The sequence below is a fragment of the Dermochelys coriacea genome, chromosome 5, assembly GCF_009764565.3.
Source record: "Dermochelys coriacea isolate rDerCor1 chromosome 5, rDerCor1.pri.v4, whole genome shotgun sequence".
NCBI lineage: Eukaryota > Metazoa > Chordata > Testudines > Dermochelyidae > Dermochelys > Dermochelys coriacea.
The window spans coordinates 40,826,557-40,898,645 of record NC_050072.1 but is presented as its reverse complement, the minus strand read 5'-3'; positions in this window follow the sequence as shown (position 1 = coordinate 40,898,645).

Here is a 72,089-nt window from a genome sequence, read left to right as displayed (position 1 = left end):
AAGCACCATAAAAATAAAATGTATTATTATTGTGTTAGAAGATGACTGCATTATATAATGAAAATGCAAAAACTGCCATGTCATCATTATAAGTGCCTTTGCCAGAAGCCTGTGGTTACTCCCATTTTAAAGTTCTTATTCATTATTCTAATGAAACTATAAGGCAATAGGATTTAAGTCATAGTAATGTGATGTTGATGTTAATACACAGGCACTTTTAGATACACTATACTATTGTAACACACAAATAATCCACAAGTTTAAACACTAATATTTATTTAACACATGTAAGTTACCCTGATTTATTTTCTAAATTGAATTTAAAACTATTTAATAGCCATACAATTACTCTTTCTGAGACACAACTGATAAAGATAATAATAAGGGGAAAGTCACACACAGCTCTGGTAAAACTCACTCTATGGGGTGCTTATCAGGCTGCTGTGTTTGGGTCCCAATACGCTAGGTTTGTGTGCTGTTAAGCTTCCCACGGCCTGTTCTTGAAAGGTGCTGAATACCCTTAGCTCCCATCAGCCACATTAGAAGTTGAGCACCTTGCAGCAATGGGTCCTTATTTGTTTCTCCTTAAAAATATAAGTATAGACTTTTGAGAAAGTCATAAGACTTTACTGTTTTACAGTCAATGATATATTCAGTGACAGTGTAAGTCCCAACAGAAGCACAGCATCTTGGGGACATGACAGTGCTATACAAACTTTATTTAATATTCCAACTTCACTGGCAAACTAGGACTTAAAATGAAGATTACTTATCTTCTAGTAACTGGAGTTCTTTGAGATTTGGATCTCTATGAGTATTCACTGTGGGTGCCCATGCACTCTGTGCCCCCAGGACCAGAAATGGTTCAATAGCAACGTCCATTAGTCTATGCCTGCACCCTTTGGCTGCATCCAAGGGCATAAGGGGTGATACAGACTGGCTGCCTCTTCAGGGACGAACATGAGATGGAACCTCAAAGATTCTTTATCTCTGTGAAGGACTTTGTATGGAGGATCTGCCATAAGGGCCCTAAGTTCTCCTACTCTGCTAGCAGAGGTAATCACCATCAGGAAAGCAACCTTCATAGATAGGTATAAAAGGGAACAAGAGTCTAAGGGCTCAAATGGTGGGCTCATAAGTGTGGAAAGGACAAGGTTCAGCTCCCAGGGAGGAGCAGATTTAGAAGTCAGAAAGAATGTCCTTAAAATACTCTTTAGGGACTTCACAGTAGGGGGATGGGCAAACAATGAGCAGTTGTCCACCAGAGGATGGAAGGCATTAATAGTTGTCCTTAGGCGACTGATAGACAGGCCAGCCATATTCTCTGAGAGAAGACATTCTGGTATGGGAGGAATTCCTGACACCACTGGGAAAATCACCTCCATTTGGTGGCATAGCACTTCCTTGTAGAGGGTCTCCTGATATTGTTAAGGAGGGACTGGACATCCTATGAATAGGCTCTCTCTATGCTCATTGTCCATCCAAAAGCCATGCGACCAAATGAAGGAAAGCTGGGTTGGAATGGTCCATCCTGTTCTCATTCTGAGATAGTAGGTCTGGGAATGGTTGTAGGTGAATGCAAGGTCAGGAGGCACAATTGTCCTGGACACCGGGGAGCTAACAGGATCACTATGGTGCTGTCCAATTTGATTTTCCCAGGGTAGAAGGAGGATAGGAAAGAAGAGTACATCAGTGGGTCTGACCAGTATACCAGGAAGGTGACCTTTTGGAGTTGAGGCTTTGTGTGGCTCTGGAGCAATATGTCAGGCAATTCTTGTTCCCCTGTGTTGTGAAAAGTCCCAGAATGGGACAGCCCATTAATGAAAGAGGCTCTGCACTAGCAATGGGTGGAGCTCCCACTCAAGATCCCTGTGAAAATGCCTGCTTAGGCTCTTCCACTAAGGAGTTCATTAGATCCAAAATATGTACTGTGAAAGGGTAATCTGGTGCCAGATGCACCAGTTCCAGAGCTGGACTGCCTGTCTTCAGAGTGGGGCAGATCTTGCTCCTCCCTGTTTGCTTATCTAATAGACAGTGATCATATTGTCTGTTTGGACCTGCATGGATTGAACAAGTCTTGCATGCCTTGTGGACTGCCTGAAGCACAAGAAGATTCATATGTAGCCTGGACTTCTGTGGGGAAAACTCTGTGTCTGCTTATCTAGGTGCACTCCCATCACAATAGGGAGACATCCATGATGAGTGTTTTTGTATCTGATGTTGGAATAAAGGGGATCCCAAAACATACTTTGCCCCAGGCCTCCCAGCTGAGTAACATCAGCATGTTCTGGGGGAGTGAGAACTTCTTGTCCAAGGACCCCTGCTTGGAACGTAGACTATCCTCAGCTAGACCTGGAAGCACCATAGATGCAGCCTTGTGAAAGGGGTGACATAGGTGCATGAAGCCATGTGGTCTAGCAGGACCAGGCCATCATCTGAGGGCTGAAGGTGATGTGGTCACTCGTTGTGAGAAATTGATCTTGAGGTAAGTAGGTCCTTGCCATGATCAAGGTCAGATTCACTCCAATAAATTCTATAACTTGTGTGGAGTTTGAAGTGGACTTTTCTGAATTTATCTGAAGTCCCAAAGCATGAAATAGTATGAGCACAGAGGTGATCGCTGCCTGTACTTGCCCATACAAATGACCCGTTAGCAGTCAAACATCTAGGTAGGGAAATACTGGGCTGCCTTGTCTTCAGGGGTGCACAGTCAACACTAAGAGGACCATTGTAAAAACCCTCAGGGCTGTCGAGAAACTAAAGGGCAACACACTGTATTGAAATTGTTCTAGACCACAGCAAAGCGGAATAATCTCCTGTGAGCAGGGTGAATGTCCTAATGTCCTTCAGATTGAGTTCCACAAACCTGTCACCTTCATTTAGGGATTATCAAGGCCAGGGTGGTCATCCTGAATGATCTTAGATAGATAGATATTATATAAGGTCCAAGATGAGTCTCCAGCCCCCTCTTCTTTTGCGGTATGAGGAAGAATATTGTATAAAACTCCTTCCATTTGTCAGGAGGGGGCACGGGCTCTACTGCCCCCAGTTGGAGTAGGGAGTTTGCCTCGAGTTTGAGAATCTTCTTGTGACAGGGGTCCCTGAAAAGGGACAGGGAGGGGAGTTTTGATAGGGAGGGCAGGCAGGAACGTGAGCATGTAGCTGATTGAGATGATATGCAAGACTCATTTGTCTGACAATAAGGTGCCACACTGGGAGGAAATAGGCCATGGTGCCCCCAAAGGAATTCGGGGTAACAGGTGGTATGGAGACAGGCTGACAAGCATCCAAGCAAAATGCCTTCTTGGTAGGTGACTGAAGTGGGGGCAGTGGTGCAGTGTGCTTGCCATACTGGACCCTCTGTCATTTTCTAGGGGGCTCATAAGTCTTTTGGTGGAAAAAAGACTGAGATGGTGGGTGGTATCTAAGAGTAGGTGACCTGGAATATTTCCTATGGGGTGCCAGGGTATATATCCCCAAAGAGCAGAGGGTAGCACAAGAGTCCTTGAGAGTGTGCAATGACTCATTTGTCCTCTCCCTAAAAATATTTTTACTCTTAAAGGGGAAATCCTCTTCTGTCCCCTGGACTTCCTTGGGGAACCCCAAGCCCTGCAGCCCTAAAACCTGTCTCACAATCACTGAGGTGGCCATGGAGCATGACATCATGCATCAAGAGATGCTTGGAGGGATGATTTTTTGACTAGTTTTCCGTCATCCAAGATGACCTGGAATTGGGGCGTACATTCCTGAGGTAGCTTATTAGCAAATTCCAACAGCTTGTTGTAATTCATGAAGTCGTACTTGGACCTCAGTGACTGGTAATTCACCATGTGGATGGGTAGGGTAGCTGAGGAAAAGTTCTTTCTGTTGAAGAGATCTAGTCTCTTGGTGTCTTTGTCTGAAAAGGTAGACTAGGGCTAGGGCAGTCTGCTTCACTCCATGACCACTTGTACCAGTTGGAATTAGGGTCGTAAAACAAATATTCCACTCCCTTGTGGGAAACAAAGTATTTCTTCTGGCTCCACTTCAGGGTCCAGGGACAACATAAGAATGGCCATAATGGGTCAGACCAAAGGTACATCAAGCCCAGTATCCTGTCCTCTGACAGTGGCCAATTGCAGGTGCCCAAAGGGAATGAACAGACAGATTATCATCAAATGATCCATGCCCCACAAATGCCATGTGTGTGCCAAATTGCTTTAGTGGGCAGTATGGCCTAATTGATGTGGAGTTTGTGACTAGGATCCTGAACCTACTCTAGTGGGATCTGAAGAGATTCAGTGATCCTTCCCAGGAGGTCCTGGTACTGCCTGTAATTATCTAGTGACAAGGAAGAGGCTGGTGTCACTGCATCATCTGGGGAGGATGATGAAAGCATTGCCAGTGGAACTGATGGTACCAGCTGTACCTCCTCAACCAAGTGCTCCTGTGAGGACTCTGGTTCCTCTCTGGGAAGGGACCATTGTTGAGAATGATGTCCAGGGTCTTTGTATTCTGGTGCCTGAAAGTACAGTTCCACAGGCTCCAAAAAGATTGTTGGACAGGAGGTGGGCCTCATGGGTCTCTTGGCCAATAGTGCACATTGTGAGGGCTGACACTCCTAGCCTGGCTGTCAGGAGGGGCTGTCAGTACGAGGTCGGTTTTGTCAGATGAGTAGGAGTTATCAGGCTCTAGTGGTGGAGCCAACGCATCCTGCCCTGAACAGGTGCTGGAGCCTCTACCTCACAGCTGGAGCTCAGAACCAGCAATGCCATGTTGATTGTGTCTGGACATCTCTCAGTAGAATTGGGTTAGAGATGATCAGAGAGTTCTGATCCATGACAATTGCCAGATATTCGAGGAGAGCATATAGAGGTCTCAGCAGAGCGCAACCGCAGTGCCACCTTGGAAGTGGTGGATTTCTGCTGGATTGGTGTTGCTGTTGCAGAGGCAGAACATTCCTTCTGTCTCTGGGGCAGTGTTGGGGTTGGTCCCACCCATTCAGTGCACCGTTTTGGAATGGTAGCTGTTTCAGTACCGTTGATACCGACCTCTGCTCCATGAGCTCTGGATGCATGCATTCCAGGCCACAGAGTCTCAGGCAATGCCAGAGGAACCCTCTTTTGGAGGATCTGTGGGATGATATATTCCTTTTCTTGTAAGTGTGTTTACCCCGGACATCTTCATGCCTCCATTTAGTAGACTCCTTGTGCCTGCTGGAGGATTCCAAGCTGGAGTGCTCATATGATGGAGGGGTGCTGCATGGAAACTAAGATAGCATAGATAGGGAGCTGGAGGGTCTTGGGTCTAAATGGGGCCTCATGGAGAGCTCCATAAAGTGTCTACAGATTCTGAATTCCTGGTACAAGGGGGAAAAGGAGCAGCAGCAGCCGCCACACCTTGAGGGGATGTGTGCCTCCCAGAGGCAGTATAGGCAGCTGTCATGTGGGTCGCTCACTGGGGAGACCCGGGGACAGGATAGGCAGGGTGCGAAAACTAGAACTGTGGGCATAATAGATGTCCCAAGTGGTGGGGGAACTAAGGGTAGAGGAACCCCCGAACCCTAATCTAGCTAATTAGTTCTATGGCTATCTAAATATCTAACAAGCTATTTATAGTTTATCTACCTAACTGAAAATCAAGGCTATGGATACCACAGAAGGGATCCATCCTGGTCCATGAGTAGAGAAACTGAGAGATGGTCAGTCTGTGTTGCCCCTTATGCCCTTGGTTGGGAGTACAGGGAAGCAAAGGATGCAGGTCTGGACCAATGGACACTGCAGTTGATGAATTTCTGATACCGGTGCACGCAGACCCACAGTGAATATCCATAGGGACCAGTACTCAAAAAAGAACTGCCTAATAGCTGATGCAAAAGAAACTGGTTTAGAACTGTGTATTTCTCGGCCATATATTATGAGTTTCTTGCTTATCACTGTTATCTCAAATTAAGGTTTCTTATGTTAGTTACGTAATTTTAAAGAGTCAGTTGGGTTACACTGCTTGTAATTCCTATAAGACTTGCGATATCAAGGTACTGATATCTATTACTTCTTAAGTCTTATAGCTGATGTAAGAATGAATAGATTAACAATTTTATATAGCTAGAGAGTGGGGGAGGGGATGAATAACTAGATCAAACGGTTAATTAAAACTGGTTTTGGACAAATGAAACCTTTCATAGAAAAAGTTTTAATTTTAAGTAATTTAATATACTATTGGGATCATAACTCCATTCTTCACAGGCTCAGAAAAAGCAGATAATTTTCAAATAAAAAATCACTACTAAAACATCACAGCTTTCAAGATTTGAAATATAATTTATTTTATATAAGATAAATGAAATATTTGATCTTGTTGGCCTAAATATAATTAAATCTCTCAGTTAAAAGGTATCATCTTTTCATACTAGATGTACCCTCCACAAGATAAGTAGGATTACAAAGAAATGTTGTGGCAAAAATCAGGTGGTTTTTTTCCTGTTTTCTTCTTTTTTAAATTTGCAAATCAATGTTGTAAAATGCACTGGAAGAAGCGGACATACCCACATGCTGAAAGACATGCTAGGCTCTGATCTCCAGAGTCTGAGTTATGCTGTCATTCCGAGATATTTCGTTGTAGTATTGACCACTTCCTTTTTATACTTACATCAATTTTGTTAAAAATTTGAACTGGACTCACTAAATGGTATGCGAGATATTGCCCCACTCACAGGAAAAAAATTTTCTCCCAATTCTAAGTCACAAATGCTAACTGAATACATGAAAGTCTTTTATGCTCAGGCAATTGTTCTACTGCCCCAGACGGCATAGTGCACCTCAGTGCATTCTAGTGAAGAGGTCCTCTAGTGTATGGTCCTAACCAGGAAGGTGGGCATGTCCAAGAAAGCCTGGGGATGTGTTAATCCAGCAAGACTCACAGGCAGCTGGCAGTGCAAATGTAAGCCTCTTTCATGATGATCTCTTAGGGGGCTTACACAAATATCAGCTGTCCTCTGCCTAAGGGTGAATCTTCCTAGGGATAGTAGTTCCCACTGGCATAGGCATATGCAATTTGCACACACACACACCTTGGGCCAACAGGGGTGACTAACACTCCTTATGCTGGCCAACTATTCACTGACATATGTGAGTTATCTGTTTAAGCCATTTAAAGACCTAGGATTTTGCAAGGGAGAAGAAGAATGCTTGGTATACAAATTATCATGCAAATTTCATTAGTATGGAATATGAATAGTAATGGAGAAACCATGCTGGTTTGAACTAAATAAGTCTTATAAATAAATATTTGAAAAAAAAAATATTTTTGTCAGGAAAAGATTGGAAAACCGCCAACTTTTTTTTTCAACTTATTTACTTAAGAAAAATGAATTTTTCTAAACTTAATCTCCTGTCATATATTTCTAGAAATACGCTTCTCTTTTTGTTTATATCTACAAGCTCCTCTCTGCACCCTGGGTGGCTTAGATCAAAGTACTCTGAGGTCTCTGCTGGTGGTATCTCCAGAACTCCTGACACCCTGCTGAGTTTAGAAGAATTTAAAGAAATAGTGGCAACCTGGGAAAAAAATCACTGTTCTGTCTGATAATTTGTACCTATTCTTTTTATTTGTGCCACATTAACTTTGTGCTTTTGACAACACTTTAAATATAGTCAGTTTCACCGTTTCTCTGTATTGTCAATTAGCAAGGGAGAAACAGATTATATGAAAAGACCCTAATAAATACCAACAGCTGGAGAGAAAACCTGTTACAAAAATAAAGGAATTAAAAATCAGAACAGGACACAGTGATATTTACAGCATCCTCTTAAATGACCAACACCCTATTGGAGGGGCACTAAAACAGCAAATCCAATGCTACTCTATATCCTGTATGCTCAGATGCCACTAGGATTCACAAGAGAGACAAACTAGCTCTCCCATCACCAGGGGAGTCCAAGGAATAATCCCTCCACCATCATTGCCAGTATTTCAACATTTTTTTCAGTACACATCTCCAGAAGTGTTGGCTATGTGATTATTTATGGATTTAAGGGTTTTTTGGTTTAAAAAAAAAAGATCGAATACATACACAAAACAAGTTTCCTCCAAGATAGTTCCAGGGAAAAAAAAGTTTGCTTCTCAGGTTCTAGTCACAACAAAGGTGTGGATTCTGATAAATAGTATGGAGGAAAGGGTAGAAAGAAGAAAATGCACTCATTGGGTAATAGAAGAAAGAAAACTTTTATAATGACATGAGGGCATCCACAGTAATAAACATAGAATAACAAAGTAAACATTAGTCTCATACTGTGAGTTCAGTCTCACCTCCACTGAAGTCCAGGAGAGCCAAGATTTTCAAAAGTGATGAGTGATTTCGGGTGCCTCCATTTTTGGAGGTGCCTCAAGGATATCTGATTTTTCAGAAAGTGCTGAGCACTCACCCTGTGAAAATCAAGCCTGTCAAGACATCTCAAATTGGGTACTTTAAAATGTAGTGATTTGGTGTGCCTCAATTTAAAGACGCCCAGCTTGAGAAGTCTCAAAGGGACTTCATTTTCACAGGGTGGGCGCTCAGCACTTTCTGAAAAATCTGACCTCCTGAAGGTATCTCATGTTGGATAGCCAAAAATGGAGGCACTCAAAATCACTAGTTACATTTGAAAATTCTGGCCAAGAGTTTCTACTTTTGATTCCAGTGGGAGCAAGAACTGATGCTGTCTATACAGCGTTTGCAGTATTTATAGATTTTAGGGCTTGTCTACATGGAGAAGACGATGGTGAGAATTTAAAGCTCAGTAGTTACTTTGTACTAACTCTCCACATGGACACTCTCACTTTACTTTAAAAGTCCCTTTGTGTGCTTTAGTTTAATACATAATCTGAGCAGCACAAAGGCACTCTTAGTGAGGAGTCAGAATGTTGACTTGTGGAGTTAATGCAGAGTAGCTAGTGGGCAGTAGCTACTTTGGGGGTTTTCTCCATGTAGACGTGCCCTAAGATACATCAAAATAATCAAATAAGAATGCAGCTTATGGTATGTAACTGTGATGGATCTCCAAAACCCCCTCTGCACTGAACATCCCCTTCCCCCAGCTAAACAGAGACTACATCTCCGATCAGCCCTCTCCCCATTGCACTTCTTCTTCCCCAGCCAGGTAAGGGGGAAGCTCCTACTGAAACAGAAAGGGCCGGGCTCTGTTTGGGAGTGGGAGCAGCATGGTAGGAGGGTCCAGGAGCTACAGGGAAACTCCAGGAACTGTGGAAAGAGCAGAATGTGAAACAGGCTGTGAGTGCTAGACATCGCAGCTGGGTCCAGGGTTGTGTGGGATTTATGTGGGAGAGCAGTAGCTGAGCAGGGAACCAGTACAAAGGGACCAAAAGGGAGGCATCAGCTGAGCCTGGCTTGGAAACCCACAAATGCTTATTTGTTTGAATAGAGACTGGACTGGAGAGAGCACTCCAGGCAGTAGGACTGAAGAGCCCGACTCTCAACCAGACTATCCCAGAGACCCAAACAGGAACTGCTCTTGCTCACTGTAACTATTTAGACCTCTGTACCTATGGCATTTACAGTCTTTCCTCTTTGCTACCAGCACTAGTGAAAACCCTTCCCTTAGCCATGTGTGAGTGCTTATTGGAACATACCACGGCTAGTGCCTACAAGACATAGCTACTGAAGCACCTACAGTGCTTGTCTCTAAGACATGGTACACCTGGTATACTAATGGCTCCACAGGAGTTTGGGGTGCAGAGTAACTCCAATAATTACAGAATTTTAAGCAGAGACACAACATGGGTGAGATAACATGCTTCACTGGACCAACTTCACCACCGCAAACAACAATGGAAGATACTGAATTTTGCCACCTCAACAACATAGCAAATAAACTTTATGCAGACTAACATACCAATCTGAAGCCTTAAAAACCACCTATCCTTCAACAAGGGAGCATCTTTTGTCAGAAAAACTCCATTTTATTCAATGGATTTCATGCTGTAGAGCAGAAAGTCTCCCACCACACAGAAGAAACAACATAAGGTTCCAGGACCATGAAAGATTAACTTTTGTGCCTCAATTGAGATTAGTTTCACATCCCTCCATTATCCCCAGTCTTCCTATGGTGTAACCGCTAGGCCACACATCCTTCCCAGAAACATTCTTACTTCAGTTTGGGGCTGATGAGCATGTGTGGGGTGCATTGTGAGAGAAAGGAAAGGACAAAGTCTGAGCGTATAAATTTGTGTATATGCAGCAGCTGTAGAGCATTCTGATACTATGGGAAAAATCCTTCAGAGGGAATGGCATAGTCTAGCATTTTGGGTGAGTTTTTAATTTCTGGAGTTTACAGAGGCAACTGTTTCTTGCTGTGCTTGATATATGACCTTTCATAACCAATGAAACAAGTTTCCTGTAGGATTGATTGTTGCATCCTTCTCTATTCTTGATGCCAAATGTGATGCGTATTCAAGTGTTACACAATACCTTTCCCTTAACATTAACATACCTATATAAAAGGACATTCCTCACAGCTCTCTGAAGCTAAGGGAAAAAAAGGAAAGAAGAACAGCCTAATCCTGCAATACTTCATTTACATGACTAGTTCTTACTTATGTGAATAGTCCATTTGAAGTCTGGACCACTTGCATGAGTAAGGGATTTGTAGGATTGGGCCCTGACAGAGGAAAAGGATGGGAAGGGCTGAACCAGAAGTGGAGATGGAAGAGGCAGAGGGTGGGGTATGGGGGGCAGAATTGGAAAAGAATTGTGTGTGGCAATTAGCTGGGGCAAAGGAACAGAGATGGTGAAGGAGGGAAAAGAGACACTGTACCTGTTCTTGTTTTACATTGCTCCTGCCACTTCTGCCTTGCACCCAGTCTTGCCTCTGTCCTGCTCCTACCTTGAACTCTTCGTTGCCTGCTAACCTGCTTGCTTCAATTCCTTCCTTCCTTGGCTCCAGCTTCTGACAAAAGCCTCCGGCTCTGACCCTAGTCCTTGGTTCCTGATGCCTGCTCTGACCACGAGGCTAGACCACCCTTATCCCAGTCAGCTGACACACACCTGCTTGATGATGGTTCCCTGTTTACAGTTATATTTTGAGATCTATCATTTAACCAGCTTTAATCCATTTATCATGTGCCAGGTTAATTTTATATCATTCTTGCTTTCAGTCAAAATGGCGTGTGGTATCAAGTTAAATGGCTTACAGTAGTCAAAGTACATTACATCAACACCATTACCTTAACAACCAAACATGTAATCTCATCAAGAAAAGATATCAAGTTAGTTTGACAGAATCTATTTTCCATAAACCCATGTTGTTTTCCATTAATTACATCACCCTCATTTAATTTTTGATCAATCAAGTCCCGTATCAGCTGTTACAATATCTTGCCCAGGATTGTGTCAGATTGACAGGCCTATAATTACCCAGATCATCTCATATATCCTTTTTATATATTGGCACAATGTAAGTTTTCTTCCAGTCTTCTGGAACTTCCCAGTGTTCTAAGACTTTACATAAGGGATATGCAAAGATCCATACCTCTCTAAAAATTCCTTTTGTCTCATGTCTAAAACCTTACATGGGAGCTGGAAAATAGACTCTTACATCTAAATGCCCATTTTTGCTTAGACACAGGATGTGCATACAGTGATGTGACTGTCAGGTTCATTAGGCTAATATATTTTTGTCAACAATATGAATAATAACTGGTCTATGTGTTCTAAATAAGACAAAGAGCCATGTCCTGTCCTTGGCAGACATTTTCAGAGCTGAACTTTTCACTCAGGAAATTGAACTTCCTTTCAATGTTTTTGCTCTTCTGAACTTTTGCCTTCAGCAGCACATTTATGCTGTAGATAAGAGAAAGATGCTGGAAGTTTATTTTAGCCATTTTAGATACATGCAGCTCAGAAACAAGAAATTCCCCAGTGAAGAGATTTGTTTCTGGGTTGTTTTTAGTGCAATGCATATTAGTTGGAAGGCCACTTTAACTCTAATGTGGTCTTTCACTGGAACATGTGCTCCAGTGAACAAACTGCTTAGAACTTTGTGAATTAATCGTGAAAAGCCAGGCCAAACCTTAATTAGCTGGAGGCAGGAGGAATCCAGTTACACTTGAAACGAGTATAATAGGCTTCTTATGCAGCCGTACTGGCTTTCAGTCAGGGCTGTAACTAGGGAGGGGAAAGCAGGGCGGCCACCCAGGGCACAGAGCATGGGGGAGAGAGGTGCAAAAATGGGGTGGTGGCAGGTTTGGATCCAGCAGCGTTCGGCCAGAGCATAGGGTGCTCCGTCCTCCCCTCCCCGCTCCCCTGGATTGCGGGCCCAGTGACCTTGGGCAGAGCAGGCTCTCCCAAGCACTAGAATTGCACTCACAGGTAGAGTTGCCAATTTTCTAATGGCACAAAACCAAATACCCCTGGCCCACCCTCTACCCTGCCCCTTCTCTGAGGCCGCACCCCCACTCCATCCCCCTTCCCTCCATCGCTTGCTCTCCCCCACCCTCACTCACTTTCACCAGACTGGGGCAGGGGGTTGGGGTGCAGGAGGGGGTAAGGGCTCCAGCTGGGGGTGCGAGCTCTGGGGTGGGGCTGGGCGGTTTGGGGTGCAGGAGGTGGTTCTCAGCCAATGGGAGCTGCAGAGCCAGCCATCAGGGTGGGGGCAGCACATGGAGCCTCCCTGTCCACCTATGCGCCATGGGGCCACAAGGACCTGGCGGCCGCTTCTGGGAGCCACGTGGAGCTAGGGCAGGCAGGTAGCCTGCCTTAGCCCCAGGCCCCTGCTGCATCACCAACCATACTTTTAACGGCCTGGCGGGCAGTACCGACCAGAGCCACCACGGTTCCTTTTTGACTGGGCGTACAGGTCAAAAACTGGACACCTGGCAAACCTATTTGCAGGGCTCCAAGTGCCCTGGCTGAAGGAGGGAGGGCTGTACTCTATGAGGTCGGCTGCACCAAATGACTGCAGGAGGTGGGGGGCACAGTGTGGGTAGTGGGTGCAGAGGACTAGGGCCACAAGGGAGTGCAGGGGTTGGGGAGGGGGGGGCACAGGTAGGGCATGCAGGTGTTGGGGGAGAAGGGGGGCACAGGCAGGGAGTGGACTGATACCCGCATGGTCCTCAAGCGAGGTTAAACACCACAAGGATTTATGGCTTGGTTGTGAAAGCACCAGAGTCTGCGGATTTTTATGTAAAATTTTGATCAGCGTAGGACTGTTTCCCTTATGTCTGAGACAAAGTGCTGCCTTGGGACACCACAGTTCAAAGCTCTTTCTTTGGTCAGGTGCAGGGCTGCTGTGACTTAACAGGTTAAACACACCCAGGCTAACAGAAATCTAGTGCAACAGATGTAATAAGCAAGCCAAAAGTGAAAAGGGCATGGTTTGTTCTCTGTGTCAGTCTCTTCCTCTCCTTCTTCTCCTCCTCCCTATGCCAACCCCCATTGGCATCTTTATTGTGCTTCTGATTTAGACTGATTTTGTAAGCTCCTCAGGGCAGTGGTCCTGTCTTTTTATCTACCTATAAATGCTCAGCACTTATATCACATCTTTCACTGAAAGACCTCAAAGCACTTTACAAACATGCATAAGCATAATTACAAATCAGGAAACTGAGGCACAAAGATTTTAAGAGATTTGCCCAAGATTACATGGTGAGTCAGTGGCAGAGCCAGGAACAGAGCTTATCACTCCTGACTCCCAGGCCAAGGTCCAATCTATTCAGCCACACTGCCTAGCCTTGCAGCACCCATCCATCTTAATAAACAAGTCTGCACTAGGATGATGTCCCTCAAATCCCAATCCCCTCTCCACTCACATCGGACAAGTGTGGATTCATTGGTCAATGTTTGTAAATCACAGACTCTGGAGATTAAAAAGACTAGTTAGACCATCCAGTCCTTCTCCCTGCCAACACAGGATTGTGCCCACTTATGCATTTATGAGTATTTGGTCCAGGCGAGTTTTAAATGTGCCATGCAATTGGGCTTCCACTGCTTCCCTAGGGAGATCTCGCTGAGGCCATAAAGAGCTATGTTACGCTCTTCTGCAGCATCGATCCAAAGCATTACAGCCTATGATAACACTTAGCTGTTAGATTGCATTTTCTAGCTCTCAAAGGGTAGGATCCACAAAGTAGGGGCCTAAGCTGTTTGATTCCATGTGGTGAGTTCCTGTTTGGGGATCGCTAAATTGACATAGGTGCCTCAATGCAGCTTGGATGTAGGTCCTATTTCTGAGAAACAGGCAGGGCTTAGCACATCTGTTGTCAGCCTCTACCATTGCCTAGCTTAGGCAGGGAGCAGTAGTGTTGGCTTTTGCGGATGGCATTCTTAAGCACTTATCTCTCCCCATGCATTGCAGAGGGAGCCTAGGTGCCTAACTCTGTTTTGTGGATCACAGTGTGTTCCTGTGATATCCTAGGTGCTGTGACACTCAGCACTGCAACACCTAAGTCCCTTCATGGCTCTTACCAAAGTACTTTACAAAAAGGGACTAGTAGCATCCTTATCTCCATTTTATAGATGGAGAAACTGACCAGGCAGATTTCAGAGTAGCAGCCATGTTAGTCTGTATTGGCAAAAAGAAAAGGAGTACCTGTGGCACCTTAGAGACTAACAAATTTATAGCTGTAGCTCACGAAAGCTTATGCTCAAATAAATTTGTTAGTCTCTAAGGTGCCACAAGTCCTCCTTTTCTTTTGATCAGGCAGAGTGACTTGCCACAGTGATTAGGGCTGGGAGGCCGATCTAATTCCCAGACTTGTGCCCAGCCCAGTAGACCCTAGTTATCGGTGCTCTTGCTGTGCTTTGAACCATTACTACTGAATTCCGTCAAGGGAAATGCCAGGTATTCATTATTACTATTATTTGGGTGTCGCTGTTTCCACTCGCACTTCCTATCACACAGCCCTGCACCTTTGCTGAGAATCACGTCTTGCTCTTTTGGCACTTAGGGCAGGTCTACACTAGAAGCTCTACATCGGTGCAGCTTCACTGATGCACCTGCGCCGCTGTAGAATGATTGGTGAAGATGCACTATGCCGATGGGAGAGCGCTCTATGCTGTTGGCATAATTACTGCACCTCTGCACCCGGTGGAAGCTATGCTTAGGTTGCTGTAACTTGCATCACTTACAGGGGTGTCTTTTTCACATCTCTGAGGGACGTAAGTTAGATCAACTTAAGCAGTGGTGTAGATCTTCATTTAGATATTGTTCATTTGCTTTGGGATATGGCTTTAATTGGAAAAACAAAACAGCTCAAAGCTATTTCTTTTTGTTTTCCTTTCCCCCCAGATCTTGTCCTCCTGTTGATTTGCAGGTAAAATACAGGTGGCTTAGATATGTGGGGATGAGGGTTAAAATATGTACTTCAGACAATACAATAAGGGAAATAACAGAGCCTGTGAATAAATACCTACTTTATCTGAGACATGTTTTAAAAGGACAGTGTGTGTGGTGGGAGTTGGACTAGCAATAGCCTGCCATAGAGAATCACATTTCATTTCAATTCCCCAGGATGAAAAGGTGATGCTGGTTAATTTGAACCTAGTCATTAAGACCTCATTTCAAAACTCAAGAGTCAATTAAACTCTGTTCTCCTCCCCAGCCTGTGGACCTTGGTTTTCATCAGGAGACAGAGAAATTGCAAGTTTTATGTGAAAGCACTGTCTTTGCTGGAAGCAAAACACTGATCTGATTTTGCCTGATGGAAGAGGTTTTTATGCCTGCTTCCCAGAAGAGAGCAATTTAGCAAAGCTCCTACAGGCTAGGGTAGGACAAGCAGATTCCTGACAGAGTAGGAAGGGCTCATCTGGAGTCCAGCTACAGTGGTGGATCCCATTTACTGGGACCTGTTAGCAGGCATGATTCTCTCTCTGGGAGCCACATGTGGGCATGGATTTTAGTGGTGAGGAGGATTAAGATCCAGAGAGGCATATTTGAAATCTTTATAAAATAGATACTACAGCACTGGTCCCAAATGTGTAGTGACTCCATTGTAAACTCTAGTCTTAGATTTCATGATTGCAGAGCACTTCAATTTTACTTTCTGTTGAGGGCTCCTAACTCATGATCTCTGGTTTACAGGGGAAGCATCCTTTTATTTTCTATGTACACATTCTGGAGAGAGGAACTACTCTAGTTTGAACTCTGTATAATGCCTTTCACCTCAACAGTGAATTATACCCCTCACCATCCTTCTGTAAGTATCATTATCCCTCTTTTGTATAAGGGGAAACTGAGGCACAAAAACATATAATCTGCCCAAGATCACAAAGGAGACAAGTGCAGAGTTAAAGGGCCATAACCAGGGTGGGCAAGCAGGGCAGCCACCCAGGGTGCAAAGCTGTGGGGTGGAAAAATGACAAAAAAAACAGTAGGGGGCAAAATATGCTTGCTCGACCTGAGCGCTAAAATCCGTAATTACAGCTCTGTCTGAAGTAATACAGTTGACTAGCTTGCATATAATTTAGAAGCCTAAGGTTTATCCTTCATTGCATTTGCATGTACACACAGCAGGAAAAATTGGAAGGTCTGCTCCCAGATCTGTTACATCATTTTGCCTATAACACTTGCTGTCCTATTATTAAGCTCTGAACATCCAGAACCTTTAATTGTCTCTTTCAGTACTTTGTTACCTTACATGACTTACTGAAAATTCACCTGACATATTATTACACACTAAATAGTCTAAATCTAATAATCCCTAAAACTGCAGTAGGATTAACTACATGTAAAACTGGAGTCAAGTATCAATATACTAAATAAAGTGAAGGGAATATCAATCTATATTTTTAAGAGTCCACTGGGGCAGTTCTCATCTCAGTATGTGCATGTCAGAGATGGGCCCAAACCAAAACCTGGATCAAAACATCATGAACTTTGAGAAAGTTCAGGTCCTTATTCAGATCCACACTTGTGGTTTGGGCTCATCCCAAGCATGCCTAGTAACACTTTGCAGTTATGCAGTGCCTCCTGTTCTGTGGTGTGGTGATCACTCACTGCTTAATGTGCTTGTAAGAGCTCTGCTTTATCCTGTGTACAGTTACAACTGGCTACGCATAACAACAAAAAAGAGCTTCACAACACCCCCTGTGCAAAGCTCAGCCTTTAAAGACACAGTCCCCAATACCACATCTTCCCTTAAAAGCCAAAACTTTAATAGCACTTAACACTAACAAACCACAGTTACAAGTATTTATAATAAGCCTAATAACTAAATTTACTGACAATGTTCAAAGAACCTTTCAAGTGCCCTGCACTGTTGCTTGGAGTTGCAATGCTTTCCTGGACCTACTGCTGTCAAGAGGTGGCAAGTCTACTTGTTCCATGCCCTAGGTCTCTATTGTCTTAATAGGCTGTTGCCTGTGATTCTCTGAACAAAACAGAAAACTCAGTGCCCCTTATCTCCTTCCATTCCGGTCTTTGGAGAAGGTGTCACCTATTACTCTATAACAGTGGTTCTCAACTCTGGTCCACTGCTTGTTCAGGGAAAGCCCCTGGCGGGCTGGGCCGGTTTGTTTACCTGCCGCATCCACAGGTTCGGCCGATTGCAGCTCCCACTGGCTGTGGTTTGCCACTCTAGGCCAATGGGGGCTGCGGGAATGGCGGCCAGCACATCCCTTGGCCCGTGCTACTTTCTGCAGCCCCCATTGGCCTGGAGCAGCAAACCGTGGCCAGTGGGAGCCACAATCGGCCAAACCTGCGGACGCTGCAGGTAAATAAACCAGCCCGGCCCGCCAGGGGCTTTCCCTGAACAAGCAGTGGACCAGAGTTGAGAACCACTTCTCTATAGTATGTGTGCATTGTAGTGAACCCAGGACAAACAGCTACGGGGGGGGAGGGGTAGTAATCAGTCCCAGAAGGTTAAAAGGTCCCTTCTTATCCACTGAGGAGAGGTAACCACAGGTTAATAAGGTTCAGCTGGAAAGGGGTTGCTAGAGAACCAGTTAGGTTCAACTGACTCCAACTGCTTGAGATCTTTTTAAACTCTCCCCTTTTAGGAAGTGGGGGGAGGGGAGTGAGAGAAGCAGGGAAGCTGCTAGTAGGCTGGATGCAACAAGACACTGAATCTTTCCAGGAAGGGAGGCTGCAATCCTTCCCCAGAAGGGAAAGGAAAACAGGCACAAGGGACTGACTGAGGAAAGGTATAGCCTGACCTTGTGCCACCTAGAAGGTCTGCCTTGCCCAAACCAGTGTCTCCAAGGCTAAAAAAAAATGGAGCCTGCGGAGGCAAACAAGATATTTTGCCACAGCATCTGGGATGACAACTTCACATGGTCATGGGGCAATTCTTGTGGCACTACTGCTATTTGCAATCATTGCTTCCCATCACAGAGATGTAGAGCACCATTTTCATGAAGTGGTAGTAGCTCCTGGGACCCCAAGTCAATTTTTTTCCCCTTCTTTGTCCTTTTTTTTACTCCTGGTACTATGCAGTGTTCAGTGCTCACTTAGTGTTTATGGTGCTTGCAAGAGATCTGCTTTATCCTGCATTTGGTTCCAGCTGGCTGAGCTTCAAAACATTCCACTAGCCTCTCTGTCCATGAAGCACAGCCTTTAAAGGCACCCTTCCCCCAAAAAAACACCGCACAACAGGAGTACTTGTGGCACCTTAGAGACTAACACATTTATTAGTGCATAAGCTTTCATGGGCTACAGCCCAATTCATCGGATGCATAGAATGTAACATATAGTAAGTGTGTGTGTGTGCGTGCGTGCGCACGCATGTGCATGTGTATATATATATATATATATATATATATATATATATATATATTCCACAGAGAAGTGGAATTTACCATATAAATTGTAAGAGGCTAATTAATTAAGATGAGCTATTATCAGCAGGAGGAAAAAAAACTTTTGTAGTGATAATCAAGATGGCCCATTTAGACAGTTGACAAGAAGGTGTGAGGATACTTAACTTACGGAAATAGATTCAATATGTGTAATGACCCAGCCACTCCCAGTCTCTATTCAAACCCAAGTTAATGGTATCTAGTTTGCATATTAATTCAAGCTCAGCAGTTTCTCCTTGGAGTCTGTTTTTGAAGCTTTTCTGTTGCAAAATTGCCACCCTTAAATCTTTTACTGGGTGGCCAGAGAGGTTGAAGTGTTCTCCTACAGGTTTTTGGATGTTACAATTCCTGATGTCAGATTTGTGTCCATTTATTCTTTTGTGTAGAGACTGTCCGGTTTGGCCAATGTACATTGCAGAAGGGCATTGCTGGCACATGATGGCATATATCACATTGGTAGATGTGCAGGTGAACGAGCCCCTGATGGTATGGTTAATGTGATTAGGTCCCGTGATGGTGTCTCTACGGTGGCCTTTTTAGAAATGCTGCTTTTAAAAATTGTGACCCAAACTTCTGATCGGTGCAGTTTTTGGACTAAAAAGAAAACAAAGTAAGACATTTTAGAAAACATTTTATTCTTCAAATTTGTGAATAAAGGTATTGTTCATGAAACTGAGAAACTAAACACTAACTTGAGCTACAAAAAGTGGGGGGCCAGGGATATACAGCTCTGCACAGACACGTGGTACTCTGTGCTTTTACTTTACAGGGGATTCGGCAAATGTTCTGTGTTTTGGTTTCAGTCACTTTGGTCTTGTGTTCCTTGAATTTTGGGATCCCAATTACATTGAAAAATTTCCCAGCAAAAATCCAAAGTGGCATCCTCCCAAACCCAGACGTGAAGACTTCCTCGCCCTTCCTCCAATTACCAATAAGCAACAACAGACTCAGGCTCCTGATCCATATCTTCTAGAAACTAAAAGGGGACAGATACCAAGAGGTCCAGGGAAGAAGCATCAGTAAAATGAAATCAAGCAATGAGTAGCTATTGTTTATAGGATCCCTGGGTTGGAAGCCAGAGTAGTGGGTGGGCCCAGGGTCCCCTACCAGCCACAATAGCATAAACTCAAAGAAGAGGATAGGGCTTATTTGAGAGCCTGAACAAAGGGCTTAATTTAAAGGGCCTGAGCTGGGGCTGAAGACCCTAGTGAAGGCAATGGGGTGTTCATTTATTGGACTCTTTACTACCTGGAAGGGATTCATTTGGATTTTGTGACTTGGCAGGAGGGTCAAGCCACATAAGACCCACCCAGGCTAGCCAGCAGCCTTTAGGAGGTGCCAGGGGTGAGAACAGAATTGCAGTACGACACCCAGCTGCTAGAAGGTTCTCAAAGGGAGAGTGCCCCCATTGCAGTCAGCCAACTGGTCTTCTCTTCACCTACAAATCTTAATGAAGGCAGCCTCTTGGCCCCTTCCTCCACCTTCCATTTATGTAGAGGGCTTATCTCATTGACCCTCTTCTCCTTCCCTAAACAATTCCCTGTCTATCAACAAACAGCCTCAAAAATATCTGCTGAATCCCGCACCCACAACAGTCTTTTCTCTCATTTTGGGACCCTAAGCACCCAGAATTCACCATGCTATTAGCCAATCCTGTTACCAATTTATAATGTAATATTTTTGAAACAGAACAGATTGCACCATGCATTAATCTCGAGTATGTTCTACTTTCTGTACTGTTAAAACATATTTTGAAAAATAATGATCAATCTTGAGTCATGCCCCCAAAAGTCTCTATGACCTTCCTAATTCTGTTCAGCTCACTTTAGTATCATTGATATCAAAACAGGATGGCATTTTTGTGCTCCGATGCCATCATGAGAAGTATTAAACTCAGAAGTTCTGCTTTGTGACTTTAGTAGATACAATAATAAAACCAATGCTGAAATTGTCATAATAAATAATCCTCAGCAACAGATGTTAATTTTAATTTTTCAGAAAACAGGAAAATATCCTTTTTCATATGTCATCAACTTCAATCAAAAAACACTTTTGGCTAAATAGATCATAATATAAATGATAGCAAATATTAACTCAGGAAAAGGCAACTTTGGGATATTAAACGTGTACTATACAGGACTCAGAAATTGTAAAGACTGAGAAACTCAAAGAATCAATGTCATCAAAATAAAAAAGTATGTGTTCCTATTTGATATTGGGATGGGACACCACAGTACAATAAAATGTAATAGATTCAGCAGTACAATGCAACGTATCAGCCTCCCGTATTTTCATAAATTCTTCTTGCATCAGAAAAAACTGGCAAAATTTATTCCAGATGTAAACCCACAGAAGGCAACAGAGTTACAAAAAGGATGAATCTTGCACAGTATCATTAAGATAATTTAGGAACAACATTTTATGAGACAGAATTCCACTTGCAAATCCAAGTGAACCACATTTGCCTGCCACATTTAGCACAATAGCACATGCAAATATCACACTTTTTGCATGCGAACAGCTAGGAGAGTGTACAGTGCGTGTGTGCATGTTTATGCATTCTCTTCTTTAAAAATATGACCGTTGGGCTTTAAAATTGTCTCCCTCTTCCCCCCAGTCCTGATATTGTTTCTTCATGACCCAAGCCAAATGTATTAGCATAAGTGTGAAAGATGTGTCCATTTGCTTTCAATGTGACCATTTTCTTATTAATGGGTTTTGGATTGCCTGAAATTGACTACTGAGCACTCCTTGTACAAATACATTTAAACCAAAATGTCACAACTCTCATGTATCAAGTGATGGAGAGTGCACAGAAATATAAAGGGCATGTTCTAGCCTCAGCATTTGTTTAGAACACTGTCAGAAATCATTTACAAGTGAGCCATGAACCACTAAAAAGAACAGGAGTACTTGTGGCATCTTAAAGACTAACAAATTTATTGAGCATAAGTTTTCGTGAGTTACAGCTCACTTCATCGGATGCATAGAATGGAACATATAGTAAGATTATATATATACACAGATAAGTTGAAAGTTACCACACAAACTGTGAGAGGCTAATCAGTTAAGATGAGCTATTATCAGCAGGAGGAAAAAAAACTTTTGTAGTGATAATCAAGATGGCTCATTTAGACAGCTGACAAGAAGGTGTGAGGATACTTAGCTTAAAGAAATAGATTCAATGTATACCACTGTCATCATTATGCTATGAGTATTTCATTTATAATTAAACTAGCATCAAAAAAGCAAAACACCATTTAAAGAATAATTTCCAAACCATTTCAAGTCTCCCATTAAACATCATTACCTCTCCTTTTTGGTTATTCACCTGATGCTCAATTACTCCAATCCCATTTTAATGAAAATAGACTGAATTACATGTTCTAATTCTTTTGGTATCCAGTTTCAATGAATTCCATCTCTTTACATCTTTGTTTCACTTGAACTGTTCTTTATTATTGAACTTTGCAGCTTATCCTGAATTCCAGTGTTTAAATTCCCTTGCCATTTCTTGGTGTTACATGTGATATTTTTAACTGCTATATACAATATTGTTTACAGAAATATAATGAAGACACTGCTTCCTTTACCAGCTTTTATATATGGTAGTATATATAGGTATATATATAATAGGTAAGGACTGCATGGATGCATCTTTATTACTTATTCCATCTAGATCACTTACATTACCTCACTATAGGTATGATCCAAAAAACCCACTGAAATCAATGAGAATCTTTCCATTGACTTCTGTGGCTTTGGCTCAGGCCTCAAAGACAGTTCAGTGTGCAATGTCTCAGTTAAATGCACATGTACAAATATGTTTATAATAATGGAATGACATTTATAGCTGTGCAGGTGTCCCACAGAATTAAATGGAACAGAAGTGGCTAGATATTATTACAAAAACATGTTATTTTATAAAGTATTAACAAACCACTTCAAAAAGTGCAGTAATGCTAGATTCCCAATGTCCCCTGTATCACATGCATTGTCAAGAGCTTTCAAAAACAAATGCTCTCTACAATTAGATCAGCATAGAATAAAATAGTTTATATATGTAAATTTAATAGAAGACCAGTGACCTGTCACAGGTAAAATACAGTGAATGAACTGCAGAACTATTGTGATACAAATTCATTATAAGGTTAGGGGTGGGAGCTGAACCAGTTTATTCCATAACTGAATTTGACCCATGGTGTGTGTATCTATCTATCTATAGATGAGTTATTTCAGTTTATTTCAAGGCTGAATTTGGACCTGTACGTGTATGCCCCGTGATTACCCTTCATACATATATCTAAACTGATAGATCTAGATCGATAGATGTATGAGGGGTAATCATTGGGTATGCACAGGTCCAAGTCCAAATTCAGCCATGAAATAAACTGGTACAACTCCCAGCTCTCACTCCAGGGATGAATTTGGAGCATTATATTACAGCCTCACAGCCCCTGATGATTTCAAGTACCCAAGTGGACACACTCTGTACTTATCTTCTACATCTCATATACACATTCTCCTTTGAGGAACCCAGTCTGTATCAAACCAACTGTCTGCAATCATATTCTAGCCCCTCTATCACCACACCATCTCCTGGCAGCAACTTCCCTGCTCACTGCCAGCTCCCTGTGGCAAATCTCTCCTACCCCCACTACTCCACGCTGAAACCAAACCCCAGATGCTTTGCAGTTCTGTCCCTTTGTTCCTTCCTTTAGAGAGTTGTTCCTCTTTCCTGCCCAGCTAGACCACTGGCATCCTGAATTTCTGGTTCTGCTGTGAGGAGTAGGACCTGGGTCAGTTTCAGGGACCGAACTTCCCTTCCGCTCCCTGCACAGCCAGGAAATGAGGAAAAGAGGCATGACAACTACACCAACACAATGCCACCTGATGGCTGGGTGAAGCATTGCACGTAGCATTTTCAGCTCAGCAATGAAGAATGAATTTTTGTTCCTCTTTCTCTAGCAGCAGTGGCAGCAATTCCTGCAGGCCACAAACATAGAGTCTTGGATCCCCCTGCACTGACAGGGAGGGGGCAGCAGTAACTTTCCTAGATAAGGATCAATACTACTGGCGAAATCTGACTTTTCTTTCCCCTGCACAATTCTTAATGGCTCAAAGCGAGAACTACAGCAGACCCATTGAAGAGCTGAAGCTGAGCACATCTTATCTGTTCAGCCATTTATTGGTTGTGTTGACAAACATCCAGGTGGTAGAAAATTCTATTGAACCTTTATTGTCCTCTTTGCCTTAGAGACATAGCATCTTAAAGGAGCACAGCTGCAGAACACCACAGCCATCTTCACAAGGCCATGGGTACAAAAACATGAAAAAAACTCTCAATTACACTGTGTTTGAGCATTAAACCAATGCTCATCTAAGGCTTAAGAAACTTTGAGGTGACAGGCACACTCCACTTGGTATATACAATAAACTTGTCAAATATGTTTTTCCCCTGGTCTTAGGCATTTCAAACAACAAAACATGCACAAAGTTCTGTTGCGTTCTTTGTACTTTTAGATGTCAGTCAAGCACACAAATATCAAAGCAATTCTCCTAGGGTCCCACATTACCTCTTATCCTCCCACTAAATTCAAAGAACAGCTCCTTTCTGACATTCTGGCTATGCCCAGATCTAAGGCTTGGTTATCAGAGTTCCATGTCTAGTCTGATGAAAGGTCCTGGTTTTCTTCTCATCTTTTCTGAACACAAATCTGATGGTTTAATATAGCATGATGTTTCAAAGTAAACTGCTATATATTTTGCACCTACATGTTTCTACCAGGTTTTTAATTTGTTTGTTGGCAGGTATGTAAAAGCACTTGAAGATTTTTCTACCTTCTGATTCATCTTTGCTCTGAATTGAATGTTTATAGAATTATTTATATGGAATGAAGCTCTCATGAAATCAGTTGTGAGAGTGGATTCCCAGGCAGCTTATCACACTCTCATAATAGATATGTTCCGGTAATCTATCATTTGACTTAGCATCACTTTTTGTGTTTGGCAAGTGGTTTAACATACAATAAAATGTAACTGCAAAGATAGACTATTACCTAGTGCATCCATGTCAGCAAGAGCAATAGAAAGACCCTAAGACTGGCCTTTATTCATATTTATTTTATAGCTGGATGGAGTTAGGATGGTTCAGTAGTTAAGACACTAACTGTAGCTCACGAAAGCTTATATTCAGATAAATTTGTTAGTCTCTAAGGTGCCACAAATACTCCTTATATTTTTGCTGATACAGACTAACATGGCTGCTACTCTGAAACCTATCTTAGGCTAGTGTGAGATGTGGGTTCAAGCTCCTGCTCTTTCACAGATTTTCTTTGTGACCTTAGGAAATCACTTAGCCTCTTTGTGCCTCAGTTTCCCATATGTTATGTGGGGAGAACAACATTTCCCTATCTTACAGAGATGGTGTGAGAATAATAAACACATTAAAGATTGTGAGGCACTTAGATACTACAATTATGGGGGCCACATAAGTACCTAAAATAATTATTTATTTCTAACAGACCCAAAAACTGTGCAACATTCCTCTCCAAACAAACAGATGTGATCTCTGTCCCAGAAAGCTTACAACTCAATTTTAAGTAGTGACATACTGAAGGTGTAACAATACAGTATGGGAATGGCTTGGAGAGGGAGGACCGGGAGATCAACAAGATTACATGATTAGTTGGCAAGGTTAATGCAGAACATGATAGAAAAAAGAAGGGGTTTGGTTTGGATTTGAAGTTTATTTACTTTTGTGTGTATTGTCTTATCTTGATAAACTCTTTTAGACTTTGCAGTAGTCATGGTCTCAAGGTGGGACTTGAACAAGGAAAAAGAGAGTGGCCTTGAACATCAGCTTGGGAAGAGCTATGGCACAGAAGGAAGTGCCAAGAGAGTTCTGTGAGAAGCAGATGTACAGAGCATCCAGGCTGGTGTAATTAACAGAGGAGAAGAGGTGAGGACAATGCAATAAGAGATAAAGTGGGTTAAAGAGGACAGAATTATGCAGTTATGTGTTGAATATGAGACTTTGGTGTTTGACCTCAGTGTGGTTGGTGGTGAAGGGGAGCCAGTAGAAAGATTTGGGGGTGGAGGGGGATTATATAATCAGATCAACAGGCAAAGAATATGATGTTGGAAGCAATTATGGATGGCAAGCAGGTCAGAGAGGAAGTTATACTAATCAAAATAACAAATAAGGTCATGGACAAAAGTTTTAGCTGTCTGAGCAGACATAAAAATTCTCAGCTTAGAGATTCTGTAGAGGGGGTGTCATCAGGGTTTTCATACAGGCTGGATGTGGGGAGAGAGAGAAGTTGAAAAATGAGCCCCTCCTTCTTCCATCCAAGTTATAAGCCTGTGAGATAGGGTATAGTAGTGTTATCAGTGACTGAACAGGGGGTCCAAGGAATGTAGAAGAGGGAAGATCAGGAGTTCACTATTAAACTGATCTGAAAATATCCAGAGGAAGGAGTCAGAGAGAGGCTGAAATACAGAACTGGATGGAAGGAGACAGATCAGGTGTGGAGAGGTAGTTTTATGAGGAATCAGCATGAAGATGGTAGTTGAAGCCACGTGAGTGAACTAAAATCACCCAGAGAGAATTGGAGAGGTCCAAAAACAGAGCCCAGAGGGGCCTCCATGGAGAGGGAGGGAAGGAAGAGGAATTTCCAAAAATTTATAAACCACTAGAGTATTTCACTGCGGTATTTTACTGCAGCCACTTTTGCAGCATAATTAAACATCTTAAGGCTGATTCTCCTCCCACTTATATCAGTGTAAACCAGGAGTGATTCCATTGAGTGTAATGGAATTGGGGACTCCCCCAAAGTTCAATGAAGTCAATGGAGTCATCCCATTTTTGGATCTGGTCTATAGACAGGTGTAAAGTCACTGTAAGATGACAATCAAGCTCATCGTTACCAAAGATCAGATTGAGCTGGTACTATCAGAAGTTCATGACCAATACTTTTTCTGGCAGTTCTTTCTGCTGCTGTAGAATTTAATCACATTAACAAAAAACACAAGCAAACAAAAAAACTGAATATTTTCCAGACCAATTGGTTGCAAAGAAAACTTGCAGAATGGGAACTTATCTTTTGCTTATAGAGACAAACCAGGGGTCAAATCCTTCCCAGTTGTAATGACTTCATTGACTTCATTACAGCAACACACAAAAATATAAAATTGAAAGTACCCGGCAAATATACAATGGAGATTTACATCTTTATATTTTTATTTTAAAACAGCAAAATGTGTATTGTATAAAAAATACACTGAGGGATGGCCCTTGAGCCTTGTTGTACCTAGTAATAGCTCTTCTCCTGTGCGGTTAGATGTACCATGTGAGTTGGTGCATCAGTGCAATGGTTCCCCCTCCTGGCCAAGCAGGGTGTGGCCCTGGCTCACTCTGCTCAGTGGGGCTATCAGTCTTTTGTGGTACCCAGGAATATGAAATCCTTTCTGTTCTCTAGTCCATCAGGGGGTTGGGTAAGGGAGCCCAGGCCCACTGCACTGGGTTCCAGCTCAGGGCCCTCAAGCAAGACAAGTAGGCCCAGGTTTTGCTGAGTCTGACAGTGCCCTGAGCTCCTTCCTACCTTCCCACAGGCCTCTGCAGGCTCTTCAGTCTGTGGTCTGTTCATCCCTTCCTGGGGCATTGTCCCTGGGCAACTCTTCAGCAGTTTGCTGACAAGAGTTCCTTTCTCCAGCCTGCTCACTCACTCCTCTGGTAGCCACCCCACCTGTCTGCTTCCCAGCCCTTTTATTCTTCTAGCTGCTGTGAGACTGCCAGTCAGCAGTGGCTGACAGTGCCTGTATTAACCCTTTAGTTGCTGGGCCAGCATGGGGTGCATGTACCCCATGACACACCAACACTTTCATTCAAACGGATATTCTGTCCACACTGTCATCAAGGCACAAACACAGTGCCCCATAGCCATATTTGACACACATTCTCCTTCAAAGAGTTTGCTCATCAAAATTAAAAGATAGAGCCCGGCTAAGCTTTGATATTGTTACCTTATATTTAAACTGAATAAGTGCTCTCAAATCCTATGGTATGAAAAGTATATTGCCTCCAGTACAACACTAGGTATTACTCAATTTAAAATAGCCCAATTGATATGAAAAGGGCATTTCAAATCCATACTTTATCTGGAATCTATGCATGTTAATAGGCAAGCAATGGGCAGTGCATTGGCTGTAGTTATTCCGCCTTATGGGCAGAAACAAATATGTCCAAACAGTTTGCTAGTATGAATCTGGCCAAGTTCAATAGCAGGTGAATATCCTAAATATATCAGAGGGATAAATACCAGAGAGGGAGAGGAATTATTTAAGCTCAGTACCAGTGTGGACACAAGAACAAATGGATATAAACTGGCCACCAGGAAGTTTAAACTTGAAATTAGACGAAGGTTTCTAACCATCAGAGGAATGAAGTTTTGGAATAGCCTTCCAAGGGAAGCAGTGGGGGCAAAAGATCTATCTGGCTTTAAGATTAAACTCAATAAGTTTATGGAGGAGATGGTATGATGGGATAACGTGATTTTGGTAATTAATTGATCTTTAAATATTCATGGTAAATAGGCCTAATGGCCTGTGATGGGATATTAGATGGGTGGGATCTGAGTTACCCTGGAAAGAATTTTCTGTAGTATCTGGCTGGTGAATCTTGCCCATATGCTCAGGGTTTAGCTGATCACCATATTTGGGGTCGGGAAGGAATTTTCCTCCAGGGCAGATTGGAAGAGGCCCTGGAGGTTTTTCACCTTCCTCTGTAGCATGGGGCACGGGTCACTTGCTGGAGGATTCTCTGCTCCTTGAAGTCTTTAAACCACGATTTGAGGACTTCAATAGCTCAAACATAGGTGAGGTTTTTAGCAGGAGTGGGTGGGTGAGATTCTGTGGCCTGCATTGTGCAGGAGGTCAGACTAGATGATCAGAATGGTCCCTTCTGACCTTAGTATCTATGAATCCTTATTAGAGCTGAGCAAATATCACAATACATTTCCCATGAATTTGTGTTTGCATGTTTAAAAGGACTTGTTTTGGCCAACTGGCAACCCTCTTGTATTCATTTTCTATGAACATTTGTGTGAGTTAGTTTCACTAGCATTAAAGTTCCCAGAAAATGAATTTTAAGATCACTGAAATTATGTAATCAAAAATTAACTTACTTTTTTTCGTGCTGCACAGCAACTTGAATGATAGGTATTGAACAGATGTCCAATATATTCAAAGGCAAAAACAAAAGATCGCCAAATATAAAATGTAGTCTTAGTTTTATCTGTCTTGACAGACAATAAGTGCTAAATTATCAGCTTTGAAACACAATGATGGGTCTGGAATCTAATGCAACTGAAAGTACCAGTCAGCCTTAACACTCATATGACGCTCAAAACAAAAGGATTTCCTAAAAAGTTTCCTAAATATATACTGTATTTTCAAAGATTAACATATGTTTGGAATGATTTTTATTAGCAAAAAGTAATGAAGAATATTAGGTTTTAGTATTATTTTCACAATCTGATTTCTCCATGAACTCAGGGTCCATATAGCCCCAAAGTTTGGAAAAGTGAAAAATTATAATAAAAATTAAAATAATTATTAAATAAAAATTATAAACTTCAAGATAAAAAATAATATGCAAAATTATTCAAAATACAGTTGTTATGGAATTAGAGGTTTGCAAATCCCTATGAATTAATAGATATTTCCATAATTCATGGATATGCCTAAAGAAACACCCAAAAAACATACTGTGCTCTGATTGTACAGAGACTCAATAGAGCCTATAAAAGTACCCTTTCTAGAATAACACTGATCAAATGAACAATGTCAGGGAGACTGGATTGGCCAGACCTGATTTAACAGAGACAGTAGGTGAAATGAACATTTAACAGCCCTTAACACAAAACAGAAACAAAATCACAACTAAAAGCAGCTGTCAGATAACTTTAGTGTGTATTTATATATCCTGTCTCTGTTTCAGAGAGGGAGAAAATTGACATTTTACAAATTGACCTATGTAAACCAAAATGTCAGAGAGATGTGAAGCAATTGCCTCATGAAATTTGAGGCAGAGAGAAGAAGACATAAAGGCAGAACAATTAAGTTTGAGGAAGAAAAGGAAAAATGCAGTCTTAGTTTTTAAGAACACAGTTCAGATAACACATGGGCCCAAGCTACAAATACTGATTCAAACCTGGATCCGAATTTTCTGAGTTGTTTGGATCCAAGGTTTTGATTAACTCTATTACAGAGTCAGGGACTAGCTGCAACATTCTGGATATGGATTAACCTCTCAGTTAAATCAGCTTCTGTACCAGATGACTGGAGGATAGCTAATGTGATGCCAATTTTTAAAAAAGCTCCAGAGGCAATCCTGGCAATTATAGCTCAGTAAGCCTACCTTCAGTGACAAGCAAAGTGGTCAAAATGATAGTAAGGAACAGAATACCAGACACATAGATGAACGCAGTATTTTGGGGAAGAGTCAACCCATCTTTTGTAAAGGGAAATCATACTCACCAATCCATTAGAATTCTTTGGGAGGGGCAAACAAACATGTGGACAAGGGTGATCTGGCTTAGTGCACTTGGACTTTCAGAAAGCCTTTGACAAAGTCCCTCACCAAAGGCTCTTGAGTGAAATAAGCAGTCATGAGATAAGAGGAAAGGTCATCTCATGGATCAGGAACTGTTTAAAAGATAGGAAACAAAGGCCAGGAATAAATGGTCAGTTTTCAGAATGGAGAGAGTTAAATAGCAGTGTCACCCAGGGGTCTGTACTGGGACCAGTGCTGTTCAACATATTCATAACTGATCTGGAAAAGGGGGTGAACAGTGAGGTGGCAAAATTTGCAGACAATAATAAATTACTCAAGATAGTTAAGTCCAAAGGAGACTGTAACGAGTTACAAACAGATCTCACAAAACTGGGTGATGAGGCAACAAAATGACAGATGAAATTCAATATTGATAAACGCAACATAATGCACACTGGAAAACATAATTCCAATTATACATACAATATGTTGAGGTCTAAATTAGCTATTACCACTCAAGAAAGAGATCTTGGAGTCTTTGTGGATAGTTCTCTGAAAATGGCCGCTCAATATGCATTGGTAGTTTAAAAAAAGCTAAACAGAATATTTGGAACCATTGGGAAAGGGTTAGATAATAAGACAGAATATATCACAATGCCACTATATAAATCCATGGTACCACACCTCGAATATTATGTGCCATTCTGGTCTACCCATCTCAAAAAAGATACATTAGAATTGGAAAAGGTGCAGAGAAGGGCAAAAAAAATGATTAGCAGTATGGAATAGCTTCCATATGAGGAGAGATTAAAAAGACTAGGCCTTTGCAGCTTGGAAGAGAGACAACTAAGCAGAGATCTGATAGAGGTCTATAAAATCATGAATAGTGTGGAGAAAGTGAAAAAGGAAATGTTATTTACCCCTTCACATAACACAACCAGGGGACACCCAATGAAATGAATAGGCAGCAGGTTTAAAAGGAAGTAGTACTTCACACTACACACAGTCAACCTGTGGAACTCATTGCCAGGGGATGTTGTGAAGACGAAAACTATAACTGGGTTCAAAAAGAATTAGATAAATTCATGGAGGATAGGTCCATCAATGGCTATTAGCCAAGATGGTCAAGGATGCAACTCCATGCTCTGGGTGTCCTTAGCCTCTGACTGACAGAAGCTGGGAATGGATGACAGGGGAATGATCAATTAATAATTACCCTGTTCTGTTCATTCCCTCTAAAACATCTGGTATTGGCCACTGTTGGAAGACAGGATACTGGGCTAGATGGACCATTTGTCTGATTCACTATGGCCATTCTTACATTCTTAGAGAGATAAATATTCCCAACATTTGTGTTCTTTGATTGGTTTTGATGTGGGCCTGTCTCAAGTTCCGGTTTCACCAATATTCCAGCTCTTTTCTGTCTTCAGTAAATTTTCTTTCATTTTTTAAATTCCTATTACTAATTACTAAAGTGATTTACATCCCCTGCCACTTCTGTTTCCTTCATATATTCCTGCTGAATATACTTGTGATCTGGAAATGTGCATGGAAGTCAAAAGAGCAAACAAAACGTTAGGCTATGTATAAATAATTGGATAAAGAATAATGGTGGTAATATTACATAAATCAATGGTAACACCCCACTAGAATACTGTGCTCAGATCTGGTCAACCAATCTCATGAAAGATATAGCAGAAATAGAAGGAATCCAGAGATATCTGACAGGTAAGATTTTCAAAAGGGATTAAGTTACTTGGGAGCCTAAATTCTAATTACAATTAGGCACTTGGGAATCTTAAATGCCTAAATCCCTTTTGAAATATGACTTAGGCTTCTAAATCACACTTGTGCTTTTAAAAAGGTTACCAGACGAAAATAGTTACAGGCATGGAGAGACTTTTGCATGATAAGAAATTAGGACTAGGTATTTGTTATCTAAAATAATGAATGGTAGGGAGAAGGGAAGATGGGAATTCCTATTTACCATCTTTTCACAAGGCAAGAACCATTGGAAATTCAATACATTTAATAACTATAAGTGGGAATTAAGCCATTGACTTCTGTGGGGCCAGTATTTCAACCATGAATCTATGTGGCATAAACCAAGCGTATAAATATTTACTTTACTGTCTTTGTAAAAGTCAGTGAAAATTTCATGCCCACGTAACTGAAAAGCTTGGTTTCCTAAAAGTAGCAGTGAATTGCAGGCATATTGTCTGAAAGGCTGCAGAATTTATGGTATTTTTACTACTGATTTTTCTTACCCTTATCAGAAAAATTAGATGTGAAAAGACACAAATTTCCAAAGACAACAGCAATTATATGTGTTTAAAAAAAAACACTAAAAAGCCTCTGGAAGATTGAAGTCTGGCTGTTGAAACCTATTTCTCATAAAAGTTATTAGAAAAGGCTTAAATCAAGTATAGTAATCTTTAGTGAGCATTAACATTCAAGCATCAGTTTCTCAACGCATTGTTCTAATGATAGGTCATAAATTCCATAAGAATCAATAAAGTGGTAGTGTCAATGTGACAGTTATTGGCATCAAAAAGTAAAAAAGTCTTGCAAGTCAATAGTAGATTGAAGGATAAGCTTCTGGGATCCTGCACTTGTGTGTGTGTGTGTGTGTGTGTGTGTGTGTGTGTGTGTGTGTGTGTGTGTAAAACAAACTTGAAGTAACATATCATATATCTGAGTCTGATTTATTCCAAGGCTGATTTTTTGTTGACAACTTTATTGGCAACTAACCCCTAATCATTAATTCAGTCATTATTCCAGTGAAGGAGACTATCAGCAGTATGTGTAATTTAGCAGAAGCCCATTATATATTATCACTTCACAGCTTTATGAATGAGTGTGATGAAATCATATCAAGGCTCATGATGATGGATAGAAATCAAGGTGATGTACCCATTTCAATATAAGAGGGATTTTATCCTCTCAAATTGTGAGTTGATAAAGAGTAATAAGAATGTTCATTCTTTTGTCAGTGAAACTGAAGATTTATATTGCTACTCCTAAAAAAGCGCAAACACCAGAATATGAATTGGCCACAGATACTTATTAGCTTACATTTATTGTATAGCCTGAGCTTGAATGTTATGAAGATTTCTTTGTTTTGCTAGGGGGGAGATTATTAACATTCATTAACAAGAGGTTAGTAATGAAATTCCTTAGCAAGAGAAGCTGAAAAACTGGAGTTTACACAAGAGGGTAAATAGTCCGTAAATAATAGTACTAGAAATAGTTGATAACTGCCAAACAGTTTTGCAGTTTTCACCTCTTACTTTACTACAACAAATCCCTACAAATTTTGACAAGATTTTCCATTGTCTTCCATTGGTTAAGGTTAACAGGAAAGCAGTGTTTTTCCCTCAAACAGTGTAATATATATTAAAATTAATATACAATTTTATACAACAATAGTGGGGTATGTGTACACATCTATCTATGTATATTATATGTGAATTTATAAGTGCATTTCACAGTGAAATCACATTTTACAAAGTCTGCATTTTGCAATGTTAAAGCAGAATATCTCTGAAAGTTAATTCAGTCTCAGTTACTTGACTATTTAACTTATGAGAGGCACTATGATTTTTCATGGGCACTGCTCTAGTGAAAAGTCACATCTGTTCTCTGTTCATTGAGTTGTCATTGTATGAATAAATCATACAACCATAGAAGAATCATAGAAGATTAGGGTTGGAAGTGACCTCAGGAGGCCATCTAGTTCAAACCCCTGGTCAAAGCAGGACCAACCCCAACTAAATCATCTCAGCCAGGGCTTTGTCAAACTGGGCCTTAAAAACCTTTAAGGATGGAGATTCCACCACCTATCTGGGTAACCCATTCCAGTGCTTCACCACCCTTCTCATGAAATAGTTTTTCTAATATCCAACATAGACCTCCCCCAATGCAACTTAAAACCATTGCTCCTTGTTCTGTCATCTGCCACCACTGAGAACAGCCTAGCTCCATCCTCTTTGGACCCTCCTTCAGGTAGTTGAAGGCTGCTATTAAATCCCCCCTCATTCTTTTCTTCTGCAGACTAAATAACCCCAGTTCCCTCAGCCTCTCCTCACAAGTCATGTGCCCCAGCCCCCTGATCATTTTCATTGCCCTCTGCTGGACTCTCTCCAATTTGTCCACATCCTTTCTGTAGTGGGTGGCCGTGTCCCAAAACTGGACACAATACTCCAGATATGTCCTCGCCAATGCCAAATAGAGGGGAATAGTCACTTCCCTTGATCTGCTGGCAATGCTCCTACTAATGCAGCCCAATATACCGTTAGCCTTCTTGGCAACAAGGGCACATTGTTGACTCATATCCAGCTTCTTGTCCATTGTAAGCCCCAGGTCCTTTTCTGCAGAACTGCCACTTTGCCAGTCAGTCCGCAGCCTGTAGCACTGCACGGGATTCTTCCCTCCTAAGTGCAGTAGTCTGGACTTGTCCTTGTTGAACCTCATCAGATTTCTTTTGGCCCAATCCTCCAATTTGTCTAGGGTCACCTTGGATCCTATCCCTACCTTCCAGCATATCTATCTCTCCCCACAGCTTAGTGTCATCCACGAACTTGCTGAGAGTGCAAGCCATCCCATCATCCAGATCATTAATGAAGATGTTGAACAAAACCGGCCCCAGGATCGACCCCTGGGACACTCTGCTTGATACTGGCTGTCAGCTAGACATTAAGCCATTGATCACTACCAGTTGAGCCCAATGATCTAGCCAGCTTTCTATATACCTTATAGTCCTTTTATCCAGTCGATACCTCTTTAACTTGCTGGCAAGAATATTGTGGGAGACCATATCAAAAGATTTGCTAAAGTAAAGGTATATCACTTCCACCACTTTCCCCATATCCACAGAGCCAGTTATCTCATCATAGAAAGCAATGAGGTTGGTCAGGCATGACTCCCCCTTGGTGAATCCATGTTGACTGTTTCTGATCACCTTCCTCTCCTCCAAGTGCTTCAAAATGGATTCCTTGAGGACCAGGTACATGATTTTTCTGGGGACTAAGGTGAGGCTGATCGGTCTGTAGTTCCTGGATTCTCCTTCTTCCGTTTTTTAAAGATGGGCACTATATTTGCCTTTTTCCAATTGTTTGGGACCTCCCCGATCACCACAAGTTTTCAAAGATATTGGCCAATGGCTCTGCAATCACATCAGCCAACTCCCTTAGCACCCTTGGATGAATCCGGCCACATGGACTTGTGCATGTCCAGCTTTTCTAAATAGCCCTTAACCTGCTCTTTCACCACTTAGGGCCGCTCACCTCCTCCCCATGCTGTGCTGCCCAGTGCAGCATTCTGGGGGCTGACCTTGTCTGTGAAGACCGAGGCAAAAAAAGCATTGAATACTTCAGTTTTGTCCACATAATCTGTCACTAAGTTGCCTCCTCCGTTCAGTAAGGATCCCACAGTTTCCCTGATCATCTTCTTGTTGCTAACATACCTGTAGAAACCCTTCTTGTTACCCTTCACATCCCTTGCTAGTTGCAACTCCAATTGTGCTTTGGCCTTCCTGATTATACCCCTGCATGCTCGAGCAATATTTTTATACTACTCCCTAGTCATCTGTCCAAGTTTCCACTTCTTCTAAACTTCCTTTTTGTATTTAAATTCACCAAAGATTTCTCTGTTAAGCCAACCTGGTCGCCTGCCATTTTTGCTATTCTTTCAGCACATCGGGATGGTTTGCTCCTGTGCCCTCAATAAGACTCCTCTAAAATACAGCCAGCTCTCCGGGATTCCTCTCCCCCTCATGTTAGCCTCCCAGGGGATCCTGCCAATCAGCTCTCTGTGGGAGTCACAGTCTGCTTTTCTGAAGTCCAATACACATGACCCAATATACATGCTGAATCATACCTTGTTGCCAGAGCAGCCCGAATGAAACTAATTGGATTTCTCATAAAATAAAATGTGGCTCAGTCAGGGGATCAGAATCTGTTCTTGTGCCTTTGACATAAGTTTTTAGTCTTCATTCCAATGATTTTCTTAAAATTATGGCTTTCCAAAAGATCATGAGAGAATTAGGTGCCCAAATCCCTTTGAATTTCAATGGTACCTCACTCACTTTGGCTCTCTTGAAAATCTCATCCTAAAAAAAAAGCTATATACCTATCCGCTTGGATATACATTTTACCTAATAAAATGTACATGTAATTATCCAGTCATACATAGAACTACACAAAAATCTTATTCATTTAATCTAAATTAATACTTCTGTGGATTTTTTTCCTGATATTATAATATGTACATATTAATTAACATTTTAACAAGGCAGAAAGAATTAAGTATTATTAATATAATAATAACATCCTAAAATATTAATATTTCTGTGAGTCATACTAAGGAATCTGCTTTAAGAAATATTAACAGAAATATAACAACAACAAACAAACACCACAGGCCTGATTTCCCAAGTTAATGATCACCTGCAACTTCCAATGAGTTGAGTTGAAACTTCCAATCTCTTTATGGCTACTCAGCATTTCCAAAAATCCAGCCCTAGGCACATAAGCAAACAAACAGCTGATATTTAAAAAATCTTTTAATTAATATCTTAGTATAGGTCCCTTATTATGACAATACTTCAAGAGCTGGTCTTCTTAGATATTTTAGTTGCAGTTTTGTCCCTCCCCACCCCCAATTATAGCTCTTTGGTATGAGTAACCTGCAATTTCATGGGATATTGCATTACGTATTTTTTTATTGGACAGGCTTGCTTAACTATAAATGATCAGCTCTCTTTTTTTCTTTGTGTAATAGCCCCATCATTCTCATAAACAGCCACAAACAATCATTAATTTTTGCTTTTGTCTGGCAATTTGTTTGACTATGTCTCCTAATCTCTACCTTTTGGGCCTTATCAAAATTCTAACACCAAAGTATACATAGACATGACCTTGTTTGTACAAGACAGTTCTAAGATACCAGGGAAAAGATTTTTCCATAAAGATGATTGGATCATCTCAGTCTTTTCTTGCTGGGATGCTGAACATTAGTTGCCTAAATTTTCTGTTTTTTTCTTTTAGAAGCCATAAAAGATTTAGATATTTTATATTTTGTTACTATGAGGATTTGCTTCTCATTGGTTTGTATCTGTAGTTCCATTAGCTTCAAATTTGCTTTTGAATAGCATTAGCTTTAGAGCCCAGATTAGTTAGTTTCACAGATATGCTTTCTAGTTTGTTTTCAGAACCTAAAACAGAAGATTGTGGTTTATCTAGCTTAACACTTCTTGCTTCCAACAGAGATAAATACAACTAATTTTTTCAAAACCCTGGCCTCCTATTGAGCTCTCTTCTCTTGTGGTTCAACAAAATGGCACCACCTGGTTTTCCTTTAGAGTGCTGACCAGTGAAGCAATACAATTTGGTTTATCATTTTTGTGCGGTCTTGGCATTATTTTTTATTTTAGATTAAGGTCCTAGCTATTACAGGCCTATGATTTTGCTTTCAAAAGCCCATTTCAGCCAATAGAACAATAGAATCAGTTGTATTATATCTAGAATTTACCCAGGTGCCCCATGTCCCAAATCTTTTGTGAGGGGCATGAGCTCAACCTTCTACTCCCATATAACTCTGAGTCGTAGGAAAGATTGGTGTTGGCACGTGGATTTTGGTTGTATAAGAGGACTTCAAGGACTACCAGAAAGTTGCTTCTTCCAAATAATTCTAATAATGATGTAGTTCTCATATCAATGACATAAAAAAGGTGTTTTCCCCTCACTGTACCTGTCTCCGTAAAGGTAGATGCAAACAAATGTGTGTGGATTTCTCACCCCTTAAATAATGGGCTATCACTTTCCTCCTTGACCTCCTAAAACCCTTTCATTTACACAACTATCAACATGGATTCCTCATTAGGGAACATCCTTCATGTCCAATAGAAACAGACATTTCCATTAAAAAAAATTAAAAATGGTAAGGAGGAAAACTCCACATGGATGATAAAAAAATACAGCCTGATAACAAGCAATTAATACAAGCCTGTGTCTCTGCTTGAAGAACACAAAGAGAACCCATTTCTCTTCTGTGCCAGAGATGTCACGCCCCATAGAACCCCAGAACCATAGATGCTGGAACTACGGGTGCTGGTGGTGCTGTTACATCCCCTGGTTTGAAATGGTTTCCTATACAGTGTTTACAGTTTGGTTCAATGTCTCTCAGAACCCCCATTCTCCAAATTGTTTCAGCACCCCTGCACCTATTGCAGGAACAGAGATCACTCATACAGGATAGCCTGATGGGCCACCATGAACCAAGAGCTGAGATCAGGACCAGCAACATGTGTAAAAGTCATGGAAGCAATGATGTAAGTTTATGGCCACCACCTGTTACTTTGATGCCTGTCCTTTGCTAGTGAGAAAGAGAAGTGAACACCTCATTAACAAAGATTGCCTTCTTCTTCTAACATCTCCTCTACTAAGTGTAAATTACCACCCATCCTAAAGCATGCAATAATCTCATAGGTAATGAAGAAACTACTGCTGAGTACTAGAGACCTTGGAAACTACTGCCCCAGGTCTCATCTCCCTTCTCCAAGTAAATCATTCAAGAAGCTAGGGGAAAAAAGAGTCTCCTTTACTACTGTGACAAAGTTCCTCCTCTACCTTGGTGGGTCTTGGTCTTATTGGCGGATTTGCTCACTTTGGAGCTTCACAGCAGACCTCAGTTTGGCTATTTTTCTGAACCCACAGTCCAGGTCAACTCCTCCTGTGTCTGACCAGGAGTTGGGAGGATTTGGGGGGAATCCGGACTCACCCTCTACTCCGGGTTCCAGCCCAGGGCCCTGTGGAATGCAGCTGTCTAGAGAGCCTCCTGGAACAGCTGTGCAACAGCTACAACTCCCTAGGCTACTTCCCCATGGCCTCCTCCCAACACCTTTTTTATCCTCACCATAGGACCTTCCTTCTGGTGTCTGATAATGCTTGTACTCAGTCCTCCAACAGTCCACATTCTCACTCTCAGCTCCTAGTGCCTCTTGCTCCCAGCTCCTCACATGCGCACTACAAACTGAAGTGAGCTCCTTTTTAAAACCCAGGTGCTCTGATTAGCCTGCCTTAATTGATTCTAGCAGCTTCTTGATTGGCTGCAGGTGTTCTAATCATCCTGTCTTAATTGTCTCCAAAAGGTTCCTGATTGTTCTGGAACCTTACCTGTTACTTTACCCAGGGAAAAGGGACCTATTTAGCCTGGGGCTAATATATCTGCCTTCTATTACTCTCCTATGGCCATCTGGCCTGACCTTGTCACACCACCTACCAATATCTAGTGCTTAAAGTGCATTGGGTCACAACAGGTTACCAACTGAGGAAATAACATTTCTAAAAAGTGAACCAGTCTCCTGAGGAGGGTCCATTTTTAGTACCACTGAGAGAAACCATCCTTCTCTGATTGGCTGTTTTCTATACTTTCCCACCTCTTGGGGAGCAGCAGCCAATCATGGATGCTGCATGAAGCAGGCAGCACTCATAGAAAGACTCATCGATATTAAGGTCAGAAGATACCATTATGATCATCTAGTGTGCACAATGCAGGCCACTGAATCTCACCCACTCACTCCTGCAATAAACCTCTCACCTATGTCTGAGCTATTGAAGTCCTCAAATCATGGTTTAAAGACTTCAAGGTGCAGAGAATTCTCCAGCAAGTGACCTTTGCCCCATGCTGCAGAGGAAGGTGAAAACCCCCCAGGGCCACTCTGTCCCACTCCTCTCAGCAATCCAACACTATCCTCAGAGGAACTAATAGGAAGGAGACAGCTCTACTCCCTCCTCCCACTTCCCCTGCTCTTACCACCTCCTCGCAACACCTAGCCTAGGAAGAGGGAGACAGGACCCTGTTGCAGCCCCCATGCAGGAGGACCACAGATGAGGCTGGGAGTGTGGCAGAAGTTATGTGGAAGCAGCGGGGGACAGAACAGATATGAGGGTTGAAGGGGGAAGAAACGATTTGGGGGTTGGCAGCAAAATTAATTGCTGGGTAGGGGAGAAAGGCAGCTTTGGGAATGATCTTAGATCTCGAGCCTCGCGAACCAGCTGAGCGGCAGCGAACCAGCGGAGCAGCGGGGACAGCAGAGCAGCTCACAGCAGGAGTTTGCCTGGGACTGGTAAGTATCCGAGTGTGTGTGTTTGCTTGCTGAGGAAGTATCCGAGCGTGTGTTTGCTGGGAGGGCAGGGAAAGAGCCTGAGTGAGTGTCTGATTGGCTGCTAGCCTGCAGGGGGCGGGCATTAGGGTGTCTGTGTGTTTGCGTCAGGGAAGCCTGGCTGTTTGAAAATAGCCAGAGCCTCGTGAACCAGCTGAGCAGCGGGGACAGCAGAGCAGCTCACAGCAGGAGTTTGCCTGGGAGTTCGCCTGGAGTGAGCCCAGTGAGGCTTACATCTTGCCAACGTCTCTGAGGAAGCTCATAGTAGGTAGGTGATATGGAAGGGGGGGTTCAGCTATTGTGACCTGCACTGGATGTGCCATGTTTGTCTTTCTTCCACAGGACAGAAGCGACTTTGTCTGTACAAAGTGCAAGCTGGTCTCCATATTGGAAGAGAAGATTGAAGGTCTGGAGCAACAGGTAACGACCCTGCGTTGTATACGAGAGACTGAGGATTTTCTGGACCAAACTCAGGATAGCCTTCTAGGGGCACAAAGCTCTAAAGATATAGAGCAGGTTGCACAGAGGAGCCAAGAGGCCAGTGAAGAAGCTTGGCAACATGTGACCTCCAGAAGAGGTAAGCGGAATGTCCGGGTTCCAGTAACACAGACACAGGTAACTAACCGCTTTCATGTTCTCTCCACAGGTACCATTGCGGAGAGTGGACCAGATGATATGTCTGGGGGGAGAAAGCAGAAGGAGACCCCGCTGGTTGGGAGGCATGAGATGCGATGTCCTGAGGTTGGGGGTTCCACGACCACCACTCCCAAGAGGAGAAGGCGGGTGGTGGTGGTCGGGGACTCTCTCCTCCAGGGGACTGAGTCATCTATCTGCCGCCCTGACCGGGAAAACCGAGAAGTCTGCTGCTTGCCAGGGGCTAAGATTCGTGATGTGACGGAGAGACTGCCGAGACTCATCAAGCCCTCGGATCGCTACCCCTTCCTGCTTCTCCACGTGGGCACCAATGATACTGCCAAGAATGACCTTGAGCGGATCACTGCGGACTACGTGGCTCTGGGAAGAAGGATAAAGGAGTTGGAGGCGCAAGTGGTGTTCTCGTCCATCCTCCCCGTGGAAGGAAAAGGCCTGGGTAGGGACCGTCGAATCGTGGAGCTCAACGAATGGCTACGCAGGTGGTGTCGGAGAGAAGGCTTTGGATTCTTTGACCATGGGATGGTGTTCCATGAAGGAGGAGTGCTGGGCAGAGACGGGCTCCATCTTACGAAGAGAGGGAAGAACATCTTTGCCAGCAGGCTGGCTAACCTAGTGAGGAGGGCTTTAAACTAGGTTCACCGGGGGAAGGAGACCAAAGCCCTGAGGTAAGTGGGAAAGCGGGATACCGGGAGGAAGCACAGGCAGGAATGTCTGAGAGGGGAGGGCTCCTGCCTCATACTGGGAATGAGGGGCGATCAACAGGTTATCTCAAGTGCTTATATACAAATGCACAAAGCCTTGGAAACAAGCAGGGAGAACTGGAGGTCCTGGTGATGTCAAGGAATTATGACGTGATTGGAATAACAGAGACTTGGTGGGATAACTCACATGACTGGAGTACAGTCATGAATGGTTATAAACTGTTCAGGAAGGACAGGCAGGGCAGAAAAGGTGGGGGAGTAGCACTGTATGTAAGGGAGCAGTATGACTGCTCAGAGCTCCGGTACGAAACTGTGGAAAAACCTGAGTGTCTCTGGATTAAGTTTAGAAGTGTGTGCAACAAGAGTGATGTCATGGTGGGAGTCTGCTATAGACCACCGGACCAGGGGGATGAGGTGGATGAGGCTTTCTTCCGGCAACTCACGGAAGCTACTAGATCGCATGCCCTGATTCTCATGGGTGACTTTAATTTTCCTGATATCTGCTGGGAGAGCAATACAGCGGTGCATAGACAATCCAGGAAGTTTTTGGAAAGCGTAGGGGACAATTTCCTGGTGCAAGTGCTAGGGGAGCCAACTAGGGGGAGCGCTTTTCTTGACCTGCTGCTCACAAACCGGGTAGAATTAGTGGGGGAAGCAAAAGTGGATGGGAATCTGGGAGGCAGTGACCATGAGTTGGTTGAGTTCAGGATCCTGACGCAGGGAAGAAAGGTAAGCAGCAGGATACGGACCCTGGACTTCAGGAAAGCAGACTTTGACTCCCTCAGGGAACAGATGGCCAGGATCCCCTGGGGGACTAACATGAAAGGGAAGGGAGTCCAGGAGAGCTGGCTGTATTTCAAGGAATCCCTGTTGAGGTTACAGGGACAAACCATCCCGATGAGTCGAAAGAATAGTAAATATGGCAGGCGACCAGCTTGGCTTAATGGTGAAATCCTAGCGGATCTTAAACATAAAAAGAAGCTTACAAGAAGTGGAAGCTTGGACATATGACCAGGGAAGAGTATAAAAATATTGCTCGGGCATGTAGGAAAGATATCAGGAGGGCCAAATCGCACCTGGAGCTGCAGCTAGCAAGAGATGTCAAGAGTAACAAGAAGGGTTTCTTCAGGTATGTTGGCAACAAGAAGAAAGCCAAGGAAAGTGTGGGCCCCTTACTGAATGAGGGAGGCAAGCTAGTGACAGAGGATGTGGAAAAAGCTAATGTACTCAATGCTTTTTTTGCCTCTGTTTTCACTAACAAGGTCAGCTCCCAGACTGCTGTGCTGGGCATCACAAAATGGGGAAGAGATGGCCAGCCCTCTGTAGAGATAGAGGTGGTTAGGGACTATTTAGAAAAGCTGGACGTGCACAAGTCCATGGGGCCGGACGAATTGCATCCGAGAGTGCTGAAGGAATTGGCGGCTGTGATTGCAGAGCCCTTGGCCATTATCTTTGAAAACTCGTGGCGAACGGGGGAAGTCCCGGATGACTGGAAAAAGGCTAATGTAGTGCCCATCTTTAAAAAAGGGAAGAAGGAGGATCCTGGGAACTACAGGCCGGTCAGCCTCACCTCAGTCCCTGGAAAAATCATGGAGCAGGTCCTCAAAGAATCAATCCTGAAGCACTTAGAGGAGAGGAAAGTGATCAGGAACAGTCAGCATGGATTCACCAAGGGAAGGTCATGCCTGACTAATCTAATCGCCTTTTATGATGAGATTACTGGTTCTGTGGATGAAGGGAAAGCAGTGGATGTATTGTTTCTTGACTTTAGCAAAGCTTTTGACACGGTCTCCCACAGCATTCTTGTCAGCAAGTTAAGGAAGTATGGGCTGGATGAATGCACTATAAGGTGGGTAGAAAGCTGGCTAGATTGTCGGGCTCAACGGGTAGTGATCAATGGCTCCATGTCTAGTTGGCAGCCGGTGTCAAGTGGAGTGCCCCAGGGGTCGGTCCTGGGGCCCGTTTTGTTCAATATCTTCATAAATGATCTGGAGGATGGAGTGGATTGCACTCTCAGCAAATTTGCGGATGATACTAAACTGGGAGGAGTGGTAGATACGCTGGAGGGGAGGGATAGGATACAGAAGGACCTAGACAAATTGGAGGATTGGGCCAAAAGAAATCTAATGAGGTTCAATAAGGATAAGTGCAGGGTCCTGCACTTAGGATGGAAGAATCCAATGCACCGCTACAGACTAGGGACCGAATGGCTCGGCAGCAGTTCTGCGGAAAAGGACCTAGGGGTGACAGTGGACGAGAAGCTGGATATGAGTCAGCAGTGTGCCCTTGTTGCCAAGAAGGCCAATGGCATTTTGGGATGTATAAGTAGGGGCATAGCGAGCAGATTGAGGGACGTGATCGTTCCCCTCTATTCGACACTGGTGAGGCCTCATCTGGAGTACTGTGTCCAGTTTTGGGCCCCACACTACAGGAAGGATGTGGATAAATTGGAAAGAGTACAACGAAGGGCAACGAAAATGATTAGGGGTCTAGAGCACATGACTTATGAGGAGAGGCTGAGGGAGCTGGGATTGTTTAGTCTGCAGAAGAGAAGAATGAGGGGGGATTTGATAGCTGCTTTCAACTACCTGAAAGGGGGTTTCAAAGAGGATGGCTCTAGACTGTTCTCAATGGTAGCAGATGACAGAACGAGGAGTAATGGTCTCAAGTTGCAATGGGGGAGGTTTAGATTGGATATTAGGAAAAACTTTTTCACTAAGAGGGTGGTGAAACACTGGAATGCGTTACCTAGGGAGGTGGTAGAATCTCCTTCCTTAGAGGTTTTTAAGGTCAGGCTTGACAAAGCCCTGGCTGGGATGATTTAACTGGGACTTGGTCCTGCTTTGAGCAGGGGGTTGGACTAGATGACCTTCTGGGTCCCTTCCAACCCTGATATTCTATGATTCTATGATTCTATGATTCTCCCCCAACTTTTTTCAGATCACTTTAAACACTGTCACTGTCCTTTATCCCTCCCAATCAGGCTTCAGGATGGAGCATGATACAGAGTGCACACTTTTTGTTCTGGTACCCATGCACAAGGGAAATAAATACTTTCATCCTCATCCTTCTGGACCTCTCCATAGCATCTGATACCAAAGATCACAAAATACTCCTGTCTTGCTTTCAATGAAATTACACAGGTGAATGGAAACACCCTGAAATGGCTCAGGTCATTGTAAGCATTGGGTCCTACAGCTCCAATGCCCCCATCTGTAGGATTCCAAAGCTCAGTCCTCTCCTCCCATATTATTCAGCATCTATATGAAATAACTGAGAGATGGTAAAACACTTCAGTCTGGCATTTCAGATCAGACTGATTCACCTTCTCTCAATTGTTTCATATAGATGCTGCATGCGATGCAGGAGAGGATGTACATGGATAAAGGAAGAGCAGCTGTGACAAGAGTGAGATGATGCTGAAGGGAAGAGGGAAGCACTTGAAAAAGCTCGTCTACTATGCAACATTGCTACTATTGATAATATCTCCATCAGACTGTTATATAGATCTGTAGCCTTGGGATTGTAACATGCTGTGTGGGATACCCAGGGCTGTGAGCCTGACTGTGTTACCTTCGTGCTTCAGCAGGAAGGAGTTTTGCTGGTGTCTAGACTGCATGTCAGCTTCCTGCCAGACCAGTCTGTGTTCCTCACCAGAGAACTCCTCAAGGCTTTCCTGGCCCAGCCCTTGCTTAGTAAGTAACAAGCAGGGAACTCCAGCCCCCAAGTCCTCAGAGATGTTTCTTCTGCAACACAGAGCCCCTACCACTGTGCATTAGATTATATTAAGTTTGCTGCTCTTTTGAAGAATCAGTACATTACAGTTTATTAATGTAACTGGTGTAAATACACCCTTCCCTTCAAACACAACACTGAATAGGTCTATAGTAAAATTAAGCAAGAGCATGGATTAAGTGATACTTATAAAAGAGATAAAGGTAGAGATGTTTACAAGTAAATAAAAGTAAAAAATATTCATCTAAAACTTAATCTAGCAAAACACAGTCTTTGTTCAAGATAAAAAGAAAAGGAGTACTTGTGGCACCTTAGAGACTAACAAATTTATTAGAGCATAAGCTTTCGTGAGCTACACGAAAGCTTATGTAATCTTATGTAAGGTTATACAGCTACACGAAAGTTGTAGCTCACGAAAGCTTATGCTCTAATAAATTTGTTAGGCTCTAAGGTGCCACAAGTACTCCTTTTCTTTTTGCGAATACAGACTAACACGGCTGCTACTCTGAAACCTGTTCAAGATAGTTACTCTGACTCCCAGCCTCCTTTCCAACTCTTTACTGGCCAGGACCCATCACAGAGATCAAATTGCTTGTCCCTTTGTCTCCTAAGGTGAAAGATCCAGATAGTCTCTCTCTGTTTCTCGTACTTGTAGGGGTATTTCTTTGTCTTACAAGTCACAGAGGCCTTCTAGGGATTCAGTCTCCTGTGTCTGTCAGGAGCCATATTAATTCTTTGTCTCTCAAGTTCAGCCTCAAGATAACCCCCTGCTAGTTTAGCTTGATAGCTTTGTTTACAGCTAATATGTAATTGAGGTAAACCTACATCCCTTTGTTTATCACTTTTCCCTTAGCTAGGAATTTTGTGTCTTAAACATCTTCTAGTAACATTATACAGAGGGAATTTATAACTTTACATATAACACATGCATTTTACAATGACATTAACAACCAGCATGTCATTAGCTTTCATATGATTCCTCACAAGGCAGGTTTTATACAAATATTATCGCAGTAGTGTGCAGGGTGTGAATACAGGTGTGCCTAGGGTCACAGGGATGTTTTAGACTTCTGGGTAATATAGGATTCCCAAGTAACCATAATAGTAAAACAATGCCTGCTTCCATCTCTGACTGGCCAACAGGTTGTGTCCCTTCCTACTGCACTCTGACCCAAGTACAATAAGCTATCCATTTGTGACTGATGATTGTAACTCCCACGTAGAAATGAAGTCACATTCCCTGGAAAAGCACCAGCTAGTAGAAAAGCCCAACTACTTAACAGTACAGGTTGTCTTTGTCACTGTTCTCTGTTCTTTGTACTGGTTGCCAATTGAAAAGTATCCAACTGAAAGTTTCTGCCCTCAGATTCAAAGCCCTGCACAGGCACAGACCTAGCTGCTTGAAACACTGCCTCTCTCCAAAACAGTGATGTTCCACTGCAACCATGCAGCTGTCAATAATCGGGGGAGACTCGAGTGCAGGAGACAGAACATTCACAGAAGCTAGGGCAGCCAGACCTTTTGGATTCATCTGGGAACCAGCCTGACCTTCAATGGCTTCAGTAAAACAGGAGATTAAAAACCCTTCTTTAGACTGTAGATTATGATAATATTTCTCTTTCATCTCCTCTCTCAGCACTCATTCACTTAAAACTCAATGTTACAATGACATGTTGGCAGCAGAGGTTCACATACATTTGTGAAATCCTGTATTACTTTTCTATATTAAAAATGATTTGCAATGTAAAGTAGATTTTTATTTAATTGTCTTCCTCTAATAAATTTGTTAGTCTCTAAGGTGCCACAAGTACTCCTGTTCTTTTTGCGTATACAAACTAACATGGGTGCTACTCTAAAACCTGTCAAATATATTGCATGTGCAAAGTTCCAATTCAGCTCTTCTTTGTACCCTATAGGATCTCCAGAGCTGTTCTAGCATTAGAGAAACTATTTTCTCTATTTTTAAGATGTCTGGTTATATCCTTGGAACGTTCATTATTTGTATGAGCTGTTTTCCCCCTGATTATTGGAATGGCATGAGGCTTTACAAACTAAAGACAATGAGCTAGATTCACCTACACAGCAAATGTGATGTGCAAACTGCTTCCTCCAACCTCTGCAAGGACCAATGCACCCAGGGAGATGGGGAAGGGCAGGATGCATTACCACCACCACTCTCCCTCAAAAATTATGAAAAGCATTAAGAAAGGGGCAACTTTAGTGACTACCAGAGGTTCCACAAGAGCTCAGCTACGTATATACTTAGATTGGAAGCTCTCTGTGGCAGGAGATGCATTTTTGTTCTATGTTTGTATGGCATGTAGCACAGTAGGGTCCTGGTTGATGACCGGGACTCCTACGCATTACAGCAATACAAATAACAACAATACAGAGCTGTAAATGCAGGTATATAGTCAGTATGCAGTGGAGACGTTGGTCCAATAAAAGATATTACCTCACCTACCTTGTCTCTCTGGTATATAGTCAGCACACTTGGGAAGGTTCCTACAAGTGTGAACGTTTTTACAGATTCTAGCAGTATGTCCCATTTTAAGTATAGGGAATTGTTTTCCAACTGGCAACATCTTTCAAAATGGTAGAAACTTTTAAAAAGTGCATCCACTGTACACACTTTCTGTGGACACACACAGAGGGTATGAACTCGTTTGAATCAAAAAGTCCAATCCTGCATGTTTTAGGATAGTTCGGTTTATATAATCAGAAGTATTTTGCTGGGGGAGAGGGTGAAGGGAGAAATGGCTGGAAAGCCAGTTGGCTGGTTAGAGGAGAGGAGAGTGTTTATCTATCTTAGGGTTTTCTGTAGTGTCCATCAATATATTATCTAAGGTCTTAATTTAGAAGTTTGGCTCAAATCTTGTTCCTCATTCTACCTGACCCCCTTTCTCTCCATTATGTTCACTACTATCCTTATCCTGTCACGTCTTAACTTAAATTCTATGTTCTTTGGAGCAGAGACATTGGTCTAGATTCATTCCTGGCTCTGCTAATATAAAGCAGGGCACAAGGTTCCAAGCGGAAGGGTGTCTTGGAGGGGCAGGAGGTGAGGAGGAGGGAACAGTGCAAGGTGGACCCAAGGGAAACTACAGAAAGATAAGAGAGAGGCGCTGAGGAAGGGGGCAATTGCATCTGTTCCATCTTATTCTCTACGGCTTCAAACAGGACAAGTTGAGCTCCTCCTCTAGGCTGGTGCTGTAATAGAAGCAGCTGCTCTCTCAGTCTGACATTACCAGCACTAAGCAGCAACTTCCACTGAACCACTCTGATTGTAGGGTTCACCCTAGGTGAGTAGCTGAGTGGAATTTTTACCAGGCTGTTGATAGAGCTTCCCATTTTGGTGCTGCAGTGTAGGGTTACTAAGAATTATGACAGGTTTCAGAGGAGCAGCCTTGCTAGTCTGTATCCACAAAAAGAAAAGGAGGACTTGTGGCACCTTAGAGACTAACAAATGTATTTGAGCATAAGCTTTCGTGAACTATAGCTCCCTTTCCACTACATGCATCCGATGAAGTGAGCTGTAGCTCACAAAAGCTTATGCTCAAATACTTTTGTTAGTCTCTAAGGTGCCAGAAGGCCTCCTTTTTTTTTTTTTAAAGAATTATGAGAGAGGCAGGACAGTTTCACCCACAGATTCCCTACACGGGCTTCACAAGCCCAGGATTCCTCTGCAGGGGGAAAACAACTTTCAGAAAGATGGTCTCAAGTAGTTTCCAGTCTTTTCCACCACTGAGTGGATTTACATACTCTGTCTTCAACTATTTCAGAAATGGTGAGAGTGTTGCAGGTCTGATCAGGTGTGGGAGGCCTCTCCTCAGCCTTGATGACCTAGGAAGTTACAGACTGGATTGTGTCTAGCTGACACTTACCAACATCCCTAGCCCTCAAGCCATTATTAAGAATAGAAAGTCATCTAAAAAGAAAGGAGGAAATAGAGGGGATCAGCCATTTTAAAAAAAGGTTCCAGAGGTGATCCTGGCAGTTACAGGCCAGTGAGCCTAACTTCATTACTGGGAAAATTAGTAGAAACTATAATAAAGAAGAGCATGATCACACATAGCTAAACACCATGTGTTGTGGAAGAGTCAACACGGTTTGTAAAGAGATGTCAAGCCTTCCAAGCTATTAGAATTCTTGGAGGGTGTCAACAAGCACATGGATAAGGGTGATCCAGTGGATATAGTGAACTTGGATTTTCAGAAATCCTGTGACAAGGTCACCAAAGGCTCTTAAGAAAACTAAATAGTCATGGGATAAGAGGGAAGGTCCTCTCATAGCTCAGTAATTGGTTAAAAGATAGGAAACAACTGTCAGGAATGAATGGTCCATTTTCACAAACAAACAGTGAATAGTGGGATCTCCCAAGGCTCTGTACTATTCATTAGTGACCTGGAAAAGGGAGTGAATACAGAAGTAGCAAAGTGTGCAGCTTAATCAAAATTATTCAAGATAGTTAAGTCCAAAGCTGACTGCAAAGAGTTACAGGAGGATCTCACAAAACTGGGTGACTGGGCAACAAAATGGTAAATGAAAGTCAACATTCAAAAGCACAAAGTAATGCACAGTTGAAAAAATAATCCCAAGTAAACATATATAATGTTAGGTTCTAGCTGTTACCACAGTCAAAAAGTCAAAAAAGATGATCAAGTTTATGGAATGGCTTTTATATTAGGAGAGACTAAAATGATTAGGGCTTTCCATCTTAGAAAACAGACGACTGGGATTGGGGCGGGGGACGGGACAACAGAGGTCTATAAAATCAAGAATGGTACGGAAAAAATGAATAGAAAAGTGTTACTTACCTCTTCCCACCATACAAAAACCAATGGTCATGCAATGAAATTAATAGGCAGCAGATTTAATAAACCAAGAGAAAGTATTTTTTTCACACAACACACAATTAACCTGCGGAATTCATTGCCATGGGATGCTGTGATAGCCACAAGTGTAATGGGTTCAGAAAAGAATTAGATAAGTTCATGGAGAATAGCTTCATCAATGCTTATTAGCCAAGATGGTAAGAGATGCAACCCCATTCCTGGGGCAACCCTAAACCTCTAACTACTAGAAGCTGGGAGGGGAAGACGGGGTAGGTCACTCCAACTGCCCTGTTCTGTACACTCCTCTGGCATCTCTGGTACTGGCCCCCGTCAGAGACAGGATACTGGGCTAGATGGACCATTGTTCTCACACAGCAAAGCAGTATCCCCTGTCTCAGTCCAGTGGTAGGATCACAGAAGAAGGGCAAGCAGCTAAGCATGTATCTGACTGCACTGAGGAGGTCTCTGCTTGGAGCATGTACCTTGTGTAAGCAATAAACTATTTCAGCACCAGCCTCAAAGAGGGCGAAACACAAAAGAAGATACTTACTCTGTGCCAACTAACACCTCTGAGTTTGGGGGAACTGACTGGGGGCAAGTAATGACCCAAAGATCACAAGTATTCTACCTTCATTCCTCTATTACCACTATGCAGCTGATGCTTCCAGGAATCTAGCCACATTAACAAATTACTGGTTTCAGAGTAGCAGCTGTGTTAGTCTGTATTCACAAAAAGAAAAGGAGTACTTGTGACACCTTAGAGACTAACAAATTTATTTGAGCATTTATTGAGCATAAGCATCCGATGAAGTGAACTGTAGCTCACGAAAGCTTATACTCAAATAAATTTGTTAGTCTCTAAGGTACCACAAATACTCCTTTTCCTTGAACAAATTACTGTTATATTTACAATCTGAAACATGAAGGCAGCTTTTTAGAAAGTTATCATTCCCTCGAAAATGTGGCTTGAGAATTTTTCAATGAAACATTTTTTGTTTTGAAAATGCCAATGTGTCAAAATATATCATTTTGAAACTTTCACTGGGACAGTTCCATGGGTCCAAGATGAAATTTCTGGAGAGAGAACCCCCCCCCCCAAAATAGCCAGGACATTCACCTTCAAATCAGGCAAAGCAGGGACCCAAACCTCCCACATCACAGCTGAGTGCCCTGGCCACTGGGCTTTAGAGTCAGTTTCTCTCCAGGTCTGTGAATATTTAATTATTTATACAAAGTGGAACAGCTCCAAGAGGAGAGAAAGAAAACCCAACTTTATAGCCCAGGGGTTAGGACACTCACCAGGATGAAGAAGAAACAGGCCCCTACTCCAAATCAGAAACAGCAACATCTTGAACGTGGGGCTTCCACATCACAGGAAGGTGTCTTAACCATCAGGCTATTGGTTAATCTTGGGAAGCACTCATGATAAACTGTGTTAAGGAACTCTTGAAACTGGATCTCTGTCATTTCTGGTTGACTCTGCCAGCAGTTGTCTACATACCATGAGATGCTGGCAGGAACTGAACAGAGAAGACCAGCGTTATAATTTCCTATTACTATTTTTAAAGTACTGTTGGGGATTGCTGAACAAGGAATCTCACTTATCCCCAAATTGACATTTCTTATATAAGACAACAGTGTCTGTACAGAAGACAAAGAAACTGATGAAATTAACACATTCTTTCTTTATTGTAATGAAGGCCATTCCCATACTACAGTAAGTTTTTTCTTATTTGCCTTTTCCTTTTGAAATAGATGCTTGTTAACCCAGGCTGGAATTTGCAAAGGGGCAGTTAGATTCCCAACTCCCATTGAATTTCAATGAAATGTGAGTTCCTAATTCTCCTAAACTCCTTTGAAAACACCATAACAAGTACAAAGTATTAGAAGTGCTGAAAATTGTTTGTTTTTTTATGCAAAGAAGTGAAATATAATTGCTTCTGTCAAGGCTGATTCCCCTCTCTGGCACTTCGAGTGCAGAAGGTGGGGGCCCGCAAGGATTTTAAAAATTAATACCTGCAACTCCAGGCTGGTATTAAATGCCCAAGGTCACAGCTTCTCTCTGACCTTAGATGGGTAGATGCTGCCACCACCCAACTGCAAAAAAAAACCCCTTTTTAGAGAACCCAGAAAGTTCTTGGGAATACTTGGGAATTCCTTCCTGTTTGGTACCCTCAAGCCCTTTCACACACACACACACACACACACCCAGGGAAGAGCTGAGAAAGAAAAACAAAGTAAATTAGCTGTTGCCATTAGCTAATTAAACAATATATGCACAAATCTCTTAGGACACCAAAAATCCAATCCTGTTCTTAAAAAAAGATAAATGTTATTAAAAACAAAAACAAAGAAAATACATCTGGAACTTAGACTTTTGTTAGATTTAAAAAACTCACTTACAAAAATTTAACATCAAGAATGTTGGGGTCCATCTTAAAGGTTACAATCAAAACAAAAGTATTTGGGGTTAGCACAGAGGAGTCCACAAGCCAATAAGAAATAAATAGAGATAAATCTAATCACATCTTTCTAGACATTTTCTGATCTATTTACGTATTTGGGGTTTCAAATGAGGAGTTTTTAGGTATGATCTGATGATTTCCATACCTTCAAAAAAGCTTTTTACGGCATAGTCTTAGCTCTGTCTCTGCTCTGTTCCCTCTCTCCTGAGAACAACAGACAGAGGGAAGGATGGGTTTTTTTCCAATTTTAAAAAGTTCTAGATCTACCATTGGCTCTTTTGATCAGGTGCCCACTACCATTTTTTAACCTATCGGCTTTTTAAATCCTTTACAGGTAAAGCAGTAGAGAATAGCTACTAACAGGGATTTTGTAGCTAACTGGCTGGCTGGGTGTCCATAAAAGGGAGCTACCCCTCCCCCCTTCATTTATCACAGCTTCCAATAAGTTATCAACCGCCATTTACTTCTTTGTGGGTTTTTTTTTCCTTTTAGTGTTGTTAATTTAGTGGTGCTCAAATTGTTTTTATATAATATAGAGCCTCTTACTCCGGTAACTTTGATGTGATTACTGGGGTTTGACTAAGTCTATTTCAGAACCCATTAAACTCCTGTCGGTACCCTTTTAAGGTTCATGAAACTGGGCTTGTCTCTGTAATGAGAAACAAGCATAGAACACAGTAAAATGAGAGAAATCAGGCACGGAAAGGATAGATAAATTAAGCATTAATTTAAAAAAATAGATGGGAGTGTTAAAAGTACTGCAGCACCAGGTCCCCAGTGACAAGAAGTAATTTGCAGTTTAGATAAGACTTTTTCAAATGGGTTATTTAATTTTTTTAGATTTAATAAATCAAATATACTTATTTCAAGCTCCGAAGATGCTACCTTTGATTAAAAATACAGGCCATAACCATAAAACAAAACAGTATCCAATCCAACCCAGCCTGTGCCCAGTCAGCAAACACATACTGTCAACCCAAAACTCCTTTCCTTCCCCCACCTTAATCCTTCCTAAATGTCTGCTCAAAATGATATATATTTAATATGCCCTGAAAGTCAACAAATTTCCACTGTTTTGGACCAGAGCTGGGTAGAAAGCAAACTGCAAAGTTAAGAGGCTCTCACAGAGAATGCTCTACTAGCAGCTCCCTCTGTTATATAAACGCAGCTTCAGTTTGAGTGACTCCACTAATCACAGGATTGCATAGGGAGAGAGGCTGTCTCTTGGGTAGGCAGATCCTAGGGCACGGGTGGGTAAACTTTTTGGCCTGAGGGCAACATCGGGTTTCGAAAATTGTATGTGCGGCAAGTTAGGGGAGGCTGTGCCAGGCTGTGCCCCCGCCCCCACTCTTCCCCCCCTTGCTTCTTGCCCCCTGATGGCCCCCTCGGGACTCCTGCCCCATCCAACCCCCCCCATTTCCTGATGGCACCCCCAGGACCCCTGCTCCATCCACCCCCCCGCTCCATGTCCCCTGACTGCCCCTCACCACCCCATCCAACTCCCCTCCTTCCTGACTGCCCCCCAGGATCCCTGCCCCCATTAAACACCCCCCCGTTCCCTGCCCTCTGACTGCCATGACCCCATCCACACCCCTACATCCTGACCACCACCCTGAACTCCCCTGCCCTCTATCCAATCCCCCCTGCATTGCCTGGCTGCCCAGAGCTTTGCACCAGTGTAGTGTAGTAAATTGCTCCCCATAACTGCTACCAGTAGCACATTCCTACGTGGAGCAGTTTAATACACTGCACCAGCAGCATGGCGCACTGAGGCTGCAGGGGAGGAGGAACAGTGGGGGAGGTCTGGGGGTGAGCCTCCTGGGCCAGGAGCTCAGGAGCCGGGCAGGCGGGTCCCGCGGGCCGGATGTGGCCCATGGTTGTAGTTTGCCCACCTCTGTCCTAGGGTGTTTAGGCCAAGGTATCCATTTAGTGACATTTCCTAAACAAACTTACATAAATGAAGCCTACCACATAGTACTTGGAGTAAAAAAACACAGATATAAGTAACATAACAGAGAGACACAGAAAAGTAATTACAAGCTGGGGATCCAGTTTCCGAGCTATAAGAAACAACTCTGTTCGTTCAAATAAATAGAGACATTTCTCCCTTCTACAGTTCTTTTTTACAATGAATAACTAAAGGCTTGTCTACACTGGGACGTTAAACCCCTGTGTGAACACCTTCATTCAGAATTATAGTGGCCTTAATTCACTTCCCAAGCGAATGTGGATGGAGATGTGGCAAACTCGCACTGGTTGATGCTGCTTACGGCACTCAGTATGGCTGCTGCTGCCGCCCTAGTAGACACGAGCTTCTGAAGCAGGGCTACAAGCACAGACTCGTGGGACCACATTGTCATACAGACCTGGAATGATCAGCAGTGGGTCCAGAACTTTTGTGTGAAGAAAGCCATGTTTCTGGAGTTTTTTTGTGAGCAGCTTGTCCACACCCTCCATCCTACCTTTTCTATGGGACTGATCCTGCAAGGTGCAGAATAACTCCTGCACTGTTGCAGGACAATGGAGACATCTGATGAATCCTTATGTTAATTACAGCTGATTGTTTCTTATTCACATCATTAATATTTGTGTTCTTTTCACATTGTATTTAAAACGGCCTTATAAACGCATCCACATTGCACCGTGTTAGGTAGTTACTCATATCATGACATATCGTAGTGGGCTACTGTCTACATCATAATGCATTAAGTTTGACTTCATCATTAGGTTCAGCTCCATTTCAATGTATCTTATATTTCTTCACACTTCATTGCCTATTACAATTCCATCTGTGCTAAAGAAAATAAATTTCTTTCCACTTTGCTAAGTATTCCATTCCTTTCAATGAGATTGAGTTGTAGGATTCAGTTACTCCATGTCTTATTAGTTCCCCTTTTAAATGCCATCTGTTACTGTAGCTTTCCTATCCATTTTTTCATAGCAGGTTTTCAGTTTCTACTTCTTCTACTTTTTGGAAAGATATTCATACATGTCAAGTATTCCCTTGCACATTGTAACATATCAGTTTTCTTGCCATATCTGAATCCTTATTCACATCATAAAATAAGGGCAACTTCAAATGTACCATGTATATATGACACCAATTACATCCTCCAAGAGACATATTCTCAGTCTTGTTTCATGCACAAAACTCCCATAAACTGCAGTGAAAATTCTGCACAAAGGCTAAGGTTAGAATCTAGCCACAAGAAGCCAGAAAAACAACTTGCTTGTCTTCACATTTTCCTTTATGCTTCAAAATCAGATGTGCTTGGATAGATGTTTCCCACGCAATTTGAAGTATTATAAACATAATGTATTGTATCATGCAGAAATTTATATCGCCACTTGTTGGTTCAAATGTATAACTAACAATATTACTTGCTCATTTGCCATTTCCCAAATAAAAATATGATAGGAGAACATAATAATTGTTCTTATTCCACTGTTTGTTTTACTTATTTCGTGTTGAAGCTTGGGGCAATTCCTGAAGTCTTTGCTCAGGGAAAATGCCCATTGACTTTAATCCACCTAAAAAGTTAAGAGAATTCTAATGTATAATTATTACGATACCTTGGTGCAAAGTCTTAATGGGCTAAATTCCATGGTCTTTAATCCAACCAACTCCCATTGGCTGAAAGAAGAATTTGACTTGTTGAACACTAAGTAAAGAGTGTAGGATTTGACCTTTTGTAAAATATCTGTTTTATTTTGGGCTCTGTTTATTCTGTGCTTTGGTTAAATATATTAAGGTTAAAGTTAGTCACCTGAAAACAAATCTATTGGGAAAATATTGTGGTTTGAATGTATTAGAAGGTAATTCCCCTCACACACAGAGGAGATGAATGATTGCACCATTCCCAATACTTTAGAGGCTTTGAGTTTTAATGCATACTGACTCTGTGCTCTCTTAAATTCTTGTGACTCTACAGCAGCAGTTCTCAACCTGCAGTTCACAATTAGCACACGGATACAGCCCAGCTGTGCATTACAGGCTGCCAGGCTATGTGGCAGGGTCTGGGTTTCTGGCTGTCAAGCATGGCGGGGTCCAGGCTGCCCGGCCCAGCAGTAGTGCGAGGCCGGGGTACAGCCGGTCCCAGGTGGTGGGTGTCTGGGGTCAGGGCTGCCGGCCAACCCTGCAAGGTCAGGGTCCGGGGTTGGCATTGAGGCTGCCACAGTCCCTACCATCCGGCCCCCTGCCCAGTGCTCTGCTCCTGGCCCGGATCCTTGGAGGGGTCTTTGGGCAGGAAGTGCTGGGCAGAGGAGTCTGGGAGAGGGGGGCGCTTCATGGGGTGGGCGCGCTGTGGTCCTCAACCTGCGGCCCAGGTAACATATTGTGGGCTGTATATGCAGACTCACAATGATAAATAGGTTGAGAACCATTGTTCTGCAGCGTCACTTATTTGACTGTCTGGAATTGCCTGAAAAGTTTCTTAACATTGAGAAAAAGAACCTTGACGAAAATAAGTTACTTCCCATAACCTCTGGGGCTCATGAGGACTGTGTGCTGTTGTGGCTACTCCTAACGAGCTTTTGCTCAATCTTTTTCCAGGCAAAAATGAACATTGATTTCAATGGGAGTTTTTACCTCTGTAAGGACTGAGTAAAAATTGGACTTCAAAATTTGTCTTTTAATGTGCAGTTCTTTTTTCAAGGCTCCTTTCTTCTCTTGTAACCCAGATAGTTCCTTGCAGGCAAATTACTCTTGTAACTTGCCTGCATGGCCAATTAGCAATTCAAAGAATTCTTGAAAAATTAATGACAGGTTTCAGAGTAGCAGCCGTGTTAGTCTGTATTCGCAAAAAGAAAAGGAGTACTTGTGGCACCTTAGAGACTAACAAATTTATTAGAGCATAAGCTTTCGTGAGCTACAGCTCACTTCATCGGATGCATTTGGGTTTTTTTCCACCAAATGCATCCGATGAAGTGAGCTGTAGCTCACAAAAGCTTATGCTCTAATAAATTTGTTAGTCTCTAAGGTGCCACAAGTACTTCTTTTCTTTTTGAAAAATTAAAGATGCAATATGCGGAAAAGAGCACCACAGTTCCATAACTATATACATGAGGCATCCTCAGTCAGAAATGCAAAAAATGTTCATAAATTTCCAGAGGGTTTGTAACCCTGTGTGTGAACTACCTCGCCAATGTCTGCTCTTGATCTGCATACCTATTGCTCCTATTTCTCTTTCACAGGAGTTGAAAGTCCTTTGTTACCTCTGCTGTAGGTATCACTGCCTATTTTGATGCAGATTGAATAAAGACATAATGATAAACTTCATTTTCACATTCAGAAGATATGGACATAGTGATATAAAATAGAAAGGTTTGTATTGGCCTGCTGTGGTAACCTCCCAGAAGCCTGGGACACCCAGCTAATAAATTGCACCAGATTTCTGTCATGTTGATCTTTAATACAGACATGTGGCCAACAGTCCTTTACAATGCAGCCTGATATCTGGAATCCTCAAAGGTCACACTGCTGTGTTAAAGAGAAAAACAGCTTCAGTCTCCTAGCTAATTGAGAGTGTGTCCCTTGACTGGACAAACCTGCTCCCCTGTTTAATTAGAGAGTCTCTGAAAGCATCTTTGTATATCTTGAGGTCTAGAGGGAAGACATTTGTCTGTGACTCTCCAAATTGAATATATCCAGCTAATTTATAGTTACTTGTTGATGTTTCACTTTTCTCCACTAACTTTATAGCAGCCTTTTTTAACCCTACATTGATTTGAAATGTGAACCTCATGTTGACTTTTCATGACCACGTCTAATGCAAGTACATACTGATCCTAAAGAGGTACAGAGAGTATTCCTGGCTGGACTAACGAACAGTTTCTGACAAGATATTTTTCATTAGAGAGTCAGCAATTCCTGCACGAATTATTTCCTATTTATTGTAAGTGTGTGGGAAAAACAAAAATGTCTTAGATACAAAATATGTAGCAACTGCTGGATACTGTGTTTTGTTTGGGAGATGGGTTGTTTTGTGTTTTTTTAAATGACTGTAAATAATAATTTTTATCATTGGTACAAGCTCTCCTGCCCTGAATATCATCATGGTTCTGGTCTTCCTAAATGATGGTTAAATCTTCAGCAAGCTAGCAGACTTTTCTGCTGGATACAGTGGCCTGCCACATACATCAAAACTTGTGACCATCTGCTATTTTTATGGCACTGAAAGCCCATAAATAATTACAACAGGAGACAGCTCCTAGGCCTGATCTACAGTTTTTGTTCCAATGTAGCTATTTTGGTTAGAGGTGTTTTGTTTTGTTTTTACCAAAATAGTTATACCGGTACAACCCCAAGTGTGGATGCAATTATACCAGTATAATGGTGCATTATACAAGTATAGCTTACTCCGCTTCCTTAAGAGGACTAGTTATAGTAGTATAAAGCATTATATTATAACAATTCATCTGTGTCCATACTAAGGGTTGTACAAGTTAACTATAATGATATAGTTAAAGCGGTACAACTTTGGCATATAGATAAGCCCTAAGTCACAGGGAAAGCTCACAACAATACGGCAAAGGAAGAGCCACAAATCCATCCGAATTACTTTTAGAGAGGGAGTGAATAAATAGAACATTCAAATCTAATTTGTGATGCTGCTACATTGTAGCATATACAGAACAGATCCTCAGCTGTACTTGAGCAGCATGCACCTATCCTACTTCCGAAATGTTTTCTTCCTTTCCATTGTCTCTTTGTTCTCTTTTCTTCCTCCCTCATTTTATTTTCCTTGTTAGTCGCTTCATTTTTATATTTAAATGGACTGCATACGTTTCAATACTGAATAGCTTATTTAAGTCTAATAGTTTTTTTTTTTGTAATGTAACAGGAAGGATAGAGAAACAAAGTGTATGAGTGAATTCTTGGCTTAGCTTTTCTTGTTTTGCTAACTGAATAAAGTTGAAAAAGTGCAGATGGTCATCTGAACTTGTAGAGGCTCCCAAGAGCTCCCTCTCCCTTTAACATCTCCTGGCTACCTTACTACCAGCTGTAATTTTCTTTGGGGCTAGCTGAGTAGTCTGCAACCCCCCTTACTTGGTGTGATTGGGAGCAGCCCGAAGGCCTGTTCTCCTCTCACATCTTTGTGGGATATATTCTACTTTTCCCCTCCACCTTCCAAACTTTTCCTTGTGCTACTCTCCCTTCCATTGTCCCTCTGCCTCATTCCTCTACAGCGGTGGTTCCCAAACTGGGGTTCGCAGAACATTTCAGAGGGTTCGCAGAACCTTTCAGGGGGTTCGCCAGAAAAATTTCACTAATGGTGGCCAGAGGACCCTGGGCATTGGCAGCAGCAGGTGGGACCCAGTTGCAGGAGCCCGAGCCCCAGGGAGAGCAGGGCTGGGCAGTTTGGGCTTGCAGCCCAAGCCCTGCCCCTGTGAGTGGGGGAGCTGGCAGCCTGAACCCCAGCAGCCCAAGCTCCCAGGAGGAGCGGAGCTTGGCAGTTGGGGCTGGAAGCCTGAGCCCTGCCCCCGTCAGCAGAGACCTGCAGCCTAAGCTCAGTGGAGCTCAGCTGGGGCGGTCAGTGGGGTCCAGCAGCAGAAGCCCCACGGAGTGCAGAGCAGGCAGCCCAGACCCCAGCGTGGGGCCAGTAGTCTGAGCCCTGTGGTAGGCAGGGTGGCAGCTGAGACCCCAGGCGTGCAAGTGGCAGCTCAGACCCCTGTCCTTGTCAGACAGAGGAAATTTGCATCAAGGGTAGAGTGAGCAGGGGCCACGCTGTACGTGGGGGGTGGTCCAAGCTAATTTGTCCCTCGCAGGGCACCCTCCTAGGGACGGACCTCGTGGCGGAAGTAAAGCTGTTTGCAATCCAAACCAGCCGGAAGCATGTTGTAGCCAGTATAGCAGTGTTGAGGTGCCTCAGTAATTGTTATTTTCTCTGGAGTGCTGTTTTGCTTCAGTGAGACTTGAGTGAATCTTCTCATTTTCTAGTTTGTTGGTTGTTAGCAGTCTCTCTGTGTTATTTTTATTAGAACTTTTGTACACAAGTTCAATGGATAAGTGGCTGAAAAAGGAAACTGTAAAGATGCAAGAATCAGCTAGTGTTTCCTCAAGCCCACACTGTGGAAAATCTAAGTCTAATGGTCATGATGGCCCTGGAAAGTCACTTACAAAGAAAAGAAAATATGACGATGATTATATAAAATATGGCTTTACTTGCATTGGTGATCAAGAACGTCTAGAACCACTGTGTGTGATTTGTGGTGATGTTCTAGGAAACAGCAGCCTAAAACCTTCTCTACTTTAGCGCCATTTAGAAACTAGGCATCTTGCACAACTCAACAAGCCTGTTGATTTTTTCAAGTGAAAATTAGCTGAGAGGAAAAGTGACATTACCAGTTTTATATCCAAAGCAAGTACTGATAATGAAAATGCACATGAAGCATCACACTGCGTGAGCTACCAAGTAGCAAAAGCATCAGAAGCCCATACCATAGCAGACAGCTTGATTGGTCCATGTATAAAAGACACAGTTCATTGCATGCTTGGAGAAAAGGCTGCAAAAAGGATTGACATGGTACCTTTGTCCAATAATACATTGTCACGAAGAATTAATGGCATGTCAAATAATGTAGAGACCACAATTGTACATAGAGTGGAAAATAGTCCATATTATGCTATACAGTTGGATGAATCAACTGATGTAGCTAATCTAGCTATTTTGCTACTGTTTGTATGTTATGTGAATGAAGGTATGGTTGAAGAAGACTTGTTGTTTTGCAGACCATTGGAAGAACGTACAACTGGAGAAGATATCTTCAATCTGACTAATGCATATTTTCAAGAAAAGGAAATAGATTGGTCTCGTTGCCTAGGCATTTGCACTGATGGGGCCACATCAATGACGGGGAAGTATACTGGATTTGTAGCTCAAACAAAAAAGGTTGCATCAAAAGTCTCTTGGACTCATTGCAGAATCCTGATACGCCCTCGCAACAAAACGCATGCCTGAGGGACTGAAGGAAGTGCTGGACAATGCCGTGAAAATGATGAATTTCATAAAATCATGGCCAACAAATTTCAGAATATTTCACATAATTTGTGAAGAAATGGGTAGTATACACAATTGTCTGTTGACCCATACTGAAGTTAGATGGCTTTCATGGGGCAAAATCCTTTTGCACTTGTTTGAGCTTAGAATGGAAATCCTAGGTTTTTTTCAACAGCCACCCTTTCCACCTTGCCAGCTGTATGAAAAATAATGTCTGGCTCCAGAGCCAGCTTACTTAGCAGATATTTTCTCAACAATTAATGACCTAAATTTCTCTCTTCAAGGCCTCAATATAACAGTTTTCAATGTGAAAGAGTGAGTTGATTTTCCATGATAAAGAAGTAGCAGTTCTGGGAAAGGTGTTTGGAAAACAATCAAATTAAGTGTTTCAGTAATCTTCATGATTTCCTGGCAGAACATAATCTTCAGTTGGATCAGTGCATTAAAACCAATATAATTGCACACCTAAAAGGACTTTGCACAACTTTCAGGGAATACTTTCCAGCTATGTCAGGATTGACTGGATTCGCAACCCTTTTGATGATACTACTTTCTCAACATAGATATTGAACACTGAGGAAAAAGAGAAATTTATTGAGATCTCCTGTGATTACGAACTGAAAAGGAATTTCAAAAATCTGTCATTGGTCAACTTTTGGCTGAGTTTAAGAAATGAGTACCCCCTTCTGGCAGCAAAAGATGCTGCAGTTTTGTTACCATTTTCAACAACATTTTCAACAATACTTATGTGAGGAAGCGTTTTCCTCGTATGCACATCTGAAAACCAAATACAGAAACAGACTTGATGCCGAATCAGACCTGAGACTTTATCTTTCTCCAGTCGTTCCGGACTTCCAAGAGCTATGCAGAGGAAAGCAAGCGCATCCATCACACTGAGGAAATGTAAACTTAAATCACTAGAAATATTAATTTTTAGGAGAGGGTTCACGAGATTTCACAATTTAGTGAAAGGGGTTCGCGGGTTGTTAAAGTTTGGGAACCATTGCTCTACAGTGACCTCCTGCTCTTCTCTTCCCTTCCTCTTGTCTCCTGGAAGAGTTGTCCCTTTCTCTTATCCCAGAACTAATGCCTCATTATTCTCTCTGATTGTTGCCTGCTGTTCAGTTGTCTCCGTGCCCTTAAGCAGCAACAGCAGCTGCCTCTAGTGGCCACCGGCAAGAATTGAAACAAAAATTCAAATTCTGGTCCCAGCCAGCCAGGAAAGAGATGGGGAAGTCTAGCTAGAGTGAAAAACTTGTGACTGTCCATCCCAAAATGGGACTGTTGGCAAGCATGCTTAATTTGTTTGTTCTTGGTTTATTAATGATGGTACGTGTTTATCACTTTTAGGGGACTCTGTTTCAGAAAGAAGAAAAAATGTGCAAAAGGTATTTTCCATTATCTCAGAGTTGCTACAATACAGGATGCTTTGTGGTATTAAAGATATTTATCATATATATTACCAGCAGCTGTTGAAGCATAGCTACATAAATATTATATCTATTGTGACAAAGTTTTTTCTCTACCTTGCGCTTATTGGCAGATTTGCTCACCTTGGAGCTTCACAGCAGCCCTCAGTTTGGCCATTTTCATGAACCCACAGTCCAGAACAACTCCTCCTGTGTCTAACCAGGAGTTGGGAGGTTTGGGTGGAACCCAGGCCCGCCCTCTACTCCGGATTCCAGCCCAGGGCCCTATGGTATGCAACTGTTTAGAGTGCCTCCTGGAACAGCTGTGCGACAGCTACAAGTCCCTGGGCTACTTCCCCATGGCTTCCTCCCAACACCTTCTTTATCCTCACCATAGGATCTTCCTCCTAGTGTCGGATAATGCTTGTACACCTCAGTCCTCCAACAATCTGCATTCTCACTCTCAGCTCCTAGTGCCTCTTGCTCCCAGCTCCTTAAACACACACACACCACAAACTGAAGTGAGCTCCTTTTTAAAATCCAGGTGTCCTGATAACCTGCCTTAATTGATTCTAGCAGCTTCTTGATTCGCTGCAGGAGTTCTAATCAGCCTGTCTTAATTGTCTCCAGAAGGTTCCTGATTGTTCTGGAACCTTCCCTGTTATCTTACCCAGGGAAAAGAGACCTACTTAGCCTGGGGCTAATGTATCTGCCTTCTATTACCCTCCTATAGCCATCTGGCCTGGCCCTGTCACAGTATTTATCTTAAAGCATCCCTCATATATGCAACATCTTTTTATGCAAACTGAATTTTTCTGTGACAAATATATTTACTGTATGAATACTGTATTTATTCAATTTAATAATCAGAAAAAATATGGCACTCAGCCCTGCAGCATTAATATCAATATGAAAAGAAGTGATATTATTCTGCTTTATGCTTTATTCCCAACTAATCAGTCTAGCATCTGAAAGTACCTTCTGTTATCTTGCTATTGTGGCATCTTTTAAATTATAATGAATGATGTACACAGCACATAAACAAGCCCTGCAGTCCTAAGTGTTGTATCCACAGCTCAAAATGAGGTGCTGGCAAGATAGTGTTCTCCTTGTTAAAGAGAAAAAGGAGTAAGTCTAATAAATATGAACTGAAGAAACATGGAATTTCCCTTATTAAAAGAAAAGTTCTATGTATAACAATATCATTTAGACTTCATTCTAAATATTGAGCCCTGATCTTACAACCCCATCCTCCAAAATAATTTTAACTCCTTTGGGGAATTCAGCTGGAGACCACACACACACACACACACACACACACAGTATTGCCAGTGAGCCCACTCACAAAGATTTTCAGAAGTACAGTATCACACGCATTATAGATTTTAAAAAACATTTTTCTTCAATTAAAAGAGAAAATGAAATAAAATGTATCTATACTTTAACAAGTCAGGCTCAGCTTCCCTCTGCCTGTATCAAAATCTTCAGAAAAAGAGTTTGAATGTTTATATCTTCCATTACAAGCAAGGCACAGCTAGACCTTAGTAATTTGTCTCAGAAACATATGCTCCTATTGCACATATCGGTGAGCTTTCATTCACTATTTCCTGATTGGTTCGACCTTCACTCACCGCTGGCTAGACTTCAGCATTTGTTACCCCTGTGAAGAAAGTCTGACAGCAGGTTTTGGAACCATTATTGTGATTAATGAGACAAATAGTATACAATATATGTAACCATTTCATTAGTCACAGGTTACTGCCCTTCTGCTGCAGATTTGCAGAACCAAGGCGAAAATACTTTGTAAATCCTTTTGAAATTTGTTGTGGATCCAGGCTATGCATTTAAGCAATTTCTAATTATTGAAATTCATAGATGTCTCTCAAGTGGCAGAAATGACAATTTCTCATTCCTTCCCAACAGAAAATGAAGAATAGGAAAGTTGCAGATTTTTATTGTTATTTTTTTGTTTGTTTCAGGCAATTTCTTCTCAGCTTTATAACTCCTGGAGGAATTCGTACAGCAGTTTAAGAATCACTGTTCTTGAATGGGAGCATTCTGCTTAGTTCCAGCTCCTTTTGTGCCTCCACTTTATGGACTATTTCTCCCTCCACCATTCCACCCGCCATGCAGACTTTTTAGGGAGGTTGCACAGGTGGAAATGCATCCCATGTAGCACTATTTCCCACTACACTGCCCTATCACTACTTTTAGCTACCCTCCATACCACAAAGCCAGGGACTATGATCAGAACAGAGGCCAACAATGACCTTATCTGAAAGATTTTCCACTTGAAGTCTTTCAACCTAGTCTTATGAAAATGTCAAATACCATTTATATAGGGGATACATCTAGATAAGACCTATACAAATAAAAATGTTCATGTAGAAATCATTACTCTTGCTATTCAGTTTCTCTTGAATTATCCTCAGAATTCCTGAAATATTTCTATAGTTTTATATAAAGATAGCCTAAATATCTATTCAGAATTCTGTAATAAAATGTTCCAGATAAATTCTTCAATAACAGCTACGTCCACAGAAAAGTTATTCAGCTTTTTAGTGGTGACTTTGTGGAATATCCACATACATAAGCATTATGTGTGTGTGGAAGATATGCAGGAAGTTCCATTGAAATTTCTGAGCAATCTATACCTTACTAATACCAGTATACTTGGAAGATATTGTCATCAAAGCACCTTACACAGGAAGGTGTAAGTTAGGTACATGTTATCAGCACCATTTTACAGACAGACAAACTGAGGCAAAGAGTTGGGGTGACTTGCTAAGGTCACAGAACAAGTCAGTTGCAGAGGTGGACACAGAACTCAAGTCTCTTTGCTCCCAGTCCTGCACAGTAACTATGAAAACATACTGCCTCCTGAGGAGAATATATGATCATCAAGTGGTTATCTCAGCTAGCTGAATGTAAAATATACTGTAGAAAATCTATTCCCTTTAAGTCTATAAATATGTCTTCTTTTCAAAGTTTGAATTATGGGTTATTTTTAGGCTTGGCAGAATTTGATTTTCTTTTTTTTTATCCTTTTGACAGATAATGTCAATGGTTATCTTTAAACATTTTTTAAATTTTATTTAAAATTTTCAGTTGTGCAAAATTATGGGTTTGAAGCATTTTTTCAACTTTTATCAATGTAATTTTTAAAGGAAATTGTGCAGAGGAGTGTCAAAAAATGATTATTTAATGAAAGTAGATGTTGAGATTAAAAAAGTTAAAGCTTTATAACTGTGAAAACACAAATTCTCAACATCACATGTCAAAATATCCTTAAATCAAACCCTAAGTTTTCAAGCAGCACTTTTCTTACTTTGCCTGTCTGAAAATTTTCATCATCATCACTGGAAATATTTTTTCATTGGTTTGTGTGTGTCCAAGTGAAATCAACATTTACTGATAAAAAATCTAATCCTTCCAAACCTAGGTATTTTACAAATGAAGCAGAAACTAGGAAGACAATATTTAGAAAGAATTATATAAAGTCATAGACAGTACAGATGAGACAAACCTATTGGGATATCTTGTCTGTGATCAGGTAAATTTGTTATTGAAAGATTCCTTGATAAATCATCTCTAAACACAGCCTAAAGTAAGAACTCATTTAAAGCTGAAAGGCCCATATATCTGAAGCAGAAGAACCTTTAGTCCATGTCATATGTAAGTGTAGAGTAAGTTTAGTTAACCCCCGAGAGATAGTTCAGTAATATTTTATTTTAATTTACAGTACCATTTTGACCCTAGATTTGTTATCCTTATATAAACGATAGAGGTAAGAAACCATTTTCGGGCTTTTTGCGCAGCGCATTCTACGGTGGAGAATGGTTTGGAAGGGTTATCTGAGGGAAGGGATCAGAAGGAGACCCCATCAACCAGAAAGTCTGGGATACATTTTCCTAAGGCTGGGGGTTCCACGACCACCACTCACAAGAGAAGGAGATGGGTAGTGGTAGTTGGGGACTGCCTCCTAAGGAGGATGGAGTCATCCATCTGCTGTCCAGACCGGGAAACTCGAGAAGTATGCTGTTTGCGTGGAGCTAGAATTCAGGATGTGACAGAGTATCTGCTGAAACTGACCAAGCCCTCGGACAGCTACCTCTTCCTACTTCTCCACCTGAGCACCAATGATACTGCCAAGAATGACCTTGAGTGGGTCACTGTAGACTACGTGGCTCTAGGGAGAAGGATAAAGGAGTTTGAGGTGCAAATCGAGTTCTCATCCATCCCCCCATTGCAGGAAAAGGTCCAGGTAGGGACCATCGAATTGTGGAGGCAAATGCGTGGTTGCACAGGTGGTGTTGGAGAGAGGGCTTTGGATTCTTTGCCCATAGGATCTTGTTCCAGGAAGAAGGATTGCTAGGAAGAAATGGGATCCACCTAACGAAGAGAGGGAAGAGCATCTTCACAGGAAGGCTTGCTAACCTAATGAGGAGGTCTTTAAACTAGCTTCACTGGGGGATGGTACTTAAGCCCTGAAGTAAGTGGGGAAGTGGGATACTGAGGGGAAACACAAGGAGGAGGGTGCAACAGGGAGTTCTCCTGATTCATACTGAGAAAGTAGGGCAATCAGCTAATTATCTTCGGTGCCTGTACACCAGGGGTGGCCAACCTGAGCCAGAGAAAGAGCAAGAATTTATCAATGTACATTGCCAAAGAGCCACAGTAATATGTCAGCAGCCCCTCATCAGCTTCTCCCTCCACCCCCACTCCCAGCACCTCCCACCCACCAGCAGCCCCGCTGATAAGCGCCTCCCCCTCCCTCCCTGCACCTCCCGATCAGCTGTTTCGTGGTCTGCAGGAGGCTCTGGACAGATGGGGGAGGAGCTAGGGCACGGCAGACTCAGGGGATGGGGGTGGAAAGGGGTGGAGTGGGGGCAGGGCCTGTGGCAGAGCCAGGGGTTGAGCAGTGAGCATCCCCCAGCACATTGGAAAGTTGACACCTGTAGCTCCAGCCCCAGAGTTGGTGCCTATACAAGGAGCCGCATATATACTTCTGAAGAGCCACATGTGGCTCTGGAGCCACAGGTTGGCCACCCCTGCTGTATACGAACACAAGAAGCCTGGGAAACAAGCAGGAAAAATTGGAAGTACTGGCATAGTCAAGGAACTATGACAGGTTTCAGAGTAGCAGCCGTGTTAGTCTGTATTCGCAAAAAGAAAAGGAGTACCCGTGGCACCTTAGAGACTAACAAATTTATTAGAGCATAAGCTTGCATCCGATGAAGTGAGCTGTAGCTCACGAAAGCTTATGCTCTAATAAATTTGTTAGTCTCTAAGGTGCCACGGGTACTCCTTTTCTTCAAGGAACTATGTCGTGATTGGAATAACAGAGATTTGGTGGGGTAACTCACCTGACTGAAGCACTGTCACGGATAGGTATAAACTGCTCAGAAAGGATAGGTGGGGGAGAAAAGGTGGAGGAGTTGCACTGTATGTAAGAGAGCAGTATGACTGCTCAGAGCTCCAGCATGAAACTGGAGAAAAGCCTGTTGAGAGTCTTTGGGTTAAGTTCAGAAGTGAGAGCAACAAGGGTGATGTCGTGATAGATGTCTGCTATAGACCACCAGACCAGAAGGATGAAGTAGATGAGGCTTTCTTCAGACAACTAACAGAATTTTCCAGATCACAGGCCCTGGTTCTCATGGGGGACTTCAAATCACCCTGACACCTGCTGAGAGAGCAATACTGCAGTGCACAGACAATCCAGGAAGATTTTGGAGAGTGTTGGGGACAACTTCCTGGTGCCAGTGCTGGAGGAACAAACTAGGGGCCATGCTCCTCTTGACTGCTGCTCACAAACAGGGAAGAATTGCTAGGAGAAGTAGAAGTGGGTGGCAACCTGGGCAGCAGTGACCTTGAGAAGGTCGAGTTTAGGATCCTGACACAAGGAAGAAAGGAGAGCAACAGAATACGGACCCTGGACTTCAGAAAAGCAGACTTTGACTCCCTCAGGGAACTGATGGGCAGGATCCCCTGGGAGAATAACATGAGGGGGAAAGGAGTCCAGGAGAGTTGGCTGTATTTTAAAGAAGCCTTATTTGGGGCGCAGGAACCAACCATGCTGATGTTCAGAAAGAATAGCAAATATAGCAGGAGACCAGCTTGGCTTAACAGAGAACTTTTCAGTGAGCTTAAACACAAAATTGAAGCATACAAGAAGTGCAAACTTGGACAGATGACTAGGAAGGAGTATAAATATATTGCTCAAGCATGCAGGCGTGTAATCAGGGAAAAAGGAGAATTTGGGGAACTACAGACCAGTCAGCCTCACTCTGATCCCTGGAAAAATCATGGAACAGGTCCTCAAGGAATCCATTTTGAAGCACTTGGAGGAGAGGAGGGTGACCAGGAATAGTCAACATGGTTCACCAAAGGCAAGTCATGCCTGACCAACCTGATTGCCTTCTATGATGAGCTAACTGGCTCTGTGGCTATGGGGAAGGGGTGGATGTGATATATCTTGACTTTAACAAAGCTTTTGATATGGTCTCTTACTGTATTCTTGCCAGCAAGCTAAAGAAGAATGGATTGGATGAATGGACTATAAGATGGATAGAAAGCTGGCTAGATTGTTGGGCTCAATGGGTAGTGATCAACCGCTCAATGTCATTGCCGGTAGCAAGCGGAGTGCCCCAGGGGTTGGTCCTGGGGCTGGTTTTGTTCAACATCTTCATTAACGATCTGGATGATGGGATTGATTGCACCCTCAGCAAGTTTGTGGATGAACTAAGCTGGGGGGAGAGGTAGATATGCTGGATGGTAGGGATAGGATCCAGAGTGACCTAGGCAAACTGGAGGACTGGGCCAAAATAAATCTGATAAGATTCAACAAAGACAAGTTCAGAGTTCTGCACTTAGGTCAGAAGAATCCCATGCACTGCTACAGGCTGGATACTGGCTAAGCGGCAGTTCTGCAGAAAAGGACCTGAGGATTACAGTGGACAAGAAGCTGGATATGGTCAACAGTGTGCCCTTGTTGTCAAGAAGGCTAATGGCATATTGGGCTACATTAGTAGGAGCAATGCCAGCAGATTGAGGGAAACGATTATTCCCCTCTATTCGGCACTGGAGAGGCCACACTTGGAGTATTGTGTCCAATTTTGGGGCCCCCCACTACAGAAAGGATGTGGTCAAATTGGAGAGAGTCCAGCAGAGGGCAATGAAAATGATCAGGGGGCTGGGGCACATGACTTACATGGAGAGGCTGAGGGAACTAGGTTTATTTAATCTGCAGAAGAGAAGAGTGAGGGGGGGATTTGATAGCAGCTTTCAACTACCTGAAGGAGGGAGTTCCAAAGAGGATGGAGGTGGGCTATTCTCAGTGGTGGCAGATGACAGAACAGGAATTAATGGTCTCAAGTTGCAGTGGGGGAGGTCTAGGTTGGATATTAGGAAAAATTATTACACTAGGAGGGTGGTGAAGCACTGGAATGGGTTACCTAGGGAGGTGGTAGAATCTCCACCCTTAAAGGTTTTTAAGGCCTGGCTTCACAAAGCCCTGACTGGGATGATTTAGTTGAGATTGGTCCTGCTTTGAGCTGGGGGTTGGACTAGATGACCTACTGTGGTCTCTTCCAACTCTAATCTTCTATGACTCTATGAAAGCACCACTGACTAAAGTAACTGAAACATCAAGAAATGTTCCAAACTAAAAAGAAAAATATGTCCAAAGCGTTTTAAATAACCCATTCACCCCCAAAAAGTTTAACCTATTGGTTAGTGTGTGTTGCAGATGCTCCTGTACCTTGAGTCAGAGGGGATATGAACTCTTACAGCCCATGGCTACAACACATTGGCTCTTTACCTCAAGCTTTAGCAATGCATGTTTTGGTAGTCCCTGGTTCAATCCCCAGTATATCAAACAAGGGAGTGGTCATCACTTAAACGGTGGCTGCTGTGGGATTTGAACCACTGTGGACCTCAATTGCATGGGATGAGCTTCCTTTGAGCAGATGAAATATTTAACCCTCTGGTGAGTGTGTTTTACAGATTTTTCCCTTACAGAAAATATGTGTTGTACAGCTCTGGAGCCTTCATTATTTACCTCATGCTTTTCGTTCTGGAGTTCCCAGGCTCAGCCCCTAGCGTCTCAGCCAAAAGGACAGTTGTCACAACAGCACTAGAGAAATGAGCATATTAGATTACCATTCAGTAGCCTTAATGCTGTAATACGTCATATAATACCATGAAATAATGGTTTGATAAATAGAATCCTTATTTATAGTTGATGGAAGCACTCTGATACCAAATAAGAAACTAACAGCACTAGACAAGTGCATTTTGCTATACCAATGTGGTAAAAGAAATGTCAAAGCCCAGTCCTGTTCCTACTGAAGCCAACTGGAATTTAGTCATTGTCTTTAATAAGAACAGGATTGAGCCTTTAACTTCCAATAAGAATTGCTGTGGTAGGCTGCCTATTGAAAGAATTTCTGTTGAGTCATCTAATAAACCTGACAGACTAAATGTAGACTTTCCTGAAGGCTTCTCTAGAGGTTTTATAAAATTCTACAGTATATTCTAGGGCCATGTCTACACTACAAAAGTACTCCGATTTTACAGAAGTTGATTTTTGGGAACAGATTGTATAAAGTCAAGTGCATGCGTCCACACTAAGCACATTCTTTCAGCGGTGTGCATCCACTGTTCAGCTCACCGCGGCAGTTATGATCATTGTAAACACCGTGTGCATTATTGTGCAGTTTATGCAAAACCAGCACCTGAAAAACCAGGCGAGGAGGCAAGGGCAGCGCAGTGATGAGGACATGGACACAGATTTCTCTAAAACGGTGGT